General features: G+C 43.0%; 1 protein-coding gene across 1 annotated transcript; it reads right to left on the bottom strand.

The window, feature by feature from the left end:
* Nucleotides 1–210: 210 nt before the first annotated feature.
* Nucleotides 211–36,537, bottom strand: ralbp1 (ralA binding protein 1). Its single transcript, XM_078541005.1, has 10 exons — nt 36,393–36,537; nt 25,818–26,106; nt 24,506–24,967; nt 21,887–22,236; nt 17,525–17,686; nt 14,013–14,144; nt 9,481–9,591; nt 6,923–7,044; nt 4,913–5,039; nt 211–1,461 (listed from the first exon to the last, which is right to left on the bottom strand). Exons 2-10 carry the CDS (start codon nt 26,059–26,061, stop codon nt 1,192–1,194), a joined length of 1,980 nt encoding a protein of 659 aa, XP_078397131.1. The 5' UTR covers nt 26,062–26,106; nt 36,393–36,537; the 3' UTR covers nt 211–1,191.
* Between the last annotated feature and the right edge of the window lie 24,411 nt (nt 36,538–60,948).

The following is a 60,948-nucleotide window of genomic DNA, read 5'->3' as shown; positions in this document are numbered from 1 at the left end:
GGCAACCAGAGATGGACAATAAACCCCAGCCAGGCCAACAGTATCTGTATCATAAATAATTATTAGAACTTCATCTTTTCAACAAACTAGCAATATAAATACACAGAAAAGAGAAAGGGTCAAGCAATAGGATGACTCTTGTGCTGTGAAAATCTGACCCTTGGGATATAGCTGACTTCAGATCAGTGCCCACAGTCTATAGAAAACAAATTAAGTAAAAAGGTATTTTATTCAGCAGGTAATGAATTGATTACACACAGAATCTACTTTTTGAAGGCAGATTCCCAGAGTTTTAATAGCACATAGACTATGACTAGTTAAGTGATGATGAAAGGTTAACCTGTCATGACATTTGCACCAGACAGTCTCTTGGTCATTAGTGGCAACAATTTTCAAAGTAATGGCACTTGAATGATTGAGCTGAGATTATTTGCATTAATAAAACAAACTCGGCAATCCAGAGCCGAAAGATGCTTCACAACAGCCTTGAGTCACTCTGGAATGTTCTCAACACATGTATGTGCACATACGGGCATTTTGTTATTTTTATTTTAAATTATGGATCAGTGCAAACAACTGTACAAAAGCAGGAGTTATCAGAAGTCCAGGACACAATCAGGTCGGTATTACTGTGAGATCTATGCAAATATCCTCCAACCATTTTAATGAATGATAAATACTAAGATATAAAATAAAGACAGGTTACTGACAAGCTTGTAACATTTATCAACTTTGCTCACTGGATGACAATTCAGTTAAATCACTCATCTGTATTTATTATTAATGTTTACTAAAGGCCTCTATCCTGATCATTCCTGGCACTGACTGATCCTCAGCTAGAAATATAGATTTCTTTTAATAGGGAAAATTCAATTTAAAATAAAGTACTTTCCACATGCATAATTACAAAACAAAAAGTGGCCTGGACACTTTTCACAGTTCTTTGTAACAAAACAAAAACCTCTATATCCATTAAAAAAAAACTCAAAAGATTTGCCTTCTATGTGCTTACCAACACCACTTCACCTCATGGCTTTTAACTTTATACTTGGGATATTGTAACTTTCATTCACCAAAAATGAACTGTAGGAAAGGAACTTAACAATTGTTGTTACAGTTCACTGCTTGTACAGCTTTCTGGTCAGAGTTTTGTTAAGTGCAGCTGCAATGTGACAAATCGTGCAGAGTTCTTCAAATCGAGGTCTCCTTACGATCTTTGCTTGGAGAGGGTTTCAATGTTTCCTTCACAGATTTGGGCTGCTCCTGCGCAATTCTTGTATCGCTCACAACATCCCTGTGCTGCTGAGCACTAGTGGCATTCTCTCCAAGTTCCTCTGCATCTTCCTGAGTCTGTTTCTCTCGTTTCAGTCTTTGCATCTGTAACAGTCGAAGCTGCACTCGCAGCTCAATGATGGCCTCTCGTTCATCATGGATTGCTTGATTCAGGTGGTTGTTCTTCACCTAACAAAAGAAGAAACAGTGAGCTTTAAACTGCCTTAGCCACAACTGATGGAATTCATAAGTGAAATTTAAAAGCAATCCTTTAGAGATTTCTTTCTGAGCAAAAAAAAATTACGGATTATAACTATTGCTGCAAAAATAACCTCCAACCAATTGCCACAAATATATGGTTATGTTTATTTGTACCACAACACAAGAGGGAGCACTTCCTGCACATGCACAGTTGCAGTCTCAGGGTGGAATCTTCCCAGATTTGCACTAAGTGCAGCAGCAGGTGGGTAAAATGACGTTTTACCCACCAGGTGGCGATGTCAGTTTAACACAACGTTTCATCCCAAACCCACTGTATTACTTATGCATTCCCAGGAAACGCGCTGTTTCCATGGCGGGCGGACTCTCATTCGCCGGCCACGTCATCACCTCACCACTTCATCACGCCGGCGCCATATTTAAAGTCCAGCCATGCGCACACATTGCCGTGCTTCCAGCCCACGACTACGGCAGAGATGTCCATGAAAGGCAAAAAGGCTACAGCCCCCAGGTTTAATGGTGTATCACTGGAATGCCATTTAGATGCCGTGGAGGCCCAGCATGGTGTCCTCTGGGTGCAGGATGGGCAGCAGTACACCAATCCAGCATGGCAGGCTGTGGTAGCGGTGGTCAGTGCCAATGCTGCACAGAACAGACAAAACAAAAAATGCTAGAAAAACTCAGTAGGTCTAACACCATCTGTGGAGAGAATAACAGAGTTAATGTTTCGAGTCCATATGACTCTTCTTCAGATGAAGAGGAGTCAGACTCGAAACGTTAACTCTGTTTTTCTCTCCACAGATGGTGTTGGACCTGAATTTTTCCAGCATTTTCTGTTTTTGTTTCAGATTTCCAGCATCCACAGTATTTTGCTTTTATGCTGCACAGAAGAGCTTGGGCATCCAATGCAGTTAGAGGACGAATGATCTCATCTGTGCAGCCAGGGTATGGCAACCATCTCATCACTCTAAACTCATACACACAAACCCATCACACATTCACTGGCATCTCACTCACTGCCAGCTCAAGGGACATCACTACCCAAGCTCTCTCACATGCCCTCACATGTCCATCTGGCCTCATCTCCTCTGGAGACTGCCTCCTCAGCCATCACCATTTTGAGGTCATTTACATAAATCAACATGTGTCCACACACACAGCCTGGGATACCCTCCTTCCTCAGTACAACTCTCATCCTGGAGCTCTTCCCTTACCTAAGGCCACTTCTCCCCCTTCCCCAAGCAAAACCTTGCCCTCCAGCCATTGAAAAGCCACCCACAAATGGCTGATCTGGTAGACAGAAGCCTACCCATGAGCCCCCTTAAAAGTGATGTGGTGCTTTCTGTGAAGCCTGGCGCTGATGACAGAGTGCTGACCAAAGCAATACAGGCAAACAAACTTTGAAGTCCCAAGTGAAGTGCAGCCCACCAAGTACACGTCGGTTATGTGCTGTTGTGAAACGCGTCATGTTTTTCCACTGACGTGGGCAGATGATCCACGCGGGGTGGCGGGACGCGAGTCCGGCAGGCTGGCCTTATAATGATATGCTGATGTATTACAATGAAGTTCCCAATGTCCAATGGCAGGAAACGCGGCCTGTCATAGGCAGGCTGAGCGGGTAATTGCAAACTGGTTTCACGCCATTGTGAAGCCGATCCCGCCATATTGTCTGCTCACGCCACCGAACACGCCCGATACCAGCAGGCACGGAAAATCCCAGCCTCAGTTACTGTATCATAGTTCCAGCTGCAAGCGTTAAAACAAAAGTTGGCTTGATGCAGACTAACAATTAAGTTCAAGTTACCCATTTTTAGGTCTGTGCAGTCTTTAACCAATTGCAAATTATTGTATCTAGCCCACCTATCATTTATCTGTAAAACATGGTTCTGAGGATTCAGTAGTGACGAGGATTCATAATTAAGACATGTCAGTAAATGATATCCTCTTCTTCCAATGTGGAAAATTCATCGCAATATTAAGGACACTATTTGGTAATATATCAATAAAAGTGTATTTTCGTAAAAATATTTAAGAAAAATGATGAACCTGATTGAAATGATGACCCTGGGATTAAGAGTCCTATTATCCACCAAATAAGCTGTCTGGGCTGTGTAGAAGCTCCCTGCACAAAGCCTTAACACACTGGATTTAATTGAGAGAGACAACATTCTCAAAACCTCACTGAGATTGAGATCATATGAACATATGAGATAGGAGAAGTATGCCATTCGGCCCTCAAGCCTGCTCCGCCATTCAATAAGATCATGGCTGATCTGTTTGTGTTGAGTTCCAAATCCTCATCTACCCCCAATAGCCTTCGATTCCCTTGCCTAAAAAGAATCTGCCTCTATCTTAAAAATATTCAGTGACCCTGCCTCCACTGTCTTCTGAGGCAGAGAGTTCCAAAGTCGCACAGCCATCAGAGAAAATTTCTCCTCATCTCTGTCCTATAAGGGTGCCCCCTAGTTCTGGACTCACCCACAAGAGGAAACATCCTTTCCATGTCCACCTTGTCAAGACCATTCAGGATCTTATATAATTCAATCAAGTCACCCCTCACTCTTCTAAACTCCACTCGAAACAAGCCCAGCCCGTTCAACCTATCCTTATAAGACAACCGCCAGTTTGGGAACTGGGATGACCTGTTGCCAGCAAATTACATTTCTCTATGTGCTTGTGAAATTGATGCCGATCAAAATTTCGTCATCAGTCATGTGCTGGGGGCCCGTAGTGTGGGTTGAGTGCGAATGCGCAACTGTTCCTGACGCCTTCCCGGTCATTGGCAGAAATTAATGAAAACATATACTGCCTGTGTGGGTAAAACATAGTTCAGTGAAAGCTTGGCTACCATAATTCTCAATGTACATCTGGGAGGTGCTAGATGAAGGTGGACTACAGCAGTTCAAGAAGGCAGCTCACCATCACCTTCTCAAGGGCAATTAGGGATGGGCAATAAATGCTGTCCCAGCCAGCGCTGCCCTCATCCCATGAATGAATAAAAATAAGTCCACAGGTTTATCGCGTTATCTGTAGAATTCTGTACATCTATTATTTTCAGCAGTTGAACAGTGAACTACATATACTGCCTTAAGTATTTATTGATGACTAATTTTCAAGGCCACAATTAGTCAGAAAACAAAGCACACTGACTGCAGTGTTCGGAGGAAGTAGCCATATTCTATGCGAGTCCCACTAATTACTATCACTCCAGTATTCCCTTTTGCTAGCTGCTGAAATGAAAAACATATAAAATTGAAATACAAGAATTATGAATATTTGGAACGCCAATGGTCTCAACGTAAAACAAATATGGAAGTTGTCTAATTGTAAGAATTTACTACCGTACCATTCATTAGCTATGCTGTCCACAAGATTCAACAGCTCCTGTTAGAGCAATTACAAATCTAATGATATAATTTACCTCCAACTCTTCATTTTGACGCTGAAGATCTTCCAGGATGAGCTGCAGTTCTTCCTCATCCTCACTCTCGCTCTCACTCTCAGAGGAATATTCCTCAGTTTCACTCCGTCCATGCTGTTGCTGTCGACTAAGTAGCAAGAAGGAGAAAAAGCATTTTAAACATCTCATCTTACGTTGAAGTAAGCCACATTTGTAGTAACTTTATTTTAGGGCATGGTATTTTAAATGGGTTTAACTGTTCTGGTTCCTAGGTCATGTCTTCAATAATTGTGCTGCCAACTGTAAAGTCAGATATCTGACCCACACGATTTCTGAATTGGAACCCTCCACCAGCAAGGCTGGGATAGCAAGGGATACGACTGAAAAAGATGGAGGTGCTGCCAGGTGCAGTAAATACCAAACCAGCCGAATTATTTAAAAGTGAATTGGATTGATTTCCTAATTTAACAGGGATGTGGATTTGAAATAGGAAAGGATTTCCAGCTGGGAATGTCAAACAGGTGCAGGGTGGACTTATTGGCTGTTTCTTAGCCTCATAATCTTAAATCCCTACCTTTTCTTGAATCACAATTACTTGGCGCAATCTTAGTTGCAATAGTAAACACAGAATGGCTATATTTCAATGAAGGGTTAACACTGGATGCTGTCACTAAGTGAAGCAAAAAGCAATAGAAGCATAGAATGTTTAAAGTAGAATACCATTTTACAGTCCCATTTTTGTGTTTTCTCTACATCAATTCCATCTAATTGCTTTCCCTTTATACTCTAGCTATCAAGTCTTCATTTCTCTCATTTTGTGCATTCACCCCCTCCTTTAGGCTGGCCAGTGCTGACTGCCTTCAGCCGACTAGACCCCACACTCTCAAGTTCTCTCCTCTTCCACCTCTCAACAGCTTTCTCCTCCTTCAAGACCCTCCTTAAAACCCAGCTCTGACTAAACTTGGCCAATCTCAGTAATAAAGATACCTGTGGCTCGGTTCCTTTCTGTAAAATTAAAATAGTAAAGAAAGAACTTGCATGCATATGACACCTCCTACAGCCTCTGGATAGCCCAAAGGACTTTACAGCCCATTAATTATTTTTGAAGTGCACCCTTTATAGTGTTGGAAACACAGCAGCCAATCTTGCACTTAACGAGGTCCTACAAACAGCAACGTGATAACGACCAGATATTCTGATTTAGTGGTGTTCTCTGAGGATAAATATTGGCCAGGAAACCGTCGAGAAGTCAGTGAAGCATTTTTCTAATTAAAGGTACTATATAAATGCACCCATCACTGCTATGATTTTGAAAAAAGTACAAGTCTCTAATGAAGTGAAAAAATCCTTGGTAATCCCTCTATTATTCCCTCAATGTCCACCCTCAGTAATCTGGGGTACATCCAGTCCTGGATATTAATTTTAAGCACCCTCAACCCCTGCATTTTTTTTAATGCATATTGGTTCCTCAAAACTGCTTCATATTAAGAATAAGGCTTTCTTTCACTCTCAATTATTGCAGGAACTGCTATTTTATCATCTAAAATGCTCATTTGAGCGGCCTCATTTCTTTAATGGTTCTTTGATCCTTAAAACCGTTACAAGGAGAGGTTAGGGAAAGGTTTATTTTGCAAATGTTTTGGCTGCTCAAAATGCCATCCACTTTTCTTGAAATAAATGTGCAGTCTTAGCAGTGACTGCACTTCGAAAATAGTCCATAATTTAGGAATTCTCAGGGAATTATATAAATGCAATATTGTGATATTATCATTCACTAGAAAAGGAAGAAAATATCATATGTCACTAAATCAGAGCAATCTAGATTGGCTACTCTCCTGAGATGGGAGCCAAAATGCAATGAGGCAATCAATCACTTCACAAACGTAACCAAGAGCTGCTTCAACTCAGACAATCAATAAAAGCTCAATAGACAATATGGGGATCTTAATACAAAAGGTTATTCCTTAATACTCCTCACCCATACAAAAGTTCTCAAGTAATGCTCTCTGTATAAACTTTAACTTCACTCACCTCTGTATTTCTGCAATCTCGGCTCGAAGGCGTTCAATTTCTTCTTTTTCGGATGCAATCTGTCGCCGTAAAAACTGCTCCATGGCCACCAGTTCCTCCTGCTCTGTCAGGATTTCATTCTCCTTGAAAACAACCTTTCCATATGAGAACTAAAGCAACTCTTGAGCCATGTCAAAACAGTGACAGTGAAAAACTATAGTCTCATTGGCTAAGTGCCTTGAATATAATGTACCACAGTATGCCGCAGAATGGCATATCCTGAATGTTTCAGTGATTAAATTAATGGAAGCTTTAACACTTAATAAATTGAAACCACATTTCTACCCCTTTCTCTGTTCTTCAAGGCAATAATGTACTGCAAAGTATAATTCTAAAGGCACTGCGGTTCTCCAGCACTTCATACAAGGGCAAAAGTAAAATATTTCAGATTTCCAGTATCTGCCGTGACAACAAAAAGCATTTTAAACCAATTCTTTTTCTATAGTATCATTTAGAAACGGTTGCATGTCTTTTTCTAGTACACTAGAATTTTTTTAATCATTTGTAAAAACCAATGCACAATTTTGATTTATCTGTCATATCGGCATTCTCCATAATTGGACAACCTAATTAATCAATGGGCACTTTTATCTTTTATTTAACTATTCTTAGACTTTTAATATGCTTATAAAACTGCTACTTAGATTATCTGCTAGCCTTTTTCATATTTTGTTTTAGCCTTAACTTCATTTTTATCTCTCCCACTACACTTTGCTTTACCCCACCCCCCGTCATGATTTTCTTTGGTATGCTTAACCCTAACTTTAGTATCAGCTTCCTCAAAGGTTGCTTTAATCTGGTCTTAATCTTCTACCCATGAAGCTCAATTCTTTGATGCATCACCTTTTCTCCCAACAGAACATATTTATTTGGTACTCTTGCTGTCTCATATTTGAAAACTGGCCATTGCGGATCTATTGACCTGTTTTCTAACCGTTTTACCAATTAATTTAGGCCAGATTCTCTCTCCTCTCACTAAAATACCTTTCTTCTAGCCCAACATCTTCACCTTTCACTTTTCATTATCCTTCCTGCCCTTCCACTGAAGTATGTTGTGGCCATCACCTCCCAGTTGTTCTATTCTCATCAGTTACTTGCCCTATTTCATTTCCTAAGCTAAATGAACCAATGCTCCTTTCCTTGTTGGATGAAAAGCATATTGATGTAGGAAGCAGCCCTGAATGCATTCTAAAAAGTGTTCTCCACTTAGACCACATACCGTACATTAGTTTTATTCCAATCTATCTTGGGATAGTTAAAGTCACCCCTTGTTGCCTTGATGTTCTTGCACACTGTGAGCCAGCCAGTCTCACTGAACTCCGTCTTTCACACAAGGGTTTCCCAGATCCACTCTCCAAGAGCTCAATGCTTTCTCTCAGACGCCTTCCACAAGGGTCCACCTCCAGGATTTTGAACTCTCCTTCCGATGTTCCTCTCCCCGGATCACCACGTACATTCAAGCTTTCTTCCACGCACTCACTCACTGATTCAGCCGTCAACAGAACACCACTGCTTCACATGCCCGTAGCAAAGAGTTACAGGCCTTCAGCTGTCTCCTTGGGCCTTCTGGCTTCTCGCACACCCTAATCGCTTTAAATCTGCTTCCTGCAGCTTTCTCCCTTTAAGCTTGAAGCCTTCCTCTCAGCTCCTTAATGTCACTTCCACAGAACAGGACCTTTTCCAGGTTCCTGCTCTTCCTTTGACTAGAAGGTCTTCTTGGAACCTCTCCTTTCTGTCTCACTCCATTGCCTTGAGACCTTTTGGTTCTTTTGGGAAACCTGTTCTCTCTCCAGGTCCCTCTCCCAGTAGACTGCTTCTCTGGAGTCTTGGCTTTAACTACAGTTTGGGACATGCTATCTCTCCCTTTCCTGTCCGGACTCCCTTGGCAGCTGCTTCCAACTGAACTTTCAACTGAAAGCAGTTCAAAACCGAGCTGCTTTCAACCAAACTCAAACTGCTGCTTTTTTTCTGTGTGCGTGTAGGTCCCTCTCTGGACTCCTGTAGCTAAGCAACAGCACAGATTTTTTTTCTCTACCTTGTTTGCTTTACTCCCTTCATGAGTTGTAACAATCTCATTAGAAAGCAGGCACCTTTTAAAGTGAAACTAAAACTCAACTTCTTTTCTTAACACAAATACAGAAATACAAATCAACCTGAACTTAAAGACATACCTTATTCTTAACACACCCAAATACACACATAACTTATTAAACTAATCTCTACTTCCTAACAATATTAAAGACCATGTTTCTCTTCTTTGGGAGTGTTAGCATGCTGGTGGAAGGGTACCTTTATACCAAGCATGAGAATATATATTTCAAGTGCAACCAAACTGTAACAAAGGTTTAACTTCTTTATTCTGCATGAGTCACTTTTAAATGAGGGACTTTCCTTTTTAGTGAATTAAAAGCTGCTTAAGAATAATTTAAAACTCAGGCAGTACACACAAAATCTATGTGGAACCAAAAATTAATTGAGCACCGGATAAAATTAAAACATTATTCCGCTATTGAGTATACCTGAGCGAGTAGAATATTGATAACTTCTTCTTCATTTTCATTCATTTCTTCTTTAGAAACATCCTCCTTAGAAAGGCTAGCAATTTCCTGGGCAATCTTAGTTTCACATTCCTGAAATTGCATAAAAACAAACTGATAAAGTCAATGACATGCATTAGGTATAGTTTCTGGTAGGCATGGATCTCTCCTTAGTTGATTCCAGTCAGGCATTCTTCAATTACAATTCTACAATCTTCTCAGGCAAATGAGAGATCATTGCCTATTCAGTCAAAATAGAAAATGGTTCAACAAAGATTAGAGAAAATAGAGAACAACAGCTTTTGAATTCAGATTGCAACTTAGTCACAAGCACCAAATTCCAACAGGGCAATATATTTCTCTGCACTGGGCTAGAGTGGAAAGCTTTCATTTAACTTCCAGACTCAGTCAGCATTCACCCTCCAGTTTTCCCAAATAGGGATCCTCAGATAGCAGGAGGCCAGAGGTGGTGTGTAAACTACAAGGAGAGCATTGAATTTAAACCTATACCGTGGATCATACATAACATTCACTTGAGAAAAGAGATTCCTCAGGCTGTTACATATAGGAATTACTCTCATCTACATTTGCATCCATCTTGGAAATGAATAGATCAAGAATTGCAATTATTAGCAAGGATGCGGAAAAGGTGAAAAAACATTTAGACCTATTCAATTCACAATCCGGTAGCGAGGCTTTGGGATAGTGACCATGAGATGATTGTGATATCACAGCTTTTGGGGTTCTTGACTCAAAAAAATATCAACTTTGAAGAGACAAGGAATGAACTGACAAATGGATGGGAACGAGTCTATGGACCAGCCGTGGAATATACTCATACGAACGTACGAATTAGGAGGAGAAGGCCACTCGGCCCCTCGAGCCTGCTCCGCCATTTTAAAATCATGGCTGATCTAAATGTAACCTTAACCCCACATTTCCGCCTACCCCGAAAACCTTTCACCCCTTGTTAATCAAGAATCTATCTAGCTCTGCCTTAAAAATATTTAAAGACTCTGCTTCCACCACCTTCTGAGGAAGAGAGTTCCAAAGACACTCAACCCTCACAAAAAATTTCTCATCTGTCTTAAATGAGCAACTCCTTATTTTTAAACAGTGACCCCTAGTTCTAGATTCTCCCACAAGAGGGAAGATCCTCTCCACACCCACCCTGTCAAGACCCCTCAGGATCTTAAATTGTCACCTCTCACTCTACTAAATTCCAGTGGATATAAGCCTAACCTGTCCAGCCTTTCCTCATAAGACAGCCTGCCCAATTCCTGGTATTAGTCTAGTAAACCTTCTCTGAACTGCTTCTAACGCATTTACATCTTTCTTTAAATAAGGAAACCAGTACTGTACGCAATACTCCAGATGTGGTTTCACCAATGCCCTGTACATCTGAAGCATAACTTCCTTATTTTTGTAATCAATCCCCCTCACAATAAATGATAACCTTCTATTAGCTTTCCTAATTACCTGCTGTACCTTTTGAGATTCATGCATTAGGACACCCAGATTCCTCGGAATCTGAGCTCTGCAATCTCTCACCATTTAGATGATAAGCTTCTTTTTTATTCTGCCTGCCAAAATGAACAATTTCATATTTGCCCACATTATATTCCATGTGCCAGATCTTTGCCCACTCACTTAACCTATGTTACTTTGTAGCCTCCTGACGTCCTCTTCACAATTTACTTTCCTACCTATCTTGTGTCATCAGCAAATTTAGCAACTATTCCTTCATCCCCTTCACCCAAGTCACTTATATAAATTGTAAAAAGTTGAGACCCCAGCACTGCTCCATGACACACCACTCATCACATCCTGCCAACCAGAAAAAGACCCATTTATGCCAACTCGCTGCTTCCCGTTAGCCAGCCAATCTTCTATCCATGCAATAACCTTTGATGTGGCACTTTATCACATGCTTTCTGGAAATCTAAGTACAGTATATCCCTTTATCCACAGCATGTGATTCCTTCAAAGAATGTCAATAAATTGGCTAAACATGATTTCCCTATTACAAAGCCATGTTGACTGCCTGATTGCCTTGAATTTTTCTAAGTGCTGTGCTATAACATTTTTAATAGCTTCTAACATTTTCCTTATGGCAGATGTTAGGCTAACTGGCCTATAATTTCCTGCTTTCTGTCTCCCTCCCTTTTTGAATAAAGGAGCTATATTAGCTATTTTCCAAACTAATGGAACCTTCCCCAAATCTTTGGAATTTTGGAAAATTAAAACCAGTGCATCAACTATCTCATTAGCCACTTCTTTCAAAACCTTAGGGTGAAGTCCATCTGGGGATTTGTCAGCCCACAATTCATGGTGCTATTTTGTGGAAAACCTTGAGGGAGTAATGCTGGCATGACCTATGGGACTAATTATGACAAGTAAAAGAATGCTGATACAAGATCAAAGAATACTGGTGTAAATAAGGATTGAAAGTAACAAAAGGAGATGAATGATAACAGCATAGGAGGGCATATGACACTTACAGGTAGCATTATAAATGTTTTCATAGATACATCAAGATAAATACAGGCAAAGGGAGAGGTAAACCCACTCAAAACAGACTGAGGCAAAATGATATGGCAGAATTATTAAATGAGTATTGTGCTTTGACAATGAATTTGAAATAATAAAGAAAGCAACCTTCAAGAAGAATCTAGAACAATAGAACAAATAACCTTTAAATTCAAATGAAGAAAGAAGTTGTAGTTATATTTATATCCTCAGAACATCCCAAATCACTTCAGAGTCATTAACTAAGATACTAATAAGATCAACAACCTGTTAAATCCGTTTTGATGGTGATGGCCAGGGAATAAAATGTTGGCCAGGACACTTGGAGAACTGTGTTATGCAGTTCAAAGCCACTTCAAGTCCTCAGCAAATTTGGGATTAAGGGGAAAACAACTCTTTTATCAAAGAAGAGGAATGAAAGCTTCTCAGAGATAACATTTGTAATGGAGATGTGGGAATTCAATTTGGGTCAAAGGAGATGGTGAGGTCAATAGTGTAGATAAATTAAGGATAAGGTTATTGCCAAAGGTGCTACATGGTGGCTGTTTAACTAGACTTGCGAAAGTCAAGGGAACTGTATATTTGAAGTCAAAGAAAAGGTTTTGTGGTGTATAGTTTGAAGGTGGTCATAGATGATCAACTAGAATGGTGGAAATATATTTTTCCAGTTGCATACCTAGAATCATGGTCAGAGCTTAGGGTATACAGTCCAGAAAACTAAGTTGAAAATAACAATAAATGGAAGAAATTAAATTTTCCTGCAGCTTTAGGGAAGTTTAGTCAGTTCTTGCATTAGGTTGCCATGTATGAAAGATGAGATTCATCCGCTGTGTTTGGATTGGAGGTGGGAGGGGACAATAAGACCTAGGAAGCGGACTCAGTTCACTCAATAATAAAGCATGACAGAGAAGTGAATTGTTGTGACTGTCCTTCAGCTTCCAGCTAGAAGCTGGAGACCTCATGGGGAAAGTCAGAACTAATAAAAGAAAAACCATGCAATAGGGGAGAAGAAAACTCAGGGGTAGGGGGAAATGAAGAGAGAAGAGAAAGTAAGTTAAAATAAGTTTTTATGTACATATAACATTTTGTAATTAAAACTGCAATGCAGAGCATAACTGAACATTCAATCATTTCAACTATATACAAAAATTACAGTATTATAAAAAAGTGCTTTAGGATTACTGGAGATATGCCCAATCTACAGCCTATGAGCCCTGGCAAACTGACCCATTAAGGCCAAGCAATTCAGTTATTTGCAATTATATTTCTCACTTACTCACATGTCCTATTCAATCTATGCAGGCTTGAGGATTTGCAACAGTTTGGGTGTTTTTATTGCGGGGGGCGGTGTTAAGTCCTAAATCAGATTGCCAAGACCTCTTAATATCACAGCTTTATAGAAGCGCAAATTAACAGAAAGTTGACTTAAACTTCATTTGTGGCTCACAAAAAAAGCCTAGACACCTTTGTTTTATTACAACATATTACAAACCACACGAGAAGGTCTCTTACTCTCAATATATGAAATTTTTTCTTCATATCTTATTACTGGAAACAGTACTGAAGCAAGGACTTTTTTTTCTTTATTCTTTGATGGGATGTGGGCATCGCTGGCCAGGCCAGCATTTGTTACCCTTGAATGAGTGGCTTGCTAGGCCATTGCAGACAGCAGTTAAGAATCAACCACACTGCTGTGGATCTGGAGTCACATGTAGGCCAGATCAGGTAAGGGTAGCAGATTTCTTTCCCTGAAGCACTTTAGTGAACAAGGCAGCTTTTTACAACAATCAATGACAATTTCTTGGTCACCATCACAGAGGCTAGCTTTCAATTCCAGACTTTTTTTTGTTAAATTTAAATTCCACCAGCTACCATGGTGGGATTTGAACCAGAGTCCCCAGGGCATTAATTAGCCTTGGCCTCTTAGATTATTAGTCCAATGACATTGCCACTAAGCCAGTCTCCCCCGTTCCACTAAAACTCACCTGCCTTTTTGCTTCACGTAGTTTACGCTTTAAAGCTGTTAAAATTCGCTGCACCTCCCACAATCTCTCTTCTTTGGATAAGTCCTTTATGCCAGCTTGCAGGTCTCTATGCAAGCAATTCAACAGAAATTCCTGGAGGGACAGAGTGAAAACTCAAGACAGCACTGTACCAATCACATGAATCCACAAAGAGAGTTAAAAGAGTAAGTCCACACACAGTAAAAACCAAACAACCAGTGCCCTTTAATGTTAATTTCCCTTTAATTGCTCCACCAGCACACATATCCCAATCAGAGGGAAACAAGTATTCTGGTTCCTGTACCTCTGCTAATGTCATTTAGAGCTGACCAGTAAGAGGTGCAAGTATTATAACAAAAAGAATAGCCATATTGACCTCTCTTTGATTTCAGCCAAAGGATTAAAAAATTATCCTTAACTACACAAACCTACTAAAATTGGGAATTTACCATGTGATGATTTACAATGGAAAACCCATATCAACATGATGCTGAGTACTAGTACACCAGTAGGGCACACCACTAGAAAATCCTGCCTGCTCAAGTTTATATTTAAATCTGTTAACTTTTCAAAAAAGTGTGCCTTTTTCAAAGATTTATTTCCTTGCTCCTTCCCCCTAAGTTACTATTCTGTTGTAAGAATGGATGCTCCTAGCTGTGCCCGCATTCCTCTTAAAATGATTAGAAAGTCCATCAAAACTATCTAGCTTGGCTCGCAGTCCCATTTTCCGGCCATTGCTTGAATACTGGTATAATAATGAACCTTAGTTGTGGGCCATATGGGTAAGTTCCGTCTCCATTAACTCAATCTGTAGAGATAGCAAGGGAGACAAATAAAGGGAAATAAAACAGAAAAAGTAATGAGAAAGAAAAACAAAAAATGGAAACAAAGTCATCAAACCCATATAGCAATGCCCACCATTATGCTTGACAAAATTCCAGTGACCGATCCTGGCTAGAAACACCTGCTTGGCACATCCTAACACTTTATTCATGACAATGTAGTATTCATTACAGTGCTAAGTACTGAATATTAAAATAAATGAAAATTTTTCAATGTTGAAAATATTTAGGGTCACATTGTAGAATTCACATCGCATTCTGTTTAACTATTTACACATTTACACCGACAAATTTTAGTCCTGTTTAGAAGGAGGCCATGTGGCCCATTGGGCCCATGCCAGCTCTTCACAAGAGCAATTTAACGAGTCCCACTTCCCCACCCTTTCCCTGGAGCTCTGCAATATTTTTTCCTAAGGTGTCTGTCCAATCCCTTTTGAAAACGACAATTGAATCTGCCTCCACCACTTTTTCAGGCAGAACAATCCAGGTCGTAATCATTTGCTGCATAAAACAGCTTTTCCTCATGTCACCTTTGTTGTCATGATTGGCAAAAGCCACACATAGGTGCCATCAGCCTTCCAATTTCATTGACCAAGAGCCAGCCTGGCCAGCAAAAGTCAGATTTGAGAGTCATAAAGGCAACGGTATTGACTAGGTGGCCCTTGGGTCGTTTGCAGCCTGCAATTGTCTTCACTGTTGCCCGTTCATACTTCCTTCCCCAATCTCCAGCGCGGGTGTCCCTCCTGTTCGCCACTCCCTCGCCAACACCCTCCCCCACGCACAGCCTCTCCCGCTCACCGCCTCCCTCCCCAACCCTCTCATGCACTACCTCTCCCATATAGAGACATCAGGAAGGTAATTTCACTTCAGCAAGGTGTAGACAGTTGATTTGAAGCTGCTCAATCTGCCTAATATAGTCAATGTGCTTGAGTGTTTAACTCCCATGGTAATGACAAACGATTAGCATTATTTGCCCGATTGCTGCCTCTTCGACCTCCCTCCCCTATCCTCCCATGCATTGCCTCACCCACTCGCCACCTCACTCCCCAACTCTCCCACTTGTAATCCCTCTACAGTCGCTCACTCACTTCTCTTTCCGAGCCCTCGCTCACAGCAAGAGTTTGCGGGCAGGATGGAGATGACAGAGGGCAGGCAGTTAGTGGGGTCAGGCAGTTAGTGGGGTCTGGCAGCAGGAGGCAAGTAGAAAGAGTTAATAGAGTTAGCAAGTTACGCAACACTTCTGTAACAGTATGCTAGGCATACATATTGTGTACAATTGCGAATGTGTTTATCTTTTATAATCATTTTTTGCATTTTATGTACCTTTTTGAAAGAAATAAAAAACTTGTAAATTCATTGTTTTAAGTTCTACTTGCAGCATGGTTAAAATTTTCTAATTTCCCAATTAGCCCACACTAATTTTCTAGTGGCTACCCTGCATAAGGGTCAGCACAGCTAATGCCAGAATACCCTGATGAAAATCCATATACAGTCCCCACGAGTCACAGGCAGCAATCAGGCGAATAATGCTAATCATTTGTCATTACCATGGGAGTTAATTACAAAAGGTGCTGCTCAAGCACATTGACCAAATGAGGCAGATCGAGCAGCTTCACATCAACCATTCGCACCTGGAAGCGAGGTTACCTTCCTGATGTGACCGTATGCAGATTTTATCTTTTGCTTTTTTAAATCAGTACATGATTTCTGTGAATCAGGTAGCCCAAACGGTTCCCGTCACCCCCAGGGCCCCTAGAACTCCCACAAGCTCTTACTGGCTGACTTGCTGCCACTAGTGGCCAAGTTAGTGTCAGAATCCTTGGGCAGCTGTGAAGACTGGGAGTTGGCTGGACAGTCCTAGTCGATGGTCACACCACCCATCAACCTATTGAACTTCTCGCTGTAGCAGATAGCAAGCTGCAGATGGTAAAGGGATGATGCCCAGCAGGCCCATGGTCTCAGCCACCAGGTCCTAGAGGTCAAAAGTACAAGTGCGGCTGGTGTACTTAACTTGGCAGAGCAGGCAGTGGGTACAACTGATTGGTAACTGAAGGCTGCCATGAGATGAACATTGCCTAAGCTTTCACACAGGCTTCATCTTTGACACGACTGATTTGGTTACGGCTAATTTTTTAGTTTTACTATGCACCGCGTTTAGCAGATAAATTGAATTAACACCAACACACCTATAAGCAGTACTGTAAAGCCACTTTCTAGTATTGATCACTGGATATTAATTAGGAATTCTAGTCAATTTTTCCCTCTTAACCTGAAAATGTTAAAGCCCATTTCAGTAACCTCTACTGTACCCATCTTAGATTGGCTAAACCAAAACAGAGGTTAGTATCAAATCTAAGAACTTTCAGGTCTGTAAAGGTTAGTACAGTAATAAACCATTCATTTACTCATAGATGCACTGGAAGAGCTTAAGTTCCTTGCTTTAAAACATGCCAGGTTTTCTAGCTGACATACAGAGATGGTGTTTAGTAGACAGTTCTTGACACAAATAGAGAAATCAAAGAAAACTGTACAGAGAGTTTAATTATGTTTGTCTTCAATCTAAAGCATCAAGTTAAAAGAAAAGTGATGTATAATATTCATGCAACTTTGCTGTTTTCTTCTATTTGGTTTACAAGATGCTCCTAAACATACCTGTCGCCGAATTTCTTCCTTAATGCTCTCTTGTGTCTCAGGCAAGGCTGGCATTGTTGCCACATTAGACCAGCGAAGTGGTTTGACGACTGGCTTCAACTCTATTTCCCCAAACAGCTCTTTAACATGGGTGAAAAATAGGTATAGCACACGATTGCTGATCTACAGAAGGAAGGGCAGGAATTAGTACATGTTCTGGACGTGCTCATTTCTTCCCTGCCTAATTTTGCCTCCTGAAGATACAACTTTGGATATAGTTCTGGAAGCATCATAGGTGTTGCCTGAGCAGTGCTTCCAGCATTTTTTGTTTTTATTTCAGGTTTCCAGTATCCGCAGTATTGTGCTTGTGTTTGTCAGGATTACTTTCCCTTACTTATTCCAGCCTAAAGATACTCCATTGTTCCATGTATGTAACTATCCACGACCTCAAACCCATTTCCCCTACCCTCTTCATTTTGCACCAAACAAAATTCTCAGATTTCTCATCTCTTTGGATGGAAGCAATCAGTGCAGCTGTCTATTACCGCCCTTTCTTTCCCTGCCACTCCTGGCCTCTCCACATTCCTACCCACTCTAGCTCAGAGCCAGCCCCTACTCTCCATGGAGGAGGATAGCATTGTCCACTGTAGACAGGACAAGGAGGAATAACACACCATGGTCAGCCAAAGGGAATATAAATCATGACACTAAGCACTGTAGAAAGCAGAATGAAAATATTTCAAGAGAGCTTTGACTAAGACTGGCATAGGTCAATCTGTGTTTCCTCCACCTACTGCCCCATCTCCAAATTTATTTTCCTCTTAAGGTCATCAGACACACTTTTGCCTCTCAGCTCTAACCCATTGTGCTCATAATTCACAATTCAAATTCCTCCAATTTGGCTTCCTTCCTATGCACAGAACTAAACTGGCACTGTAACAAACGGTGTCTATGACTCCGGTCCATTATTATCACGTCTTCCTCAAACTCCCTGCAACATTTCAGATGATGGATGATGCCATCCTTCTTCATCAGCTCTCCTCCATCGTCTAATTCCCTGGAACGGCCTAAGTGGTTCTACTCATCTATCCAAGCACATCCCTGGAAATCATCCCTTGAGACCCTCAATGATTTTTGGTCCCTTTATCAGCATGCTGCCCTTAAACATCATTGTCCGCAGGAACTTGGCCAGCTTCCACACTTACACTGGAAACGCTGAGCTAGCAACTAAGACATGCCAAATAGTCTTCCTCATTGGTAATTAACTCCTACTACCTACATTTCCATCACCTTTCTCAATGTCACCGGTATCTACCTATTTACTATCAAGTCTTTGATAAATCTCAGTTTGCTTCAACTGAACATCAGAAACACAACCATCGCTTTCAGTCCTGCCACGAATTCTACAGGAAGCCATTTCCTCCCCTTGAGTCCCTTTGTCATCTCCAGGCTCATTGCTCCAATGTCCTTCTTCTGGCCAACCCTCCTCCACAAACTCAGATCTGTCCATATCCAGTCACATGCTAAGTCCTGTTTGTTCAGAAGCCCCCCACCACCACCACCCCATTGATGTACATTCAATCCCTATCTCCATGGGTATTAAATATAAACTGCTCTTCAAGCCTCTCCACAATCTTATCCCTCCTTGCTCTGGAACCACCTACAGCCTCATATATCCTTTGACTCCCTACAGTTCTCAAATTCTCGCTATACCTGCATTTTCTCTCCTCTCCTACCATTCTGAAATTGGTGACAGAGTTTCAGCCACGCTGACCTTCCTCCCTAAATCTCCATCTTATCACTTCGGACTTTTCCTTTAAATAGGCTTTTTAAAATTACACCTCAATCTATTCCTTCAGACAGTCCTTATTATCTAATATTCTCCAATTATGAAGCTCCTTAGGATGGTTTATGTCAAAGACACTATGCAAATATAAGCTGTTACGCCATGTACAGTGAAACTTATTAACAAACACATTCTAAATACCTTTTACAAGGAGATCATATCCCATTTGTAAATAAAGCAATTTTTTAAATATTCATTCATGGGATGTGGGCGTTGCTGGCTAGGCCAGCACTTATTGCCCATCCCTAATGGCCCTTGAGGAGGCGTTGGTGGATGCCTTTTTGAACTGCTGCAGTCCATGTGGTGTAGGTACACCCAGTGCTGTTAGGGAGGGAATTCTTGGACTTTGACACAGCCAAGGAACAGCGATATATTTCCAAGTCAGGATGGTGAGTGGCTTGGAGGGGACCTCACAGGCTGTGGTGTTTCCATGTGTCTGCTGCCCTTGTTCTTCTAGATGGTAGTGGTCATGGGTTTGGAAGGTGCTGTCGAAGGAACCTTGGTGAGTTTCTGCAGTGCATCTTGTATATGGTACACACTGCTGCTACTGTTGCATTGGTGGTGGAGGCAATGAATGTTTGTGGATAGGGTGCCAATAAAGCAGGCTGCTGTGTCCTGGATGCTGTCAAGCTTCTTCAGTTGTTGGAGCTGCACCCATCCAGGCAAGTGGGGAGTATTGCATCACACTCCTGACTTGTGCCTTGTAGATATTGGACAGGCTTTGGAGAGTCAGGAGGTGAGTTACTCATCGCAGGATTCCTAGCCTCTGGCCTGTTCTTGTAGTCACAGTATTTATATGGCTAGTCCAGTTCAGTTTCTGGTCAATGGTAACCCCCAGGATGTTGATAATGGGGGATTCAGCAATGGTACTGTCACTGAATGTCAAGGGGCAACGATTAGATTCTCCCTTATTGGAGATGGTCATTGCCTGGCACTTGTGAGGCATGAATGTTACTTGCCATTTGTCAGCCCAAGTCTGGATATTGTCCTGTTCTTGCTGCATTTGGAAAGGGACTGCTTCAGTACCTGTGGAGTCGCAAATGGTGGACATTGTGCAATCATTAGCAAACATCCCCACTTCTGACCTTATGATGGAAGGAAGATCATTGATGAAGCAGCTGAAGATGGTTGGGCCTAGGACACTACCCCGAGGAACTCCAGTGATGTCCTGGAACTGAGATGATTGACCTCAAACAACCACAACCATCTTCCTTTTTTATGTGCACCAAAAGTTCTTCCGACATCTCCAATGCCCCAGCCAACATTTACCCATCAATCAAAATCACTAAGAGCAGATCACCGGTCGTTATCATATTGCTGCTTGTGGGTTTGCTATGTGCAAATTGTTTGCCACATTTTCTACATTATAAAAGTGACCACAGTTCAAAAGTACTTAATTGACTATAAAGCACTTTGGGGTGCCCTGAGGACAGATAAGTCCTTTTCTTTTACTCAAAAATGATGGGTATTATTACTTTGGTTGCTTAAAAGCCTTTCAAACAAAGATGGCTGAATACCAACAGAATGTCATAAATACTATCTTTTATAGCTCTTCAAAAGAAATCAAATCACTATTGAAATTCTGACATCAGCAACCCGCTAAAAATAAAATGATTCATCATTGGTGAAGTATATTTTGTTTGGCCTGCTAGATGGACCTATGAACACCTCAGACCAGATACACGAGCCAGATCAAGCTATTGAGAACATCTGTAGGTAAAGCCTGTGCCCGCCATCTCACTTATCCAAGTACAGTAAGCATTGACGCAGGTTGATAAGAGCCAAGGCTTGGCAACCCAGATGCCACAGTTTAACTATCTAACCTATGCAATCTATCACTATATAGCACTGGTAAGTCTCCTGCCATTAGTTCAACAGTAACTACCCTACCCATTCAAACACTGGTTTGCAGGGTTACCTGGAATGAGCGGGAAGTATTCCAACTTCTGTTGACAGGTCTGCACCAGAAATTTCATCCATTAGCAGGTACATCACCTTGGAGCCAAACCGATTCAAAGGATTCTGCTTGCCTCCACCCACCCCCCCACCCCGGGAGGAAAGTCATTAGCTGGCCATTAAACAACAAATACAAATCAGTACCATCACTTGACAGGTAGCAGATGTGGGTACTCATCGTGAGCAGCACAACTCATCATCAAGTGTATAAACACGTTTTCATCATTCGCCTGAACACAGTAAAATAAATAAATTGAAAGGATTAAAAGTGGGAGATAAGCAAGTGTAAAACTTGTAAACACCATAGGGTGCTGAGCAGTGGCACTTCTCTATGGGTAAATAAACCACAGCCCTATATCATGTATTTTGCTACTACTGGATTGAGAGTGGCTCGCCAACCCATTTGTTTGCCTGGGGAACATGATACAAATAGATCGGAGAGAGAAAACACAAAATTAGGCAATAGAAGGAAGAGAAGGAAAAATATCAACGTAATTGCAACCAGGCATTTCTCAATTCACACCAAATTCTGCAGCAATTTTAATAACTGACTGAAGTCTACTTAGTGCATCATTCAATACCTGAACAGTAGGGCTAAGAACAATAGAAATATTCTGGATATTCATTTTTGTTTCGCTTTCTTTTTCTATGATATGGTCCATATGGATAATAAGCCAAGAAAAGAGGAGGTAATTCGATACAGGCAGTTCCTTTAGTAGACGTCGGCATTCCTGGACTTTTTCACCATCTGTGCCTTTTCCGCATGCATCCTCAAACCGCATTAGGAGTTCCTTGGTAAGAACATTTTCAGGCAGCTCACGGAGGTATTGTTTCAATAGGCTGGCCACTGTATTTGCATCATAATCCTCCAGATTTGGAGACTCTTCACGATCATACACAACTTTCAATTCATCAATTTTTGATTTGGTACCTAAATGAGGGATAGCAAATAAAAGAGAATATTAACAGATTTTAACAAAATTGACTCCACATACTGGAAAAATTTAGTAACCTAATAAACAAAAGACTTTGTTAACAGATTCTTTACTGAGGTTGAGTGACAATGAATTTTCATATAAAATCCTTCAGAGGGGTTCTATGGCATAATAGATGGGAACATTGCCTTTCACCTTAGACAAATTTGAACTTAGTCCAGACTGATGGGATGAAAACGTCCTGTTTACAGGTTGCAAGGGACCTGAGACTTTGGGCGTTATCAACCCAGTTCTTAATAGACGGTAATGTAGCTGAAAACAGTTCCAAACACATTCAGAGGCACAAGGATTCTTATTGTGAGGTGAAGGGACAAAACAAATCGCTGGGGCATGAAATGTGAAATAAAAACAGAAAATGTTGGAAGTACACAGAACAACATCAATGAAAATCTAAAATGACTTGGAATTCTGGGGACGAGATGGTATATCTGAGCTGGGAGCTGAGGTGAATCCTGTTTGCCTGAAAATAAAGGGTTTCAGTTCACAATATTGGCAATTGCATCAGATACCTACAAAATCTGAAAAAAAACATAGAAGAAAAAAGATCCCTTAAAATGCTTTACAAATTATCCTGTAGGTCTTCCTAATTTCAGCACTGCTTTCCTTCCACACCATTGCTAGTGGGCGATGCCAGGAGACTGCAGTAACAACTGTTACAGGAGCATAAGCAATGGTTCCATAAGGAATCATACACATTAGCCTCCTTTCCATTTCTGGAGATTGTTCAATTTCAGAGAAATCCAACTGGGAAATGGAGAAAAAAGTAACTTGCAAAAGAAATGAAAAATTAATGTTAGGTTATATAAATAACTTAAAAATTGTACATCTACCTTTTGGGGAAAAGATGGCAAGAAAGGGAGAAACTCTTACCACAGGTTGTTAAATTAGTTGAGTAAAGTTCACGATAAAACCAATTGAACATAATCTGTGGAAATCCCCCTTTTCTTATTTCATGCTTTTGTGTGTTCTTTAAAAGGGGCATGTTCTCCTTCCTTGTAAATTCAGTAGTTAATAGATGATAGGCTCATCAAACGTAAACCTCAACTGTGAGATTGTGCAAAATCAAAACAAGCCCAAGGCTCAGCTACGGGTGGAAAAATCAGTTATATTATAAAGTCTACTGCAGATGTGGAGTCCATATTCTTTCTGGTCACCTTTATGCAACGGGTGTCTCCTAAATCAGTGCTAACCTAACCTGAACTCTTTTTATTCAGTACCAGGATCTGTAGAGTGCTGACATAGTTAATTAAGCTAGCTAAAAATAGAATAGCAAGTCAGGTGACAATACAGCAGAGCGTGACTCAAAACATCGGAATCAGACAAATCTTCAAATTTTATATCTAATAGCACTTTCATTTACTAGAATGATGAATGTGCTCCTTATTCAATTGTCTCCAATCAAGCATTATACTCTTTAGTGGACTAGCAATATCAGATGCAGGCAGAGACAAAAATCTAAATTTGTACCCAAGACTATGCTATAGGTTGCCAAAATCTATCAGTACAACTCAAGATGATTTCTTTGACTTTGGATATTGCTCTCTCCTCATAATCCCCCCTTTCCATAAGTCCATAAAAACTTTAGTTTCTATTCCCACTGCAGAGTAAAAACTAATCAGGGATTTCTGAAGAAAGGCAATGTGAACTAAACTTAAAATCTAATAGAGACACATTACAATGCCCTGTGTCTCCATAAGTCTAGTCTCAATTGAAATGCAATGAATTACTTGCGTTAAAATCTTACACATACTAGATAGAAATAAGTCAAAGTTCGCCATGATTTTGTCTAGGACAGCGGATGGTCACCATATCAGTCAATTCATTTGAAGAACAAATTCTGACATTCTTCATTCAGGTCAATCAGAAAGAACTATAAGACAAGTACAACTTCAGTCAGAAAAATGTCAGTTCTGCCTCAAATAAATGGCTAGGAATGTTAGAAATATATAGCGGGTCACTTAGCATCTGCAATATCTTTATTAAACCTAAATTGAGGGTAATTGTTAATTTGAGGGCATAGTCTGTTGTCAGTTTGTGGGTGTAAACTTTCATCTTGCATAATAAACATGAACCTTTATTATTTCAACATTGCCCAATTCTTCTTTTAAAAGTGTTTGGAGATTGCCAATGGTTCTGCTTTTTCACAGCTAAATCAAACGCTTCAAAGAAAGTACTGAACACTCCAAAAACAAGTTGAAACTGTACCTGATACCCTATAAATGCCTTCACTCTTCATGCCATAATTCTCAATGTAGTCAATACACTCTCGAAAAACTGCTGGTAGCTGGATCCCATCATATAACATAGTCCTCTCAGCAGCTTCAGCCAAGGGAACACCAAAGACAGGCCTGAGAGAAGGAGTAGTATCGACCGGAACTGCTTCCTGGTCAGGAGCAGGCTTTTTCTTTTTCTTTTTTTCTTTCCACTGTTTAACAACATCTGCTGCTGTTATATCTTTGGATTTCTTCTCCTTGTGTTTTTCTTCTTTATGCTTTTCCTCCTTGTGTTTTTCCTCCTTTGGCTTTTCTTTGACCTTGAAGTCTTTTTCCTTCTTCTTGGAGAAACTAGGCTTTTTGAAGACATGGATACCCTTTGGCCTTTTCATCTTTGATGGGCTCTCTGCTTCATCACCTGAGCTGTCCTCTTGGAAAGCCGCATACCCCTCAGCTACAAGAGAAAGAACAATAAGCCAGATGCCGCTTATTCCCGCTACCTGTCTAACCAATTTATTCTGTTTCTGCCAGGAAGGCACTGCAGGATTCTTGAGTTCCTTCACACCAGAAGGCTATCTGTACCATACCCAAGAGCCTCAAGGTGAGCATCAGTTCACAGAGATATATGGATCTGTACTGCACTACAAGTTAAAGAATAGTTTCACTCACACTGACTAGTGCAGGTAAACCCTATTTCCATCAATAGGAAGCTGGTCTTCTCAACCTCCAATACAAAATGTAAGGAAGAAATACAGGACTAAACAGTGAGACACAAAATTAATAGGGAATAAAACAAGGGTTTTACATGCAGATTGCAATTTCCACATTTTTTGTGCTCATCAAGATGAGTCATATTAGTGCTGAGAAATGAAATGCTTTCCATTTCAGGCACCCAGTCAGTATCAAGCACTCCCAGGTCCAGTAGTGGACAATCAGATGCAAAATAAAGCTCCCTTCATCATGCCTCAGCCCTAATCACAAACTTGCACTCCCTACAGTACCAATGCAAATTAATTTCCAACTTGTACTGAATTAGGGAGTTTTGTAATGCAGGTCCATGCCCTCTAAGAACTGGGTTGTGGCTGGCCAAATGCATTTCACAAAGAGCCCTCTACAGGCACCAGAAACTTTGATCTCATCATTCGGAGCTGAATCTGAACCTATATTTCAGAGTTAGTTTAAGCTGAGGTGCCATCTACTACAAACCAGAGTGACAATCCTGATGTGCTTTTACTGCAGAGATGCCACAGACACACAGTCCAATTAACATGTCACAATTCCAGGAAACATCAACAATTACTTACTTCTCTTTTCTTTCTTTTTAAATTTGCCTTTTTTCTTTGCATGTTCCTTTTCATCATCAGACACTATGTCAACAGACTCATGCAAGCCTTCGTGAGGAGGTGAAGGCTCACCAGTACGATACAGTCCTGGGAATTTTGTAGGGCTAATCTCTTCGGAGCTTGGTGTACGAGCCAGGCTACTGCCATGTTCAGCCCTGCGGTGTTCACTAGGACTGCTCGTTGGTGGCAGGAAGCACTCAGTCATTGTTGCTCCTGGAAATGGTTCTCTTTCATTACCTGTCCATAACACCTAATATTGAAAGAATAGAATTATTAAAAACCAAAAAAAAATACTTCTATAACATACAATTAATTTACAATGTGACCATCTGTGCCGGAATAAGTAGCTTTACATTTGGTCTAGATGCTAATTACAGAAATTATCAAACCTTTCAGCCATTCCCCCCTCCTGCAGGCAGCAAATAATGATGGAATAAAATTCCAGTCTGTAGCTGAATTCACAACCATTGGCTGATCTTTACAAGAGCCAATCTTAAGCACTGACAGCAAGGTCCTATAATAGTGGCAGCAGGGGGTTTAAAGTTTTATTTAAAATGGCAAATGCATAGTGAGCACTTAGTTTTCCAAATATGAAAGGATATGCTTTATATCCTTCCCAAGGCTCAGCACTGATGTTTCTCAATAATGAAGTGGAAATTATATTTGAAGCATTGGACCAGTCCAGTGGTGGGCAATCTATGGCCCATTAGGGCTTCGAGTGTGCCCCACAAGACATTTTGTTGACCATTACCCACATGCAGGGTTACCAGAATCCGCTGGTTTCTGTCCATGTAGTTTTTTTCCTACCAGTACTACTAAAGTGATACGCACTTAAAGCAAAGTGCGTTCTGATTGCACACAACATTGACTGTGAGAGCCATGTATTCCCTCTGCGTCCAATCAAAGTGCTGCATGTGAGCAGACTTTCTTTTGCTATGGAACACATCAAACGCAAGAAATGCAACAGACCAATGGATGGTAACCTCAGTGCCGAATTACGAAGCATCTGCACATCCCTGAGTGCTAATTTAAGAAAGCTTGTGGAAGACAGATCTAACCAGAGGCCACACTGAGTACGATATAAGGCAAGCATAAATATTTATTCTGCTATTAGCATTTGAAGTTGATGATAGTTCTACTTATATATGAATGATTAAGCATTTTCTATAACTCATTATGAAATTTTCAGTATGCATTAAATGTACTTAATCTCATTCATGGGCCCACTGAGACGAAGGAGGGCCACTCATGCGACCCACTCACTAGCCTAGATTGCCCATCACTGGGCTAGTCAGTCCACTGCTCCCACCATCCAAGTAGAGGGCTAATGGTGGTAGTTAAGCACACAGGAAAAAAATCACATCCAACCATCACACACAGCTTATGTTATGACATTACTAACAAGGTCAACAAGAGAACGCAAGCTTGTAACAAGGAAAGAAACTCCTCAGGTGCTACATTCTATTCACATTTCTGTATGTCTCAGAAACCTCGCCAGTAAGCAAAGATCTGTAGAAGAAAATACAGGCCTTTGAAATTGAACACTAAGATGTATGCTAAAAATCCCATACATAGGCCAGAAGACAAATGAAGAGTTGCTTGAAATTGTAACATCCAGAAAAGAAAATGTCATTATTTCAGACATTTGATGACAGCTTTTTTTTTATTTGTTGATGGGATGTGGGAGTTTTTGCCAAGGCCAGTATTTATTGCCCATCCTTAATTACCCTTGTTCAGAGGGCCAACCACATTGCTGTGGGTCTGGAATCACATATAGGCCAGACCAGACCAGATTTCCTTCCTTAAAGGAAATTAGTGAACCAGATAGTTTTTTTACGACAATTAGCAATGGTTTCGTGGTCATCACCAGGCTTTTAATTCCAGGTTTTTATTGAATTCAAATTTCACCATCTGCCATGGTGGGATTCAAACTCAGGTTCCCAGAACATTACCCAACTGAAAAGCTAGAGACCTCAGGGCAAAGTAGAGGGTAGTAGAGAGAGGGGTTGACTTAGGTGTAATTGGATGATGGATGCCACAGACCAGTTGCAGGCGAGCTACAGCAGATGTGTGAGCACGGAGCAAGACAGGCGAGCATGACAGACAAGCAAGACATGCCATGACAGCTGATGTCCTGGTAGGAGTAGCTACAAGCAACAGCAATAATGTAGGGAAGAGACGGTTTATCTTTTAAGATTTCCACAATATCTGTTATATCTAAAACTAAAGTTCTCAATAAACCATCTAAGCAGGTAAAACTGGAGAAAATAAATAGAACCAAAAAACATTACAATATATTTAAGTGACCATTTTTCACCTGTCAGTTTAAGAGTCTGCACTTTAGAGGGGAAGTCAATAGACCATGAAGAACATCATAGCCAAGCACAATCCTGTTCTCTGTGGACGTTCAGACATCAATTTTTCAGATGTCACTATTAACGATTAGAATGGGAATGCTGGACCATTAACTCCATCCCCTAGAAAAGTAGTTACAAGGCCAATGTTAGCACCCAAACTGCTGCTCTGCTGACATCAGTTAACTCAGCATAAAAAGTCAAGCCAGTGTCTTGCAGGTTTATATGTTAAACTAACACGTATATATTAACCAGTGCTTTTACCCATCAAACAAACTATCAGGGAACTTCACATTTTTATGACAGGATTCAATTCAGTGTATTTACTAAGTGAATACATGATCACCTAATTTAACTTCAACTTTGCTGAAAATTCAGAACTCTCTCCATTCTACAAAAGAGGATCTTTCCCAGCCACAGGTTAATTATTGATGTGTCATGTGTGCTTCGTCAAACGCAGATCTTTAGCACACTGTCTGCTGATGTTTCATCCTGAGCCATTTTTCTTGGCAGTTGTCAGTGGTGGTCTGCCACTGAGGAATGCAATTTGCTTCATGTCCAAATGAACAAGATTTTTTGTACAGTACATATGTACACATCATATCTGTTGAACAAGGCACGTTGTTTCGTTGCAGCACTTTGAGAAATAACTCCATGGTCTAGAAATTGCTGGAAAAGTACAGGCGAGTTCGCAGCTAATGGAATGTTAGCCTTTGGCTCAAAGACACTAGAATATTGAGGGTGGAACCTTTCGTATGGCATCTGTAAATATTTAATGATAAATATTCAGGAAGTTAAGTTAGATCATTATACAGGTCATTGGTTTGTTGTGTTCAACTTGCAAAGTTAGGGGAGGCAATGATGTAGTGGCATTGTCACTGGGCTAGTAATCCAGAGACCCAAGGTAATGCTCTGGGGACCCAGGTTCGAATCCCACCACGGCAGGTGGTGGAATTTGAATTCAACAAAAATCTGGAATTAAAAGTCTAATGATGACCATGAAACCATTGTCGATTGTTGTAAAAACCCATCTGGTTCACTAATGCCCTTTAGGGGAGGAAATCTGCTGTCCTTACCTGGTCTGGCCTACATATGACTCCAGACCCACAGCAATGTGGTTGACTCTAAGTGCCCTGTGAACAAGGAATGCGCAATAAATGCTGGCCAGGCCAGCGATGCCCACATCCCATGAATGAATAATTTTTTAAAATGTATGTCACAGTTGTACAGACCTCTGGTTAGACTGCGTCGAGAGTGGCCTTGGGAGAGGGTGCAGCATGTTTTCACCAAAACAGCTTGTATTCATATAGAACTTTTAATGTAGTGTAACAGCTCCAGGCAATTCCCAGATGCATTCTCAAGCAAAATTAGAGACTGAGTCACAAAAGGAGATGATAGGGCAGATGACCAAAAAGTTTAGTCAAAGAGATATGTTTTAAGGAGCATCCAAAAGGAGGAAAATGATAAGAGATGGAGAGGTGTAAGGGAGGAATTTCAGAGCCTAGACATGTGAAGGCACTGCTGCTAAAGGTGAAGTGATTAAAATCAGGGATGCTCAAGAGGCTAAAAATGGAGTACAGATACCTCAGAGGGTAGTAGAGCTAAAGATGAGAGGGATAAGGAGGGGCGAAGCCATGGAGGGATTTGAAAACATGCATGAGAATTTTAAAAGGTGGTCTTAACCGGAAGTCAATGTAGGCTAGTGAGCACAAGGTTGATGCATGAATAGGACTTGAAGCAAGTTAGGACAAGGGCAGCAGAATTTTTTTCTTTAATTCATTCACGGGGTGTGGACTTCGCTCGCTGGGCCAGCATTTATTGCCCATCCCTAGTTGCTCTTGAGAATTTTGGGCAGCCTTAAGTGAGTAGAACATGGGAGGCCACCAGGAGTGTGCTAGAATAATCAAACCTAGAAGTAAAAAAGGCATGGACAAGGGTTTCAGCAGCAAATGACCTGAGGCAGGGCAGAGATGGCACAAATGTGTGGTTGAAAGCTCACCTCAGGGTCAAATATGACACCAAGATTGCAAACAGTTTGGTTCAGCCTCAAACAAGTGCCCAAGGAGAGGGATTGAGACCATGGGCAGACAGTGAAGTTCATGGCATGGATCGATGACGTGACTTCAGTCTGCCCATTTAGTTGGAGGAAGTTTCTGTTCATCCAGTACTGGATGTCTAATGAGCAGTTGAATAATTGAGTCAGTGGAGGTGAGGCAGAGCTGGGCATCATCAGCAGAAATGTGGAAACTGAGGGTGATTTTGGATGATGTCACTGAGCAGCAGCATGTAGATAAAGGTGGAGGCTAAGGGTATATTTTCATTATTTCATAATATGTGAGCATTGCTGGCTGGCCAACATTTTACTGCCATCCCTAATGGGCCTTTAGAAGGTGGTGGCAAGCTGCCTTCTTTAGCTGCTGCAGTCCAACTTGGACCACAGGGATGGTTAATAGTACAGGGTAGTGGAGAAAGACATTGCAGGTGATTCTTTATTCCTACTGGATAGATATATTACCAGGGCTAAAGTGATAAAATTTTCTGGAATAAAAGTTGCATAAATTTGACTCATATTCCCTCAAGTATCAAACATTTAGGGGTGATAAGATTGAGAAGTTTAAGGCGATTAAAGGATTTGATAGGGTAGAAAAGATAAATATTTCCTCTGGTATAAGAAGTCCAGAATAAGAGGGCATAACCATAAAAACAGAGCTAGGCTATTCAGGGATGATGTCAGGAAGCATTTCTTCCCAAAGGATAGTGAAAATCTTCAACTCTCTCCTTCAAAAAACTGTCATGGTTAGGTCAACTGAAAAACTGGGACTGATAGAATTTTGTTGGACAATGATAAGGGATGTGGAACCAAGGAGAATAAATTGAGTCAAAATAAAGATTGGCCACAATTTAACTGAATGGTGGAACAGGCTGGAGGGGTTGAATGGTCTCCTGTTTCCATGTTCAAAGTGGATTCATAGGAACCTTTATATTTTCAATGTCTTAACTATAATACAGTTGCCATTTAATAAATTTCTCTTACTCCTGATTTGTAAATAGTTACTAAAAAATGTAGTGTTACCTAATACAGCACAGAAACAGACCATTCAGCCCAACTGGTCTCATGCTCCACACAAGGCGAGATGGTGGTGTAGTGTTAATGTCATTGAAATAGTAATCCAGAGGCCCAGGCTTATGCCACTCTTGCAGCTGGTGGGTTTTAAATTTAATAATTTCAATTAAGTAAAAAAAAACTGGATTAAATTAAATTTTAATAAGCTCGCTTCAGTAATGATGTTAACGAAGCTCACCTCAGTAACAATGCTATGAAACTATCATCGATTGTCATAAAAAATCCATTTGGTTCATTAATGCCATTTAGGGAAGAAAATTTGCTGGTCTAGCCTATATGTGACTCCAGGCCCACAGCAATGTGGTTGACTCAACTGAAATGGCCAAGCAAACCACTCAGTTCAAGAGAAATTAGGGATAGGCAATAAATGCTAGCCTTACCAGCAACACCCAAGTCCCATGAAAGAATAAAAAAACCACAAGCCCTCTCCCATCTCTCTTCATCTAACCCCCATTGTTTTCCTTTACTCCTTTCTCCCTGATGTCTTTACCTACTCCCCTTAACTGCATCTATGTTAGTCACCTCAAATACTCCTCGTGGTAGTAACTGGATAAAGAAATTTCCCCTTAATTCACTATTGGGTTTATTAATGACTAGCTTATTTTTATGGATTTTTACCTTAAACTCTGGTCCCCCCACACGAATGGAAACTTCTCCGTGTCTACCTCAAACCTTTTCATAATCTTAAAAGACATCGATCAGGTCACCACTCAAGTCTTCCCTTTTCTACAAAAAAAAGCCACAGCTTGTTCATTCCCTCAGCACTGCACTGTGATGTCAGCCAAGGTTCTATGCTCACATTTTGTACTCAAGTCTCTAGAATGGGAGTTGAACCCACAATCTGCTGACTCAGAAGCAGTGCTACTTACTGAGCCACAGCTGACATACTTTCTGCATGGAATCATATCAAACAATATATACAGTACATACTATTCCCCAATTAACATAAGTTTAAGATAATTTGCTGTTTACAGCTAAAAAAGCACATCAATTGTGCACCTACCCTCTTTTCCAAATGACCACAATGTAAGGAAAGAAGAGGACAAGTGTAAACAGTCATGACCAAAGTGGACAAAACCTGTTAGGCCCACGGTGCCAATACCACCCTGCTTCACATTCTATCAGTGTGCCAGTTTATTGAGCCATCAAAGTAAACAGTCCACATCAGGCTTGCAGCTTCTTCCTTTCAAGTCCAAGCAGTTCAGTTTTTGCAGTAGGTGGGTGGCTATGTAGAGTGCAACTCAGATCATCATAGATTACCATCAGATTTATTAGGCTGGGCATCCAACCAAGACCATGCTGACTTCATGGTGTACGAGTGACCACTCAGACATTAAAGGGTCAGACATTGAAAGTTTGCCTTCAAACCATCACAATGCAACTACAGTTAATGTCCTAGATTCAGGTAGGTGCATGGCTAATCACTTAGCAAATCCTGCTTTGACATTCAGCATGCTCAGCTCAATCTATCTTGACACTGGAAATGCAAAAGGCAAATTACCTTTGGTAATTTTTTTTGAAGACTGACCAGCACTGATGGTGCAAGGGCCCAACAACAAACGTGCATTTATGAAGCACCTTTAATTTAATAAAATGTCCCAAAGCACTTCACATAAAACAAGACATGACACCAAGCCATGCAATGAGATAGTGGGGCAATTGACTAAGCTTGGAAGCCAATTCCAGAGCATAAAACCTAGGCAGCTGAGGTCCAGTCACCAATGGTGGAGTGATTAAAATCAGGATTGCCCAGAGGTCAGAATAAGAGGAACACAGCCAGGGTTGTAGGACTGGAGGCAATTAGAGATAAGGAGGGGCCAGGCCATGGAGGGATTTGAAAATAAGGATGAGAATTTTAAAATTGAGGCCTTGTTCAACAGGGGGCCAATGTAGGTCAGTGAGCAAAGGAGTGATAGGGTAACATCATTAGTGCAAGTTAGGGCACAGGTAGCAGAGTTTTGGATGACCTCAAATATACAAATGTGGGAAGCCAGCCAGGTGTGTTAGAATGGTCAAGTCTGGAGGTAACAAAGGCATGGATGGCAGTTTCAGCAGAAGAGTTCGGGTAGTATGGAGGCAGGCGAAGTTACAGAAGTGAAAATAGGAGTTCTTACTGACAGAGCAGACATATGATTGAAAGCTCATCTCGGGATCAAACATGACACCAACGTACAGAATAGTCTGGTTCAGCTTCAGCTTCAGACAGTTAACAGAGGGATGCTGTCAGTGGTGAGGGAGTGAAATTTCTGATGGAGTCTGAAGACAATGGCTTCGGTTTTCTTAATATTTAACTGGGGGAAATGATCATCCAATCTTGGGTGTCAGGTAAGCAATGACAATTTAGAGACAGTGGAGGGATCAATAGAGCCTGGTGCCAGTGTACATGTGTAAACTGACTTGGTTTTGGATAATGTCACTGTAGGGAACCATGTAGATGAGAAATAAGAGGAAAGGGTGGACCTGAGGGTGCAGAAATGTAGCACAGCCATCCAATCAAGATCAGAAGCCAGGATAGGAAGTATGGGTAGCAGCTTACAGCATATGAAGTGCTACAGCACAGCAGATTCCACAATGTCATCTCTTACTGAACACCTCACAATGACATACAAAATGCAGTCACATGACTGTATCTTTGGCCAGAAGCACACCTCAAAAAAATAACTTTGGGATGGATTTCACTTAAGGGATTTTAATGTAAAATATATTTCACTTAAGGGATTTTAATGTTAAAAAATATGAAATATTTGAAGAATGGAAAGGATCAGATAGACAGAAAAAAACAACTGACCAAGTGCTGAGGAGAGTGAATGAACATTTGCTGACTAGTTAGGAAAAGAAAGAGACTGGGCAAGGCATCTTAAGAAGAAACAGACTTGCAAGAGACATCATGGAAGGAAGGTTTCAAAGAAAAAGAGGAAAAGGAAGAGAATTCCTTCAAGCTGGGCGGCTTGAAAACTGAAGGACATTATTGCAAAATGAAAAGGCTGACACAGGTTAGAGACATGGAGAAAACTATAAGCTGCGTTCGGACAGAGCATACATGATGAGAAATATGAGATCATTCAGCCTCAAGCCTGTTCAGCCATTAACTTAGATCATGGCCGATTTGTACCTGAACCCCATTTACCAACCTTTGCATATACCGCTCAATATGTCCACTTAAGGTCAATATACCTTTTAGAAACTGTTGTCCCCAAAATTGAAAGCTGTACAGTACTTCAGATTGGCCCTGACCATGACTGAAGCATCGCTTCCTCATTCTTGAATTCCAACATTCCAGATAAAAACCAAGAATCTTTCACTTTTTCAAATACTCTTTGTACCTACACAATAGTTTTAGTGATGAGTGTACATCAAATCCCCCCAGAAAGGGGGGGGGGGGGGAGAAGAGGTGGGGGTGGGGGGGGGAGGAAGAGGGGGGGGTGGGGGGGGAGGAAGAGGGGGTGGGGGGGAGGAAGAGGGGGGGTGGGGGGGGAGGAAGAGGGGGGGGTGGGGGGGGAGGAAGAGGGGGGGGTGGGGGGGGGAAGAGGGGGGGGTGGGGGGGGAGGAAGAGGGGGTGGGGGGGAGGAAGAGGGGGGGTGTGGGGGGAAGGAAGAGGGGGGGTTGGGGGGAAGGAAGAGGGGGGGTTGGGGGGAAGGAAGAGGGGGGGTGGGGGGAAGGAAGAGGGGGGGTGGGGGGAAGGAAGAGGGGGGGTGGGGGGAAGGAAGAGGGGGGGTGGGGGGAAGGAAGAGGGGGGGTGGGGGGGAGGAAGGGGGGGTGGGGGGGAGGAAGGGGGGGTGGGGGGGGAGGAAGAGGGGGGTGGGGGGGGAGGAAAGGGGGAAGGGGAGGAAGAGGGGGGTGTGGGGGGGGGAGGAAGAGGGGGGGTGGGGGGGGAAGAGGGGGGGGTGGGGGGGGAGGAAGAGGGGGTGGGGGGGAGGAAGAGGGAGGGTGTGGGGGGGAGGAAGAGGGGGGGTGTGGGGGGAAGGAAGAGGGGGGGTGGGGGGAAGGAAGAGGGGGGGTGGGGGGAAGGAAGAGGGGGGGTGGGGGGAAGGAAGAGGGGGGGTGGGGGGAAGGAAGAGGGGGGGTGTGGGGGGAAGGAAGAGGGGGGTGGGGGGAAGGAAGAGGGGGGGTGGGGGGAAGGAAGAGGGGGGGTGGGGGGAAGGAAGAGGGGGGGTGGGGGGAAGGAAGAGGGGGGGTGGGGGGAAGGAAGAGGGGGGGTGGGGGGGAAGAGGGGGGGTGGGGGGGAGGAAGGGGGGTGGGGGGGAGGAAGGGGGGGTGGGGGGGGAGGAAGAGGGGGGTGGGGGGGAGGAAGGGGGGGTGGGGGGGGAGGAAGGGGGGAAGGGGAGGAAGAGGGGGGTGTGGGGGGGGGAGGAAGAGGGGGGGTGGGGGGGGGGAGGAAGAGGGGGGGTGGGGGGGAGGAAGAGTGGGGGGTGGGGGGGGGAGGAAGAGGGGGGGGTGGGGGGGAGGAAGAGGGGGGGGTGGGGGGAGGAAGAGGGGGGGGTGGGGGGGGAGGAAGAGGGGGGGGGTGGGGGGGGGAGGAAGAGGGGGGGTGGGGGGGGAGGAAGAGGGGGGGTGGGGGGGGAGGAAGAGGGGGGGGTGGGGGGGGAGGAAGAGGGGGGGGTGGGGGGGGGGAGGAAGAGGGGGGGGGTGGGGGGGGGGAGGAAGAGGGGGGGTGGGGGGGGGAGGAAGAGGGGGGGTGGGGGGGGGAGGAAGAGGGGGGGGTGGGGGGGGAGGAAGAGGGGGGTGGGGGGGGAGGAAGAGGCGGGGGTGGGGGTAGAAGATGCAGGCATGCTCTTGGCCGAACTGTCGGTTCGGGGAGAGGCGGAGTGAGCGCTCGGAGTGAAACCGTCAAGCGGGAAGGTGAAGGGGGAGGGCGGGGGGGCGGTCACTGCGGGCTCTGCTTCCGCGGCTACAAGGCCCGCTCCTCCCGCGGGCCCTGGGCTTTCCTTCCCAATCAAAGCCGGTGATGCGAGTGAGGCCTGAATAACCGTCACCGCTCACATCTACTCGGCGACTGATTTATTTTTTTTCTCTGCTTTAGATCCTCCTCCAAGAACAATGAAGCTTGGCCGCCTTTACCTGATCTCACAGCAGCCCGACTCTGACAGTGACGGTGATGATCCGTCCCCACATCGCGAGCCGCCGCCGCCCGCGGCCCTGCAGCAGGTGGGGGAGGAGGGGGGGGGCGCTTCACTGGCTCGGCAGCAGTGCGCAGGCGCCGAGGAGGGCCTGTCACGTGACGGCAGCCTGGCCTCCTGACCCCTCTCCACAGATAGATACACATAGAGCATAGGCTCAGCAGCAAGGAGCTGAGAGCGTAGGTGTAAGAAACACTCCTTCCAGGTGAAGCAGCGTGTTACTTGTATTTCTTTCAATTTAGTCTTGTTTTTACTGCTCACGGTCAACGTCTTCTCTACGTTGGAGAGACTGAACGCTGACTTGGCGACCGTTTTGCAGGACACCTTCACTCAGTCCGCAAGCATGGCCCTGACCAGAAGCTTGCTTGCCATTCCAATTCACCATCTTGTTCTCATGCTCACATTTCTGCCCTTGTTCTGCTGCAATGTTCCAGTCAAGTCCAACACAAGCATGAAGAACAGCACCTCGTTTTCCAGTGATGCACTTTACAGCCTCCCGGATTCAACACTGAGTTTACCAAAAACAAAAATAGCTGGAAAAACTCAGCAGGTCTGACAGCATCTGCGGAGAGGAATACAGTTAACGTTTCGAGTCCGTATGACTCTTCATCAGTCATACGGACTCGAAACGTTAACTGTATTCCTCTCCGCAGATGCTGTCAGACCTGCTGAGTTTTTCCAGCTATTTTTGTTTTGTTTCAGATTTCCAGCATCCGCAGTATTTTGCTTTTAACTTTGAGTTTAACAACTTCAGACCATGAACTCTCCTCCATTTTATGTTTTTTCCCCTAGTGCCAGTCTGTATCTTGTTCTCATGTTTTGCTTTCAGACAGCACTGACCTTTATTCTACAATTAACACATTCTGCTATTTTGCTTTCAGACAGCACTGACCTTTATTCTGCTATTAACACCTACTCTGGGCCAATGCTTTGATCTTTTACTACTACCATTCCCACTCTCTTTGCCTTTGTTCATTGACATCTTTGTAATTTAATCTCCCTTGCCCTCTAACCTAAGTCTGATTTTTTTTGCTCCACCTGACCCTCCACGCATTTTCAACAGCGTTTCTGCCTCTCTGCAATTCTAAAGAAGAGTCATATTGTATTCGAAACATTAACTTTGCTGGCTCTCCACAGATGCTGCCAGACCTGCTGAGTTTTTTCAGCACTTTCAGTTTTAACCTCAAATTTCCAGCATCTGCAGTATTTGCTTTTATTAACCAGCTACAAGCATTTGATCTGTCAAGCCTGCATTTTTAATGCAGGAAAAACATCTCAAGGCCCTCACACAGGAGGTTTATCAGCAAAAGTATCTTCTACAAGCTAAGAGGATCATGTAGAACATGGATTAGTTACAGTAACAATGTGGTGCAGTGATTTAGCCCTTTAACGGAACATCTCATAAGGACAATGGGGAAAGTTTATGGAGTTTATTACCTCAGGGATTTGTGCAGGAACCCTCCTCCTGCCCCTGATATATATAAATGATCTGGAATTGTACGTGAGAGAGGAGAGCATAGCTGAGTTGGATCCTGCCCCTACCCCGCACACACACACAGTCGGATAACATATGACCAGCTAGAACCCCGGCTAAAACAAGAAATAGGAACAGGAGTAGGCCATACAGCCCCTTGAGGCCTGCTCTGCTATTCAGTATGATCATGGTTGATCTGATCTTGGCCTCAAATCCACTTTCCTGCCTATCCCCCAGAACACTTGTCTCACTTGTAGGCCAAATACTGAATATATTCAATGACCCAGCCTGCACTGCTCTCTGGCTTAGAGAGTTCCAAAGATTAATGACCCTCTGGGAGATGAAATCCTCCCCATCTCTGTCTTAAATCAGAAACCACTTATTTTGAAACTGAGCCCCCGAGTTCTAGATTCCCTCATGAGGGAAAACATTTCAACATCTACCCTTTCAAACCACCTCAGAAACGTACATGTGTCAGTAAAATCTTCTAAAATCCAATGAATATAGGCCCAACCTGCTCAAACTTTTCTCATAGAACAATCCTTTCATTCCAGCAAACAATTTAGTGAACCTTCTCTGAACTGCCTCCAGTCAAGAATACAGTCTGCAGCACTCCAGGTGTGGGCTCACCAACATACAGTTGTACCAAGACTTCCATACTTCTATACTCCATTCCTTGTGCAATAAAGGCCAAAATTCCACCTGCCTCCCTAATTACTTCCTGTACCTGCATGTTAACTTTTTGTGCTTCATGTACAAACACCCGAATCCCTCTGTACCAGAGCAATTTTTAGTCTCTTTCCATTTAAATAACATTTTGACATTCTTTTCTTCTTGAAGCGGATAACCTCATATTTTCCCACATTATACACCATCTGCTAATTTTTTGCACACTCTTAACCTATCTGTATCCCTTTGCAAGCTCTGTGTCCTCCTCAAAACTTGCTTTCCCCCCTATCTTTGTATCATCAGCAAATTTGGCTATTATACACGCAGTCCTTTCATCCAAGTCATTAATATGGATTGTAACTAATTGAGGACCCAGCATTGATCCCTGTAGCATTCCATTAGTTAGTTTGCCAAACTGAATATAACCCATTTATCCCAACTCTCTGCTTTCTGTTATTTAGCCAATCCTCTTTCCATGAGCTCTTATCTTGTGCAGTAACCTTTTTGTGCAGAAGCTTATCGAATGCCTTTTGGAAGTCAAAATACACTACGAGTTCCCCTTTATCCACCCCATCACTATATTCTCAAAGAACTCCAGTAAATTTGTCAAACATGATTTCCCCATCATAAAACCATGTTGGCTCTGCTCAATAGTATTATGATTTTCTAATTGTCCTTAATAATGAAATCCAACATTTTCCTGATGACAGTTGGCTAATGTTCCTTCAATATCTTCTAGAGGCACTTAAATTATTTGTAGCTGTTTTATTACTATCCCAGTTTAAATGAAGTGCTTCAACACACACAAGGGCTAGAATTTTACATCCCGTGGGCGGGCACACGCCTGACCTGAAAGGACATGAAGTGGTGTGAGATGACGTTGGCAGGCACACACAGCGGACTGATGCATACCTGCCGACAACTAAGTGGGCAATTAAACCCATTAACGATGCAATTAACAGTGATTTTAAATGTCACATCTACATTTATGGTTGGCCATTCTCCCAGGCGGCATTCACATTTTTGCTCAAACCTCGATCCAGGGTGGGATGAAATCTCCATGGGGAGATAAAATAAAAAACGATATCTAGGAACTGTTTTTTTTAATGAGGTATGCTTTTAAGTGCTTGATTGTGCTGCATGGGCATATTTTGCAGCATTTTTGTCATTTCCTTCAGGCTGTGGAGGTCTGCAGCTCCCTAAGGCAGCAAGAAGCGCTCATCCGCACCATCGGTTAGGTCAGTGCCCACCTTCTTCCTGCCCCCCACCCCAGCAGTGCTGAGCATTTCCCAACACTAGTTTCACACTGGCTGGCCTTCATAGGCACGCCCAACGAAAGAAAAATTCAGTCCAAGGGACCCAACCTCCAGACATCCCTGATAACAGCAAAATACTGCAGATGCTGGAAATTTGAAACAAAAACAAAAATTGCTGGAAAAACTCCAGTCTGACAGCATCTGTGGGGAGAAAGACAGAGTTAACGTTGAGTCCAGATGACTCTTCTTCAGAACTAAAGAGAAGTAGAAATGTGGTGAAATATATACTGTTTAAGGGGGGTGGGACAGATTAAACTGGATAGAAGGCCAGTGATTGGTGGAGGCAAAGGAGAGATTGCAAAAGATGTCATAAACAAACGGTCAAAGGGGTGTTAATGGTGGTGATACTGGCTAAAGGGGGTCCTAATGGTGACATTAAGAGCAGAAAGCAGGATGAGCAAGTGACAGATGGCCCTAGTGGGGGAAGGGGACAGTGTGAGAGAAAAGATCAAAATGAGCTAAAAGGCAGGGATAAAACAAATGAATGGAAATAAATTTTTAAAATAATAGAAATAGTTGTGAAAAAATATATATAAAATTTAAAAATAAATATTTGAAAAAAGGGGATCAAAAAGGGGTGAGGGTGGAGGAGAGAGTTCATGGTCTGAAGTTGTTGAACTCAATGTTAAGTCCAGAAGGCTGTAAAGTGCCTAGTCGGAAGATGAGGTGCTGTTCCTCCAGTTTGCGTTGAGCTTCACTGGAACATTGCAGCAGGCCAAGGATGGACATGTGGGCATGAGAGCAGGGTGGTGTGTTGAAATGGCAAGCGACAGGAAGGTCTAGGTGATGCTTGCAGACAGACCAAAAGTGTTCCGAAAAGCAGTCACCCAGTCTGCGTTTGGTCCCTCCAATGTAGAGGAGACTGCAATGGGAACAACGAATGCAGTAGAACAAATTGAGGGAAGTGCAAGTGAAGCACTGCTTCACTTGAAAGGAGTGTTTGGGCTCTTGGACAGTGAGGAGCAGGGAAGTAAAGGGGCATGTGTTGCACCTTCTGCAATTGCATGGGAAGGTGCCGTGGGAGGGGGTTGAGGTGTAGGGTGTGATGGAGGAGTGGACCAGAGGGAACAGCCCCTACAGAATGCCAACAGGGGGAATGAAGGGATGATGTGTCTGGTGGTGGCATCATGCCGGAGTTGGTAGAAATGGCAGAGGACCTCCACCTCAACCCCCTCCCACAGCACCTTCCCATGCAATCGCAGAAGGTGCAACACCTGCCCCTTTACTCCCCCGCCACCCCCCCACCCCGAAAACACTCCTTTCAAGTTGTTACTCAGAATAAGAGGTTGTGGTGAAAGAATTAATCCAGGCAGGTTTCTTGGTTACAGTGGTTTATTTCCAAGACAACTCCTCAGTGCTAGTAACTTCCACACAAAGTGTTCCAACTGTACTTTTTTATTCTATTCGGTTGGGATAATTAATGCCCATTACCTGTTTAAATACCAATTGGTTTTAACAGGATGATTGCCATATTAATACAAGTGAAGCAGCGCTTCACTTGCACTTCCCTCAATTTGGTCTACTGCATTCACTGCTCCCAATGCAGTCTCTTCTACATTGGAGAGACGAAACGCAGACTGGGTGACCGCTTTGCGGAACACCTTCAGTCTGTCCGCAAGCATGACCCAGACCTCCCTGTCGCTTGCCATTTCAACACACCACCATGCTCTCATGCCTGTCCTTGGCCTGTTGCAATGTTCCAGTGAAGCTCAACGCAAACTGGAGGAACGGCACCTCATCTTCCGATTAGGCACTTTACAGCCTTCTGGACTTAACATTGAGTTCAACAACTTCAGACCATGAACTCTCTCCTCCACCCTCACCCCTTTTTTGATCCCCTTTTTTCAAATATTTATTTTTAAAATTTTTATATATACCTTTTTTTCCCACCTATTTCTATTATTATTTTAAAAATGTATTTCCCATTCATTGTTTTATTCCTGCCTTTTAGCCTATTTTGCTCTTTTCTCCCACACCATCCCCTCCCCTCACCCCACCCCCACTAGGGCCATCTGTCACTTGTTCATCCTGCTTTCTACTCTTAATGTCACCATTAGCACCTCCTTTAGCCAGTATCACCACCATCAACACCCCTTGACCTTTTCTTTATGACATATTTCGCAGTCAATCCTTTGCCTTCACCAATCACTGGCCTTCTATCCAGCTTCACCTGTCCCACCCCCCTTAAACAGTATATATTTCACCACATTTCTACTTCTGTATTGCTCTGAAGAAGAGTCATCTGGACTCAACATTAACTCTGTCTTTCTCTCCACAGATGCTATCGGGCCTGCTGAGTTTTTCCAGCAATTTTTGTCTCTGGACAATCCTTGATGTGAAGAGTAGAGCTAAAAAGTGGGAAAACTCAGTGAGCCATTGAGAGCACTTTCTGTATAATAAATTTAACTACGTTTTCCAGGACATTACCAAGTCTCAGCAAATGTACCTAGTGAGCAGCAAAGCTGGACAAAGCAGGGAAGTTAGCTGGAAAGTATATTGCAGGTGTTTAAAACATCTGGATTTCTACAACCAACAGGGGAAATCGGTTAGGCTGATGCATCACATGAGCAGAATGGAAATTATGATGACCCAAATAGCTAGTATTTAATCATCTTGTGGATAACAGTTGGTACAATTGTATTGTTTCTGCTATCTACATATTGACAACAAGGAAAAGTACAAGGTGATCCTTTATTAGTGAGTGTGATGAGTCCATGATTGGTAACAAAGGTATGACATTGAACTGGATACATTGAAGAAGTAGTTAATTCATTAGATTGGCACCCTGTATATTCACTGCTACCATGTATCACACTTATCAGGCAATGGCAATTTAAATCAAGGGAAAAAGCACTTGAACAATCTTTCAAAAATTCTTTCAAAAATTCTCTCCGTGCCTTTGCCCATTCCTAGAGGCATTGACTCTTTGTTCCTCCATTTCTGGCCTCTTTGCACATCCCCAATTTCCCTCACCCCTCCTTTTGTTATTCATTAACAGGGCAGATGCATGGAACCTGCTTGTTCTCCTCCAAGCCACACACCATCCTGACTTGGAACTATATCACTATTCCTTCACTGTCGCTGGGTAAAAATCTTGGAACTCCCTCCCTAACAGCACTGTGGGTCTATCTACACCTGATGAACTGCAGCGGTTCAAGAAGGTGGCTCACCACCACCTTCTCAAGGGCAATTAGGGATGGGCAATAAATGCTGGCCTTGCTCACATCCCATGAGCAAGGCTAGCATTTTATTGTCCATTCCCAATTGCCTTTAACCGAATGGCCAACTCCTGCTCCTGTTTCTTATCATCTTATGAGTGGTTTGCTGGGCCATTTCAGAGGACAGTTAAGAGTCAGCAATATTTCTTTAGGTCTGGAGTCGTATATAGGCCAGACAAGGTAAGGTTAGATTTCCATCCTTAAAAAGCACTAACGAACAAGGTATTTTTCCAACAATGCAGTAGTTACATGATCACCATTTCTGTAACTACCTTTCAGTCCAGATTTTTACATTAGCTGAATTTAAATTCCCCAACTGCCATGGTGGGATTTGTACTCATGTCCAGGCCATTAGTCCAGGTGTACTCCTCCTCCTCCAGGTACCATGCCCTAAGAGGGCATTGGCGACCATGGACTTCCATTGGATTGGTCCATGATTATGTTTGGCAAATTACTGCAGTGTCATTATCTTCTGCAGTATGGCTGACCAGGAAACTCTCCCACTCTTACCATCTGTGATCAGGCGTATTGGACGGATTTACAGGCTGATAATCAAAGCTACTTGGCCACATTATGAACGCACCTTCCATAGTCATCAAGTCCTGAAGTGGGACTTGAACCCAGAGGTAGGGACACTAACACTGTGTCACAAGATCTCTTTCCAGATTACTAGTTCAGTATAGCCACCATGTTACCATTCCTATCTGTCTGGACCAGATCTCTGGAATTCCTTCCCTACATCTCTCTCCTCCTTGAAGACATGCCTTAAAACTTACCTTTTTTACCAAGATTTTGGTCTTCTGTCCTAATATTTCCTTATGTGTCCTGGCATCAAATTTTGTCTGATAATGCAGCTGTGAAGCACCTTGGGATATTTTACTCTATTACTACATGAAGTGAATAAGGCAGTTAGCATAGATGCATTTAAGTAGAATAGGGATAAATACATGAGTGAGAAAGAAATAGAAAAAATATGTTGATAGCCTGAGGTAAAGTCAGGAGGAGGTTTGTGTGGAGCATAAATACTGACATTGGCTGAATGGTCTGTTTCTCTCCTGTAAAATTCCATGTAATTCTATTAAAAACACATTCTAAGAATGAAAGTTGCTGTTGCTTTATTAGGATTAGTTCCACAGGAACCCGATCCCCTCCAGTAGCTCATCCAAGTGTTGATTCTTTTTCAGTGCAAGCAAATGTCGCTGTGCCTTTGACTGCAGGAAGAGTTATATTTGGACCAAATCCTATCCATTCTTCTACCACTCATTGTCAAGGCATATACATCAAGAATGACCACTTGGGACCATTGCTGGATAAGCCATTGCCTTCAGGAGAGGAGGAAGAAAGGTGAGAAGCCCAGGCAAAAGGACAATATAAACTGTGCTCCAGAATCCCAAGTTCAACCATCACAGGCAAAATGCAATTCACCAAGGCTCCTTCAACAGCACCTTCCAAACCTATGACCACTACCATCTAGAAGGACAAGGGCAGCAGATAGATGGGAACACCACCCCCTGGCAGTTCCCCTCCAAGTCACTCACCATCCTGGCTTGGAAATATATCGCCGTTCCTTCACTGTCGCTGGGTCAAAATCCTGGAACTCCCTTCCTAACAGCACTGTGGGTGTACCCCCACGCCACATGGACCGCAGCGGTTCAAGAAGGCAGCTCACCACCACCTTCTCAAGGGCAACTAGGGATGGGCAATAAATGCTAGCCCAGCCAGCGACCCCCACATCCCATGAATGAATAATAATTTTAAAAATGGAAAGGCGGACAATATCTATAAAGCAACCACAGTATATTTCACACTGTCAGTGTCATGAATGCATTTATAAACATACTTGTCTTTGTATTGATTCCTAAATGGCTAATTTGGTAACAATAACATAATGTTCCACCATTAAAAAAATCTACTATTTACAACCATTTTACTCTATCAAGCATATCTGTTACAATACTTGTATTTTAAAAATTTCGTCACGTTGAAACATTCAAGAGCACTTCACGCATTGAATTAATTTTTACAGTGCAAAAATTCTCACTATGTAACCAAGCACAACAGCCATGTTACATCATGAACATCCTTAAAAATCATTCATGAGGTATTATTTTTTTCATGGTATTGATTGAGTGAAGAATATTGATATATGGACAAGTTTCTGAAAATAGTCAAATAGTGCTCTGGACATTTAACATTCACTCCTTTGGTACTACATGCAATGTCAGCCTCGATTTTAAACTCAAACTGGCAACCTTGTGACGCAGAGGCAATAAATGACCGAAAAAGAGAGTCCAATCGTCATTCAATTGATGATAAAAATGCATTTCATATAATCGGAGAAAAGACTCTCATTAATGCCAGTTTAATTTTTCAAATCTATGGAAGGAAATTGCATCTAATTTCAAGATTTACAAATGTCATGTCCTTCCATGGGTATAAAAGTGTTCAGTCATCAAAAGAATGACAAAAATGGTAGATTTTCGACAAGAAATAGTCTCCAGGTCTCTAACAGTGTTTAATTATCTTTTCTTCTTATGGGCAGGATTTTCCAGCCCCAGCTGCTGCCAGGATCATCCGGTCTTGCCGAAAGTCAATGGAATTTTGGCTTGGCTGCCAAATCTTCCATGGCAGGTCCAGGCACGATGGGGCTGGGAAATCCTGTCAATCTGGCAAATCAACAGTGCAAACTGTAAGCCCATGAAGGTGGAATCTGTAATCTGTAATGAGGTGGGATTAGTAAGAGATATTGTAACTAGGGATCACAACATGGTAGAATTTCAAATTCAGTTTGAGGGCGAGCAACTCAGGTCTCAGACCAGTGTCCTCAACTTAAATAAGGGCAATTACGGAGGTATGAAGAAAGAGTTGGCTAAAGTGAGCTGGGAAAATAGGCTAAGGGGAAGGTCAGTGGATGAGCAGTGGCAGACATTTAAGCAGATATTTCATAACGCTCAGCAAAAATTTGTCCCAGTCAAAAAGAAGGACTCGATGAGAAGGATGAACCACCCGTGGTTAACAAAGGTGGTCAAAGAGGGTATCCAATCAAAAACTAAGGCATACAAAGCGGCGAAAACTAGTGGTAGGCCAGAGGATTGGGAATTTTTTTAGGAACCAGCAGCGGATGACTAAAAATCTAATAAACAGAAAGAAAATTGATTATTAAAGTAAATTGGCAAGAAATATAAAAACAAACGAATAGCAAGAGCTTCTACGGGTATATAAAAAGACAGTAGCTAAAGTAAGCGTGACACCCTTGGAGGATGCGACTGGAGAATTGATAATGGGAACAGGGAAATGGCAGATAATTTAAAACAATATTTTGCATCGGTCTTCACGGTGGAGGACATTATATACATCCCAAAGATATCAGGTAAGCAAGGACTAATGGGAAGAAAGATCTTGTATAAGTCTCTATCACGAGGGACAAAGTATTTGACAAACTAATAGGACTAAGGGCAGACAAGTCCAAGGGTTTTAAAGGAAGTGGCTGCAGAGATAGTGGAGGCATTGGTTGAATTATTCCAGAACTCACTGGATTCTAGGAGGGTCCCAGCGGATTGGAAAGCTGCTAATGTGGTACCTTTGTTCAAGAAGGGAGGGAGACAAAAATCAGGAAACTATAGGCCAGTCAGCCTAACATCTGTCGTTGGAAAAATACTAGAGTCCATTATTAAGGAAGAAATAGCAGGACTTTTGGAAAAGCTTAATGCAATCAAACAGAGCCAACATGGTTTTGTGAAAGGGAAATCATGTTTGACAAATTTACTAGAGTACTTTGAGGATATAACAAGCAGAGTTGGTAAAGGGGAATCGGTAGATGTAGTAAATTTGGATTTCCAGAAGGCATTCGATAAGGTGCAACATAAAAGGTTATTGCACAAGATAGGATCTCACGATATTGGAGGAAATGTATTAGCATGGATTGAGAATTGGTTAACACACAGAAGACAGAGGGCAGAATTTTCTGCCTGACGGACGGGCGAGCATGACCTAATCTCCGGCGGGCGGGGAGCCGATCCCCGCCGGAGAAGCGGGCCCCGCCGCCATTTTATGTGGGCGGGCCAATTAAGGCTCGCCCAGCGTGACGTCCGGTGGGAAGCGCTATGTGCTTCCTGTGAAGGCAGGGGGGGGACTCCCCTAAAAGCAAGGGTGCGCTCTTTCACGCATGCACATGAAAGAGCTCACTCATCTCCCTGAGGCTAAGTGCTGCCTCAGGGAGATCGCTTACGCTTTTAAAAAGATTAAAAATAGAGAAAAAAAAATTCCCTAACATGTCCCCCTCATGTGACAATGTCACATGAGATGGGACATGTTCATAAATTGCAGTAAAACTTTATTAAGCTTTTTAAAACCCTGCATGAAACCTCATCCCGGGTGGCTGAGGTTTCATGTTTTCTCCATTTGCCGCCGGGGCTCCTGGCCTGCCCGCCAAACTTGAGGTTGGACAGGCAGGTCCTTTCATTGTTTAAATGATCCTGTCAATGGCTTCAATTGGCCATTGACAGGTCGGTGGGCCCGCAGCTGATTTTACTGCGCCCCTGCCTTCCTGAAAATTTAAATGGGGCGGGATGGCGTCAGGGGTTCCATCCGACATCATTCTGCATCATTTTACGCGTCGGCGAGTGGGCCCCGCCCCCTGCTCGCCGACAGCAAAATTCTGCACAGAGAGTCTGGATTAATGAGTCTTTTCAGGTTGAAATGAGTCTTTTCAGGTTGAAAAGATGTAACTATTGGAGTGCCACAAGAATCAGTCCTAGGGCCTCAATTATTTGCTATCTATATTAATGACTTGGAGGAGGGGGCAGAGTGTAATGCATCCAAATTCGCTAACGATACAAAAATTGATGGGAGGACATGTTGTGATGAGGACATAAGGAATCTGCAAGGGGATATAGATAGGTTGAGTGAGTGGGCAAAAACTTGGCAGATGGAGTTTAATGTAGAAAAGTGTGAGGTCATGCACTTTGGTAGGAAGAATCAAAAGGCAGACTATTATTTAAATGGAGAGAGATTCCAAAAAGGTGCAGCTGAGGGATCTGGGTGTTCTGGTGCATGAAACACAAAAAGTTAGCATGCAGGTGCAGCAAGAAGGCAAATGAAATTTTGGCCTGCATTGCGAGGGGTTTGGAGTTTAAAAATAGGGAAGTATTGTTACAACTGTACAGGGTGTAGGTGAGGCCGTACCTGGAGTACTGTGTACAGTTTTGGTTCCCGTATTTAAAAAAGGATATACTGGCATTGGAGGCAGCACAAAAGAAATTCATTAGGCTGATTCCTGGGATGAAGGGGTTGACTTATCAAGAATGGCTAAACAGGTTAGGCCTTTATTCATTAGAGTTTAAAAGAATAAGGGGTGATCTTATTGAAATGCACAAGATTCTGAGGGGGCTTGACAGGCGTAGATGTTGAGAAGATGTTTCCACTAGTGGGGGAATCTGAAACTAGGGGGCATAGTTACAGAATAAGGGGACACTTATTTAAAACTGAGATGCGAAGGAATTTCTTTTCTCAGAGGATAGTGAATGTCTGGAATTCTCTACCCCAGGGAGTTGTGGAGGCTAGACCACTGAAATTATTTAAAGAGGAGGTAGATAGATTTTTGAAATATCGGGGAGTTGAGGGCTATGAGGAGCTGGCATAAAAGAGGAGTTGAGGCCTGGGACAGATCAGCCATGATCTTATTGAATGGCGGGGCAGGCTTGAGCGGCCGAATGGCCTACTCCTGCTCCCATTTCTTATGTTCTTTTGTTCTTATGTAACATAGGTATAAAGCAATTTAAGTTTCATGGAAGGAATCAGCAGTGGAAAAATTGGCAGCAATGTGAAAACAGTAAACTCCACATTTGTCTGCCGTGAGGTGTGGGAGGCAAAATCAAAATATTCAACTCCTAAACCTCCACTGGAGTTCTTGTGGCACAGTGGGTAGTAGCCCTGCCTCTGAGCCAGAATCTGTGGGTTCAAGCCCCATTTCAGGACTTGATGGTCACGGAAGGTGCATTCATAATGCGGCCAAACAGGTTGAATATCAATTTGTCAATCCTTCCAACATATACCAGTGGCAGGTGGTAAGAGCAGAAGAGATTCCTGGTCAGCCATGTGATGGAAAGGAATTAGAGCCTCTATCAACATGGATGTAGAAGTGTATGTTGCCACAGCAACTCAGACTTCTGGTGGCGGGCGGGGGGGGATGTTGGTTGACTTAATTGGCTGGTGAGACACTGGTGCCAACTCCAGGGGGCTCAATCCCCATTCTGGTTGGGGTGGATTTGGGACCTGCTTCCTTGCCCTAACCCTGGTGGAGGTCATGGCACTGTTGGTTGGACCTGTCCATGGGCAGGAGTTCAAGAAGATGTCCTGAAGGGATATTAATGTCTATCATGTTATTGGAAATTATTTTTAAATTGGGATTGTAGTAGGGTCTGTGTCTTTGTGTGTGTCTTAATTGGATTAAAGGCAGCTAGACTGGGTGCTTTGATGTATAGTAGTTTGAGATGTTAATTTGGTAAACAGTAAGTAAGGATAGAAGGTAAAGTGTAAATTTGCATTTGTTGAATAAACCATTCAAGAGTGGGAGTAAAATCTTGCACCTAGCTGGGAGACGCTAAGCAATGTGTTTATATTACTAATAAAGTTAGTGGGATGAAAATATTATTGTTAGAAGATGTGACATTGAAAGCCTAGGATACCATGGAAAATTTACATTCAAAGGAAAAGCTCGGTATAAACAGGAAGGAGTTTGTGTGTGTAAGTCAGAGGCATTTAAGGTCTAACCAGATTGTAAGCCTACAACTGTGTCTGCAAAGGAACCAAACTGCAAGGAACCTCATTTTGAATTTGTAAGTTCAAATGTGCTTTGCCTGGTGTCTATTTAAAGTCTATGGGTTACTGTTTCCTTGGTGAAGATTTACCTAGGACTGATTAATTTGGGGGTTTGTTTAAAAGCTATTATGGTAGTAATTTGTAGGCATATGTATGTGTTTAATTTGTTGTTAAATTAATAAATGTTTAATTTAGTTTTATATAAAAAACCTTTTGAGGCTTGGTGGTCTTATTCCTGAATTCAGATCTGCATCTCAAACATACCAATTGAAAATATAGGTTATGACAGTTGTTTAAGTTTCCATCTGGGATTTAAACAACTCAGCATTTACCAACTGCTGTGTCATAACAAAGGAGAAACCTCCACTGCAAGGACCCAGCACAATGCCAGATGAATATGTTCTGTTAAAAAAGACTTGAGAAACCATATAATAATTTCACAAAGGGATCAAAGTGAAGATCAAAATACTCACAGCAAAATAGAACAAGAGCTCTTTGTTTCCAAAAAGTTGTCATCGGAGATGTCTCTTGACCCAGTAGATAAAAGCGTTAACTACTGTGGTACTGTACCACACACACACCAGAAGTTTGATCCTCTTCCAATTTGGCTGATCTCGGCAGGAATAGTACAATTATCTTCAGTGCCAATGAGATACAAGGAGGAAGAGAGTTAATGCAGTGATCCCTGCTTGAAGGTGGGGGATATGTTTGGACAAGGGTTCTCCTGCTGATCTGCAATTATTTCAGTGGAAGATGTGTTTCTGTAACTTGTTCAGAGGACAAGCGGGGTTGGGGTGGGGGGTAGGTGTCTTGCTGCTCCCATTGTGCATGTAGATGTCAGGGGACCATAGGATTTTTAAAAATACAGTAAATGTTGGAAATATGTGAAATAAAAACAGAAAATGCTAGAGAAATACATAGCAGGTCAGGCAACATATGAGGAGGGTGAAGCAGAGTTAATGTTTCAGGTCAATGACCTTCTGTCAGAATTGGAAAACGTTAGATGTGTAACAGGTTTTAAGTGAGTACAGAGATCAGCAACGTGAGGGCTGGGGAGAACAAACGAGAAGGTGGATCTACCCGTGATCAGGTAGAAGACAGGAGAGGTTGAACAACAAATAGCACGATGATGCAAGTCAAAAGGAGATGGTAATGGGAAAGGTAAAGAAACAAAAAATGGGCCTAGAAAGTGGTAAATGAAAAACTGAAGAATTATCACCAGCAGCTGTTGTCCAAAAAAGGGGAGCAGAGATTAGAATCTGAAATTGCTGAAGTCAGTGCTGAGTCCAGAAGATGCTAAGGTGCCTAAATAAAAGGTACTGTTTCTTGAGCTAATGTTGAGCTTCATTAATCATAGCATTAGGTTGGCTGTGATCTTTTCTCCATCTTGGCAACAGATTTGACTGTGTTTTCCAAACATTACTAAATTCCATTTTTTCCAATTTCTGTTGCCATCTAAGTATCTTGGGAGGCTGTTCTCTTTCTCTTGATCGTTTAGTCCTAGACTCGCCATGCTCCAATGTCTTAGTTTCTTTGTTTCTTCGACATCTGGACTGCCCTCAGTTCAGCAGCCATCCTCCTGTTCTTGAAATATCTGTTGTAAATGAACATGGCAGCCTCTGCTACCCCTCTACACTTGACATTTAGAGAGAAGCATAACATTTTCAAACATCTCTGTGCACACCCATCCCCATCTCCCCTATGACCTCCTTGATTTCATCCCATCTGTGAGACTTACCTCCTGCTCTCCACTCCCTTCCCAAAGAACCCTAACGTCTGACCTATTATAAATAAAAACAGAAAATGCTGGAAAAACTCAGCGGGTCTGACAGCATCTGTGGAGAGAGGAACCGAGTTAACAGGATTTTGGGGTCGCTGGGCGGAAGCAGCAGTTGGGCCCGGGAGCAGCCAGGAAACGGTCCGCTGCTCATGATCGGCCCCCCCAACCACAATTGCACACTGGCCAGGGTGAAAGGCGCACTGAGAGGCTCGGCACTGCCGGGGTGGGGGGGGTGGTGGGAGGAGATCAAAAGTCTGCTTATGTGCGGGGGAGCGCGCACTGAAAGCTCCCTGGAGGAGCTGAACAATATTCAAATCAAAAATAAATATCTTTAAAATCTGGAAAAAAAAGCCCTGAAATGAAAGCTCACTCACAATAACCTGAACAGAACAAAAATTCTGCCCAAAAATTTATATTTATTTTTTTATTTAATTGTGGAAACCTCATCCTGCCTGAGGTTTGCTAAAAAATCAAAAGGCCGCCCGGCCGATGCGCCCGCCCGAAGGCTGCCTGGCCGATTCGCCCGCCCGCCAACCGTAAGGTTGGATGGGCAGCGAAAAATATGTTTAAGTTAATTGATTAAGGGCCTTAATAGGCCTCTTAATTGTCGGCGGGGTGACTCTCACGCGCCCGCCAACTGAAATATCGCGCGATGACGTCGGGACGCTCGCCTGACATCTTCGTGCACTATCTTACACCCGATTGGGTCGGGTGCGCGCTCGCCCGCAGAACATAAAATCCTGCCCAACGTTTCAAATCCGTATGACTCCTCTTCGGAGTTAAAGAGTAGAAATGTGATGAAATTTATACCGTTTAAGCAGGCGGGGGGGTGGGGGGGTGGAGGTGGAGCAGGTGAAGCTGGATAGAAGGTCGGCGATCGGTTTGGGCTGAAGAGAGGTTGCAAAAGATGTCATGGACACAAGACAAAGGGAGTGTGAACGGTAGTGGTAAGAGCTAAAGAAGGTGCTGATAGTGGCATTGAGGTAAGAAAGCTGAACGTGTGCATAGCAGAACAAGGTTAAGCATTCTGTGAAGGAACAACATGTAACAAGTAACAGCTGGCCCTTTTTGGGGGTGGGGTTGGGGGAGGGGGCGGTCTGACCTATTATTCTTGGCAGAGCCTGATTACTAATTCTTAGAGCCTCGAGCATCAGGAACATTTGGTTCCTGCCTCAATGTGTACAGCCACCTTTCTCCCTTTTGCTTGAAAATACAAATGTGTAGGAAAATGTATGTAGAAATAAGCCCATGGAATATTTACATACTGCTCTTAGTACTTAAGTCGTAGCAAACCTACCGGTTGTGCCTTGTCCTATCTGACAGTGTAATTAAATACTAGAATAGTTTGATCCAATAGTTGTATGAAAATTTCCCATGTTACTGTGGGTTTTAGTGAGGCCCTATATTTGGCTGGGACCATTGAGCATGGGTCCTGTAGGCCCATGGATTAACCTATTCCTGCCGTCTGACACCCATGCTGCCAGTTCTTCACTGTCCTCAGGCAGTGTCCCGCTCCCCTTTAAAACTGATATTACGACCCTTTCCTCAAACAAATTCTTCAATTCTTTCATCCTCACCAGCTGCTTCTCCAATTCCAATCCATGTTATCGAGATTTATATAAACTTAAGCATTGGGTGGACTAAACATGGAGAAACCATGCACAATTCTGGTCTTCATATTACAAAAAGGATACAGGAGCACCAAGAGAAGGTTAAAAAAAAATTTACAAGGATGATAACAGAACTGAAAGTCATAACTATCAGGAATGACTGTGGGTCTTTTCTGTACAAAAATGAAGGCTGAGGGCTGATCTGATTGAGGTTTGTAATATTATGAAAGGGTTTAATAAGATAGATATTGTGAAGATGTTTCCACATGTGGGGAATGCAAAACTTGGGGTCGCAATTTTTTTCTTTTTGAACTCATTCATGTGATATGGGTGGTGCTGGCTAGGCCTGCATTTATTGCCCATCCCTAGTTGCCCTTGAGAAGGTGGTGGTGAGCTGCCTTCTTGAACCACTGCAGTCCATGTGGTGCAGGTACACCCACAGTGCTGTTAGAAAGGGAGTTCCAGGATTTTGACCCAGTGACAGTAAAGGGACAGCAATATATTTCCAAGTCAGGATGGTGTGTGGCTTGGAGGGGAACTTCCAGGTGGTGGTGTTCCCATGTGTCTGCTGCCCTTGTCCTTCTAGATGGTAGTGGTCGTGGGTTTGGAAGGTGCTATCTAAGGAGCCTTGGTGAGTTCCTACAGTGCATCTTGTAGATGGTAGACACTGCTGCCATTGTGCATCAGTGGTGGGGGGAGTGAACGTTTGTGGATGGGGTGCCAATCAAGCAGGCTGCTTTGTCATGGGCAGTGTCAAGCTTCTTGAGTGTTGTTGGAGCTGCACTGATCCAGGCAAGTGGGGAGTATTCCGTCACACTCCTGACTTATGCCTTGTAGATGGTGGACAGGCTTTGAGGAGTCAGGAGGTGAGTTACTCATCATCGGATTCCTAGCCTCTGACTTGCTCTTGTAGCCACAGTATTTAAATGGCTACTAGTGCAGTTCAGTTTCAGTGGTAACCCCCCAGGATGTTGACAGTGGGCAGATTCAGCGATGGTAATGCCATTGAATGTCAAGCGGCGATGGTAAGATTCTCTCTCAAATAAAAGACAGTCACCCATAAATCCAATAGCAAATTCAGGAGAGACTCCTTTATCCAGAGTGTGTTTAGAATGTGAAAATCACTACCACAAGGAGTAGGTGAGGTGAATAGTATAGATGCATTTATGGGTAAGTGCTTGAGGGAGAAAGGAGCAGAAGGGTATGCTAATAGAGTTAAATAAAGTAGAGTGGGAGGAAAAGGATCAGAAAGGCTTACATTCATGTAGCACATTTCACAACCACTGGCTGTTTCAAACACTTTACAACCAATGAAATACTTTTTGAAGTGTAGTCATTGTTATAATATAAATACGACAGCCAATTTGTGCACAACTAACTCACACAAACAACAATGTGGTAATGGTCAGATAATCTGTTTTTGTGATGTTGTTTGAGGGATAAATACTGGCGAAGAGGCTGGGGATAACTGCCCTACTATTCTTCGAAATAATGTCCATAGTTTCATTGATATCCACCCGAGCAGGCAGCTGGGGCCTCAGTTTAATATCCCATCTGAAAGATGGCACTGCTGAGGGTGCAGCACTGCCTCAGTACTACACTGGAATTTCAGCCTTGATGCTTGTATTCAAGTTCTGGAGGGCTACTTGAAAGCTGAACATTATGAGTAGGATTTTACTGTCGGCAAGCGGGGGCAGGGCCCTCTCGCCAACGCGTAAAATGACACGCGGTGACTTCGGGCGGAACTCCCAACGTGACTGTACCCCATTTAAATTTTCAGGAAGGCGGGGGCGCAGCAAAATCAGCTGTGGGACCGCCGACCTGTCAATGGCCAATTGAGGCCATTGACAGGGTCATTTAACCAATTAAAGGACCTGCCCATCCAACCTTAAGGTTGGTGGGCAGGCCAGGAGCCCCGGCGGCAAATAGAGAAAACATGAAAACTCATCCAGCGGCGGAATGAGGTTTCATGCAGGGTTTTAAAAATTTTAATAAAGTTATTCTGTAAATTATGCACATGTCCCAACTCATTTGACATTGTCACATGAGGAGACATGTAATGGAAATTTTTTTTTCTATTTTTAATATTTTTGAAAGTAGAGGCGATCTCCCTGAGGCAGCACTTAGCGTCAGGGAGATAAGTGTGCTCTTTCGTGTGCATGTGCGAAAGAGCGCACTCTCGATTTTAGGCATTCCCCCCAACCCGCACAGGAAGCGCATAGTGGCCTAAACTAGCCCGCCCACGTAAAATGGCACCACGCATCCAATCGGGGGTGCCGATCAGAAGCACGCCTGCCCATCAACTTCCCCCCCTGACAGGGGGACAATTCAGCCCTATGTGTCAGAGGTAGGCGTGCTACCCACTGAGCTACAGTTGACACTCAAGGCTAATGTGGAACACCACCACCTGGAATCTCCCCTCCAAACCACTCAACATCCTGGCTTGGAAATATATCGCCGTTCCTTCACTGTCACTGGGTCAAAATCTTGGAACTCCCTCTCTAACAGCACTGTTGGTGCACCACGCAACATGGATTGCAGCTCTAAGCAGCTCACCACCACCTTTTCAACGGCAATTAGGGAAGGGCAGTAAATGCTGGCCCAGCCAGCAACACCCACATCCCATGAATGAACGAAAAAAACATCAGCATTAACCAGTGGGGCTGAATGGCCTGTTTCTGTGCTGTAAATCTGATGTAATTCTCCTTCATCATTCAGGACCTTGAGAAAAATTTCGAAAAGTCTGGGTCTTTTTCACTAGAATTGCATAGACTTAGGGAGGTTCTAATAGAAATTTACCAAATTATGAAAGATTTTGAGACAATAAACAGCAAACACTTTTCCCGTGAGCTGGAGAACCACAGATGCAAGAGTAACACTAGAAAAACAAAGGGGATATTAGAAGAAATTTAGTTTCACAGAAGATGTTACGGCACAGAAGGAGGCCTTTCAGCCCATCGAGTTCATGCCAACTATCCACGGAGCACTCTAATCAGTCCCATTCCCTGCTCAATCCCCATAGCCCCTGCAACTTTATTTCCTTCAAGCGCCCATCAATTCCCTTATAAATTCATTCATTGTCTCCACTTCCATCATCCTCATAAGCAGCAAGTTCCAGGTCTTTACCACTCACTGTGTAAAAAAAGGTCTTTCTCACATCCCCCCTGCAGCACTTGACCAAATCCGGCTCCTAATCCTTTTACCATCAGCTAATTGGAAAGCTTTTCTTTGTCTATCTTATCCAAATCTGTCATAATCATGTACACCTCCTTCAAATCTCCTATCAATCTCCTTTGCTCCAAGGAGAACAATCCCAGATTCTCCAACCTAAACTTGCAGCTAATATTTTTTTTTATTTGTTCACAGGCTATACTGACATTAGGAGTCAGCTCAGAAATACACGTATAGGGTTGTACTCGCCTTAAAAGCCGGTGCATGGGATCAAGGAGGTGATGTGGGCTGTGTTGCCAAGAAGATGTGGTTTTTTTGTTCTTTCATGGGATGTGGGTGTCACTGGCTAGGCCAGCATTTATTGCCCACCCCCAATTGCCCTTGAGAAGGTGGTGGTGAGCTGCCTTCTTGAATCGCTGCAGTCCATGTGTTGTACATACACCCACAGTGCTGTTACGGAGGGAGTTCCAAGGTTTTGACCCAGCGGCAATGAAGAAACAGCGATATATTTCCAAGTCAGGATGATTTGTGGCTTAGAGGGGAACTTGCAGGTGGTGGTATCTGCCTTTATCTGTTGCCTTTGTCCTTTTAGCTGGTAGAGGTTGTGGGTTTGGAAGATGATGTTGAAGGATCATTGGTGAATTGCTGCAGTGCATCTTGTAGATGGTACACACTGCTGCTACTGTGCGTCGGTGGTAGAGGGAGTGAAAGTTTAAGGTGGTGAATAATGCGCCAATCAAGCGGGCAACTTTGTCCCTCATCCCTGAAACCATTCTTGCAAATTTCCTCTGCAAGGTCCCAGGGACACATCTTTCCTAAAGTGTGGTGACCAGAACATCTTAAATAGGATTATTAGAACATGGAATAGTTTATCGCAAATTCCTATGAAGACAGAGACTATGATAAGATTTAAAATGAAAATGTGTTAATGTGGACCTTATAGTTGGCTCTATTGCCAATCTAAGAAGATTGTTTTTGGTGGAGGGGGTTGCTCAAGAGTCTAATTTCGGTGTCAAACTCCAAGAGAAAATTATTGAAAGCAAATTGAAGCCCAAAAATCCCCAGGTAAATTCAGTAAAAATCAGTTTTTATTTGGAACAACGTTAGAAGTCATGAAAACAAGGAAGAGACTAAGAATATACAGTCAAGCTATTGACAACCCATAATTATTTACACAGTTCATGGACAGCAGTTTCAAAAGTTCTGACAAGTGAATACACAGATGAAAACAAGCTTCTGACACTGCATAATGTAAATAGCATGAGCTTGATCATGGTAATCTTCCTACACAACCATTTCTAGGCGCTCTTTGTCCTTCAGATTTGTTATGCAGTTTGATATCAGAAGACTCATTGTTATCTGCCAGGCATGTGATTCCTCACATTTGTACATCAATTCATTTCTGTATCCAGTGGATGCTTCAGACACATTGAAGGCCTGTTTAATTAACCATCTCATTAATTCAAGGGGCTCATTTTAAATTTAGGAAGTCAGTGGGTAGGTGGTAAGAGGGCACCCCCTTGACCACACGTTGCAAGCGGAGTGCGTGAGGCCCAGGTCTTGTTCGCGTGCAGCCAGCAGCGAGCTTTACACGCCATACCAGTGCTCTGTGGCAACTCGGCGGTGAGTTGGTGGCAGGAAAACGCCTGATTCCTCCTTGGATCTCAAGTCTTATGTGGAGTTGACTGACAATCAGAGAAGGAGGATGGATCCACTGGCGGGATGAGGTTTTATGTTCCTTTTTAAAAACTTTAATAAATGTAATGTGATATTTATTAACATGTCCCATCTCGTGTGACATTATCACGTGAGGGGGACATGCTAATAATATTTTTATTTCTCTATTTTTTAAGTTTTGTGCACTGTCACTAATCTCCCTGAGACAGGACTTTGTCTCAAGGAGCAGTGAGCTCTTTCGCGCTTCCTGTCGGGCAGGCCGCCCACTCAAAATGGCGGCGGGCCCCGTTTCGGTGGCGGGTGTCGGCTGTCCGCCCACCGCTGAGCCGGTGGGGCCCGCACGCCCACCAAGGGCAAAATTCTTCCCCGGGGAGCACTGTTTTAGAAACAGCCCTTCCAAAACCTCAGGCCCACAAAATATGAACAAAACCAGAGAGTAAGAAATATGAACTCAAATAGAACCCAATTGCCAGGGCTGAGATGATCAGCAGATACAGCGTGGCTATTCCTATGCTATAAGCCTATCTTGCCTGTAACTCCATCAAAATTGTCATAATTAGGAGCATACGCACATCTAGCGCTGCATGAACAGCCTAATCAGCCCAACCTCCTTGGAGGCAGCAGTACCTTAGATTGGAATGAGAGGACAAGCCAAAGACCAAAGCAAAAGGTAAATATTTATGTCCTCCCCCGAGGCACTGGAAGGGCTGTTTGGAAACAATTGATTACTGTTGTACCATGTGTTGCCATGGTGATCTGGAATGCACTGCCTGAAAGGGCGGGTGGAAGCAGAATCAACTGTAACTTTCAAAAGGGAATTGGATATATATTTTTAAAGAGTATAAAATGTGGGATTGGGGCAAAGAATCAAGGAGTGGGATCAATTGGATAGCTCTTTCAAAGAGCCAGCACAGATTTGATGGGCTGAGTGGCCTCCTTCTGGTAACATAGAAGCAGAAGTAGGCCACTTGGCCTGTCGAGCCTGCTCTGCCATTCAAACAGATCATGGCTGATCATCTGCCTCTACACCATTTATTCCCCCATATCCCTTCATACGCTTCTGTGCTGTATCATTCTATTAAAACATCAAAATACAAATCATTTCATTTGCGGATCCCATCAATTCCAAAAAAAAAGATTTTGAAAAACCAAAATAAAGGTTTAATTCCCCTGTTGGCTCAGTTTGTGAAGTCAGTTCAGGCCACACAAGCCAGAAGGTAAAGGTTTGATTTTCAGACAATGCTGAGTTAGCTGATCTGAGTCACTATTCAGCCAGTTGGCCTCAGTGCTGCCCAGTCCTGGGCAGGGCGTTCCTCTCACGAAGCAGTGGCACTTGCTGCAATGTGAGAATACTGAGCGAGGGCATTGGCTGTGACTTCACTGTCTTGGTCGACTTCAGTGAGACATCAGACACCTTCCATCCATGTGAGGTACCATACCCCAGGATTCAGCTTTTGCAGGAGAGCAGTCAATAATACGGTTTATTGAGATTGAGTGTCTCAGACACAAACACACTGCAGACACGGTGATAAAGTCCATCATAAGATTACAGATAAATAACCTTTGCCATGACCGTCAGATTTTCCAGAGTAATACTTTACTCTGAAGTCACTTGAAAAGAAATCAACTAAACAAATGCACACAACTTTGAAAATGACTTGGACATCAGTGGTCAAACTAAGCTAGTTGGCATTGCACCAATAGACAAGATTCCACATCTAAACCCGCTGGGCCATTGGAAAGTAGAGACATGTGGTGATCCAACAGCCCAATGTGTCTCATGTGACTGTGTGGGTGGAGAGAGTTAGTTTGCATGCTTTCCTCTTATGTGTGCTAGTTTGCTTCACATTTTCAGCCTACACAACTGGCTAGAAGCAATGTGAAAAAGAGAGCCAAATGTCTCTCCCTGTCAGTACACAGCCTCTCTATCGGCAAGTCCAGCTGCTCCTCCTCGTGACAACACGTGAAAACTAGGTCCCTGGTGGTCCCAGGTTAAAGCTCCAACCCCAGACATGCAGTGTGAAGGCCACTGGTACATAGACACATCCTGGCACTCATGAACTAAACCCCCAGCTATGAGTGAATTGCCCCACTACCTTGTGGATACCTCAGGGGAGTTGAAGGCTAAGGGGGTAAACCCTGACAAAAAAATCTGGAGTGGAGTCCAAAGCCAGACTGATGTCTAGATATGTCAACTTTCTAGCAACTCTGGCAACCAATCCGGTGCAAAAGGTAATGCTTTGCATTCCTTTGAACTCAACCAGGCAGCTAAAGAGGGGGACCTGATGTTTGGACAGCCCAGGGTCTCTATAAATTTACACCCTGAAGAGGACACTCCAGTTTTGCTGCTGAACATTAACACAGCATGGAAGACAGCAGTTACGAGTTAACACAGAGTTGACGGCGCAAGCCATCATCTTATGAGACAGAAGACTGGTGAATCAGAGAAAGAGAATCAGAGAATCTTTACAGTGCAAAAGGAGGCCATTCAGCCTATCGTGCCTGCACTGGCTCTCTGCAAGAGCATTCTACCTAGTCCCAAATCCCTGCCTTATCCCCATAACCTTGCCCATGCTTTCTTTTCAGATAGCAACCCAATTCCCTTTTGAATACCTTGATTGAAGCTACCTCCCCCACACTCTCAGGAAGTTCGTTTCAGGCTCCAAACACCCTCTGGGTGAAAAAATTTCCCTCGCATCACTTATACTCCTTATGGCAATTATTTTGAAACTGTGCCCTCTAGTTCTTGATGCTCTCTTGAGT

This window comes from Cetorhinus maximus, chromosome 4 (genome assembly GCF_964194155.1).
Source record: "Cetorhinus maximus chromosome 4, sCetMax3.hap1.1, whole genome shotgun sequence".
Taxonomy (NCBI): domain Eukaryota; kingdom Metazoa; phylum Chordata; class Chondrichthyes; order Lamniformes; family Cetorhinidae; genus Cetorhinus; species Cetorhinus maximus.
Note: the sequence above shows the minus strand (reverse complement) of the source record. Positions and strands in the feature narration are given on the sequence as shown.

What these genes read in the sequence shown, in the direction of transcription:
- ralbp1 (XM_078541005.1), bottom strand. Translation starts at nt 26,061, where the DNA reads ATGACTGAGTGCTTCCTGCCACCAACGAGCAGTCCTAGTGAACACCGC. An exon ending in TAAAAAGAAAGAAAAGAGAA is followed by an intron (nt 24,968 to 25,817) that starts GTAAGTAATTGT and finishes TTTCTCTTGTAG; the next exon opens with CTGAGGGGTATGCGGCTTTC. An exon ending in TTCTTAGCCCTACTGTTCAG is followed by an intron (nt 17,687 to 21,886) that starts GTATTGAATGAT and finishes TTCCTTCTGTAG; the next exon opens with ATCAGCAATCGTGTGCTATA.